Source organism: Ascaphus truei, chromosome 15 (assembly GCF_040206685.1).
Source record: "Ascaphus truei isolate aAscTru1 chromosome 15, aAscTru1.hap1, whole genome shotgun sequence".
Taxonomy (NCBI): domain Eukaryota; kingdom Metazoa; phylum Chordata; class Amphibia; order Anura; family Ascaphidae; genus Ascaphus; species Ascaphus truei.
The window spans coordinates 13,171,288-13,243,376 of NC_134497.1; the positions used below are offsets into that span (position 1 = coordinate 13,171,288).

The window sequence follows — 72,089 nt, forward strand, 5'->3', positions numbered from 1 at the left end:
CGGAGAGAGGTGACAGGGGTGTGAGCCTTGAGCGCATTGCACTATTGCACTATTGTGTCCAGTATTTTTGGAGTAGCCATCTGGCAACCCTACTGATAACTGATACCCCATTGTGCATTTATTTGAATTAACTGTATAAAGTATATACACGCACACAATCACTGAAAAACTCTCTCTCGCCACATGTTATTTCAAGCTAACGCCAGGCAGTGCTAACTTAACATGTCGTTAAGCTTATGCTAAATGAGATATACAACGGCTGTAGTTTTTGTATATAATTAGCTGTGTGGATTGGCGTTAACCAAATAACGAGCGTCAATGATTTTGATAAGGTCCTGTTATCAGCACAGGGTTAACACAGCTTTTTTTGGATTGGGGCCTAAAAGATGTTTACAGCTAAATTCAATTTAAGCAGAAAGATGACCCTGTGCTTTCGAAATAACCCAGCTAATGATGTTTTCTGGGAGGAAAAAGGTTATTTTCTATATTGTATCTATTTTAATGTTCTCGGAGACCCTTTTTTTTTTTGCTGACGGTGATACATCTTTTTTTTATTTATTTATTTTAATCTCTCTGTGGGATGAGAAGTAATGAAGGAACATTCAGGCCTGTGACGTCCTGCAGAGAACTCGTTCCAGGGAGCAGTTACAAAACGAGGTTATTCTTAGCTCAGGAGCTGTATGTGTTAGCAAGAGGCCATGGGATTTCTCAAGGGCCGCCGACGGGTCAGGTTTTCACCATATCCCTGCTTCAGCACAGGTGGCTCAATCAGAGGCTCAGCCTTCAACTGAAACTGGGATATCCTGAAAACCGGTCCTGTTGAGGTCTGGAGTTTAGCCCCCCTGCTCCATAGTACTCGCCCCCTTATATACACACGTACCCACCGCCTACTATCTCTGTAAGTGCTCCCTACTTAGATTGCAAGCTCTTCGGGGCAGGGGATACTTTTCATACTGTCACTTAGGTCTGAAGCGTTTATTCCCATTGTGCCGTTATTATTTTGTTCCGTGTATTACTGCTCTGAAGCGCTATGTACATAAATGGCGCTATACAAATAAAGATACACATACATATAAATACAAACACACACACTGCTAGTTTCTGTCAGTTGCAGTGTCATGCGCTTAGAAGCAAATAAAATGCAGATGACGTATTCGCCAGCATGATTTGAAACAGATTTCCTTACTAGCGCCTGTGACTAAATAATCCCAGTCGTGCCTTATCTCTGGGGCGTTCAATTCCAGTCCTGAAGCCCTCAACAGATCAGGTTTTCAGGATATCCCTGCGTCAGCACAGTTGGCTCAATCAGTCCCTGCTTCAGCACAGGTGGCTCGATCAGACCTCTGATTGAGCCGCCTGTGCTGAAGCTGGGATATCCTGAAAACCTGACCCGGTTTGGGGGAAGGCCTTGAGCTCCCCTGCCTTAACTAATGCAATTTGCCTAATTGCAGCGTGCCAACGAATTGTCCTCGTTTGACTTGGTCACAAAAAAAAAAAAAAGATTTTATCGTCTTTCTGGGAGCAAATGCTAATTAAGTAGGCTCTCCCTGGCGTGCGGCAAAGCGTTGTGTGTGACAAGGCACAGCAGACTGTAAAAGCCCGACCATTAAGCTTACACTCGTCTGCTGCTCAGCATTGTACACCTGCCAGAGGCCCATCACAGTCTGCCCGTCTGACTCCTTGGTGGAAGGCTGAAGCAGTAGACTTTGCCTCGGAATTCCTGCTGTCTGCCTGCAGCTGGGGCAGTCTTTATCCTCATTAGCTGTGGCGGGGACAATGTTTCAGTTTGACATTTGGGACAAGAGCTGATTAACTGAACAAGATTAACGCCTTGTCTCCCACTTGTGCCTGCAGCTACACTGTCTGGCTCCATTTCTCCCGGGAAAATGACATGTTTTAGGTGGCAAAACAACGGGCTAAAGCAGCTCCAAAAATGGGCTGCTGCTAGGGGGGGAGGGGGCTTTCTCCATCCTGATTTAGCTGCTGCTGGTTATTGCAGCCAATCAGGAGGAGGTGTCAGGAGCCTGGGGGTGTGGTCAAGGAGAGGAGGAAACAGCATGGAGCGGTGAGGTGTGTGTCTTGAATGCGTCGCACCTTTCACCATTGTTTCCAGAATTGTAGAAGCCACACTAGCTGCAGACCTGTCGGAGAGGTGAATGTGCTCACAAATGATATTTTTATTTGCTGTAAACAACTTGCAAATGCAACCAACTGATGTTTTGGGTTTTTTTAAACACAAAGTGAAACTGTCATTTTTCCTGGAAAAGGCAGGGCCTTGAAATGCTGACTGTCCGTCCGTCAACTGTCCCGTCCACTCCTGCCTCCATGATAATACCGTTATAATTACGCACGCGTCCTCCCTGTCAGCGAACAAAACAGGGGGGGAGGGCAAAGCGCTGCGCAATAATCAACAAAAACCCCAAATCTCAGGTTACCATGCAGACAATGGAACATTTTATTAAAATTATTACTTAAATGCATTTTTTTTTTAAATTTTATATTTATATGCAGGATTTGAACCAGGGTCTTCTGCCGCTAAAAAGCAGGGGGGAGACACTCTGGCGCATGAATATATTACTGATGATATGATGAAGCTCCAATGGTAAACCAAGTTTCCCACAGAATCAGCAGTAGTACAAAAATACAGTTTATTAAAAAATAAAAATAAACCCGCATTGCACATATACAATAAAAAAGACAATTACACCAATTATATCCAAATATGGACTATAGCAAATACAGCTCAACCCCCTTATAACGCTGTGCGTGGGGTCCAAAGAATCACATCGCGTTCTAAGCGGATCGCGTTAGAAATAATGCACAATTGTACGCATTGTACAATAAAGTATTTAAGACACCGATAATCGTGTTGTAAAGTATTCATAAATATAAAAATTGGGAGCCACCCTCGCGTCGCGTTATAAGCGGATCCGCGTTGTAACGGATCGCGCTATAACAGGGTTGAGCTGTATATTGAAAATCCACTATAATAATTCCAGATAGTTGGCAATGTAGATGTCCTTGTTTACAAATGAATATAGATATTGGTGCTATATCACAATTAAAAGTTTGTTGATATCTGTTGATCCCCCCCTTGTAGGAGAAAGTCTTGTATGCAAAACTTGTGAAATATAGTCACACACTGGGTGATGTGCGTGTTGTAGCCTGGAGTTTTTGAAAAAAGAAATCTTCTTAGAGATGAAATCCGCTGGTAATTTAATTGCTGGGGTCCAGTCACTCGGGTGTATATGAATGCGGTCTCTATGTTAGTGGACGGAACTATCCGCAACCATCCATGAATGGTAGTTTCTATTTAAAGATACTTGGGTAATCGGTGTACACTGCCTACGAGTGTTAGTGCCGGTAACCGAAATAGTCACAGTCTTACTCACGGAATCCGGTTGTGTTACATGCGCCGTCACCGCTCACTGCCCGGTTGGACATTGGGTCTGCTCACTGCGCATACATGTAGCTCTTACCGCGATGTCCGTCCCGTACTGCGCTTGTTACCTCTTGTGGCACTATTGATCTCCAAAGGTCCACGGCAAATGTGTATGGTAATCTTTGTTTCTCCTCCAGCTTGAAACTAGTGTGGTGCTCACCGCGTACTCGGCTCCGATCTGCCTCAGCGTCGCCACGAGGCACCCCAGACACGCCAATCGTCTCCTCCTCACCGCTCCGGTTTGGCGCCAAAAGCAGGTAGGGAGTGTGTGGGAATATTGTGCTACGGTTGCTTGCAAATCATAGATGTCTCACCCAACGCGTTTCACCAGGCTTTGGCTTACATACCCCTGAGGTGTCATTTCGGCAGGATTGCGGCTTTAACCATTACCGTGTCCTAAATTGCGTACCAGGTATCTCATTTTGCTTGAGGGTGATTGGGTTGACCGCTCTGATGGGGCATCCAGGGGGGTCGGAGGGGGTCGGTTGCATCATGTGATCGCTCCTAAAGTAATCACATGACCTGGAAGTGACCTCCGGAACTTTGAAGGTTAAACATATGGGAATGCACCATTGGGCTCGTTAACTGGCAAGTGGATGTCTTCACTAAAAACACCACGTTTCCGGAAACCACTCAAATGGGACAGGTTTACTTAACAGCAAAATATTGGAGACAGGATCCGTGGCTGCTGTAAAAATGTAATTTGGGATACTGCACTTAAAAGAACAGAGAGGGTGAGATTCACTAAGCTACAATAAGGGGTACTGGAGTTAAATCCTGCATGAACCGCAAGTCAAGCCAACGATTCCCCTATTCGGGGGGTTAGTGAGTTCCAGTCTTCATTTGGACCACACATTAAATAAGTTATGGTGGGAAAAAAAAGGGACAAAAACTCCCCAACGTACAGTGTACAGCAAAAAAAAAATATCACTTGTGAGCACGTTCACATGTCACAGAAAGGTCTGCAACCCTGCATTTCCCCATTATCTATTAGCAAACAGTGCTTCCACTGCAGCCAGGGATTCTGGGAAATGACATGCAAATGAGCATGCACTGTCAACTTTTGCGTCTTATCCATTTTAACATGGGACCCAATAAGCGTATGCCTGCCGCATTACACAGCCTGGGTTAGAGAAGTGCAAAGCCAGTAACCTAATCACAGACAGCTCTTTCGACCTTTTGGTAATTTTAACAAACATTTGACACAGTCTATATTTATTCTTCGCCTACTTGTGCTTTTTATTGATACCTGCGCACAGCAGGACACGTGGCAGCTTTATTTTTCACCAATCACTAGATCCGGCCCCAAAACATGGCTGGGCTGTTCTACGCAGGGCATTGTTTAACAGCCTAATGGTTGTATATCCCGGATTTACACAAGACCTGTCCTTTAATTTATAACAAACGTCATATTTACTCGCTGGGTGTGCCAAGCTAAAGAAACTCCCAACAATGCAGATGCCCCAGCCTTAACCACAACACTTGTAGGAAAGGGATGAAAGGCTGTTTGTTAAGGGAGCATGTTATTAGGAATTTATTACATTCCTGTTTAGAAACACCACACTGATATATTTATCGTCCATACCACGTTACAGTTTTTGTTTTATTCATGTTCCTTCCTTTGTTCATTCTTCTGCGCCTGAATATAAAACATTCCCTTTGTTATAAATAATTCAGCAGACAGCCTGTTTATTCTGTCATTATCACAGGGAAAGTATTCTCTTCCCACATGCGAGGACAATTATGACGCACTGGTCGTCCATACAAAGGGCGGCCATGCCTCCTCTATTCCTGATCAACGCCAAGACTGGCGGTTTTGACACTAATCTGATGTTAAAAAGGGTGATTTCTAATTTGCCTCTATTAACTCATTTGCTTATGCAATGCGTAGCAGACCTCTCAGACAGGGAAGAACTCAAGACAGCAATTAATACTCATTAACGGATTAGTTCATATTATGGTGGCGAACGAATAATGCTTCTTTCCTTAGGGGAAAAAAATCCTACAGATGTTGGGTTTATGGGGCGATCATTGCATCTCCCTTTTTGGGGTCTACATTTAAAAGGAAAATGATACAATTATATTTAAAAAAAATGAGGTTCCACTGAGTGAGACCAGAAGGTCCAAGAGAGAGAGAGGGGCGCCAGAGGGTCTGAGGAACCAGAGTGATACGATGTATTACTGCCGATGTTCCCGGGACCCCGCTGAGGTGTCCCTTAACCTGGAAGGGTAGTCATTCTCTTCTATTTCCCGGCACTACACCCCGTAAGAGTGCCCCCTAGAAAATGAGCACTCGAAGGGCATGACTATGCCATGGGATGCCTGGAGTTGGGGGCTGGCTGGCAAATTTTAAACTGGTGGGGGCAAGCACAGCCCACCAACCCAAATATCAAGCGGACCACATACAGTAGACACGCATTACAAGGCATGCATGCTTACCAGACGCTCACACACACACATGTACACCAAATATATACATGCACCATACACACAATGCCAAAGTGTATATAAATCACGCATACACACCCCATACCGACAGACCCTCTATACATACAAAGTAACCTTTCACACCCTGTGCTTACACTAAATGAACTACACACACACACACACACACACACACACACACACACACACACACACACACACACACACACACACACACACACACACACACACACAAACACAAATCCACTATAATAATTGCACATTGGTGCGATATCACAATTAAAAGTTTGTTGATATCTGATCCCATTTTGTAGGAGGAAGTCTTGTACGCAAGCTTGTGAAATATAGTCACACACTGGGTGATGAGATCTTCTTAGAGATGAAACCCGCTGGTAATTTAATTGCTGGGGTCCAGTCACTCGGGTGTATATGAATGCGGTCTCTATGTTAGAGGACGGAACGGGAAAATAAATTCCATCCTGACTCCAAATATTGGAAATCAGGTTACTCCCTGGATCAACGTTATGTCAACATTAGGTTATGCTGTAGAGTGTTAGAGCTGATAGGGCACAAACGCACGGAAACACACGGAAACGCACATGGACTTGGACGGGAAAACACGCAAATATATCATTCTAATATAAACCAATTAGGATGCGCTAAACATAAATGTGATCTAAAATAAATAAATATAGAATTGAGTGCTGCTTGAAAGAGAACTGTTCCTAGTGTAATTTCCCTGGACACAAATATATAATTCTTGGTTATTTTTAACAAGCTTTTTATGCTGGCTGCAGTTCTTCCCGACCGCTCTGTGCTTTTCCAAAGCGTTTGGTAGAGCAGCGTTACATGTCCGATTAGAAATAAACAATGGAAATAAATGATGGATTGTAATTGGGTCTCTGTGCCCGTGTTGTTGGCAGGAGCCGAGATGCTATTATTGTTAATCACTACAAAACAATCGTACGTTTGTTATGATTGAGGAGGCAGAGGCGGCAGCGCTGAGAAATAACTCGTGCGGAGCCACAGAATGTGCCCTCCGACTGCGCTTCGCCTTCACTGGCCGGCTTCAAAAACACAACCGCTTGAATCTGACGTTTGGTGGTGGACGTTTTGCCAACTCGCCGCCGGTGTTTGGCCGCCGAGGGAGCCTTTGCCGAGCCGCTCCGCCGCAGGACACTCGGCCGCCGGACGTTTCGCCAATAAGGTAAGCTAACGCAAGGGGTTTTAGCGGTTAGGGTATGGGGTTAAGGATAGGGTTTTAGGGTAAGGGGTTAGGTTTTTAGGGTACGGGCCCTTGAGTTAGGGGTTAGGTTTTTAGGGTAAGTGCGCTTGGGGTAAGGAGTTAGGTTTTTAGGGTACGGGGGCTTGGGGTAATGGGTTACGTTTTTATGGGTAAGTGCGCTTGTGGTAAGGGTTGGGTTTTAGGGTATGGGCACTTGGGGTAATGGATTATGTTTTTATGGGTTAGGTTTTTAGGGTAAGTGCGCTTGGGGTAAGGTGTTAGGTTTTTAGGGTACGGGGGCTTGGGATAAGGGGTTAGGTTTTTAAGGTACGGGGCTTGAGGAAAGGGGTTAGGTTTTTAGGGTATGGGTACTTTGGGTAAGGGGTTAGGTTTTTAGGGTAAGGATGCTTGGGTTAAGGGGTTACATTTTTATGGGTAAGTGCGCTTGGGTTAAGAGAAAATCTTGTGCCCCCCAGTTTGCGCACCCCTGGTTTAAAGGACCAAATTACCCGTGCAAAAGGTAACGCGGGATATTCTGACTTGCATTGGCACCTGCGACAAAGTGCCGCGGTTTGGCTATTGTCTGTAAGGCCTCTAAGGTGAGATTTACTCATCTTCTCTACTAAGATTATTTTACCGGGACAGATTTATGGAGGCAGACATATCGTTTGGCGCTACAGTACATTGTGGGAAGGCAGAGGGAGGCAGCGCGATATGCCCCAAATCCCAAGGAGTGTTACATGGCTCAAGTCAAGCTGGATATTTAAACCAACTCCCCGCTGGGTGTTATTATTAGATCTGGGGATTCCATGTTACATAGTTACAGTACATAGTTACATCGTTGTTACATAGTGACATAGTAGTTACATAGTTACATTGCATAGTTACATAGTAGTTGCATAGTAGTTACAGGCATACCCCGCTTTAAGGACACTCACTTTAAGTACACTCGCGAGTAAGTACATATCGCCCAATAGGCAAACGGCAGCTCACGCATGCGCCTGTCAGCACGTCCTGAACAGCAATACCGGCTCCCTACCTGTACCAAAGGTGTGCGCAAGCGGGGAGACTGTAGAGCCCGTTACACATGCGTTATTTACATCAGTTATGCACGTGTATATCGATTGCCGTACAGTACATGCATCGATAAGTGGGGAAAAGGCAGTGCTTCACTTTAAGTACATTTTCGCTTTACATACATGCTCCGGTCCCATTGCGTACGTTAATGCGGGGTATGCCTGTACATAGTTATATAGTAGTTACATAGTTGCATAGTTGCATAGTTGCATAGTTACATAGTAGATAAGGTTGAAAAAATACATATGTCCATCAAGTGCAACCTATGCTAAATTTAGACGACAGATACTTTATCCTATATCCGTACTTACAGTATATTGATCCAGAGGAAGCAAACACAAACCCCAGTGACACATTATCCAATGATATCTCATAAGGGGGAAAATAAACTCCTTCCTGACTCCAAATATTGGCAATCAGATTACTCCCTGGATCAATATCCTTCCCGTGTTTACTTATTTGGTATATCCCTGTATACCTTTCCTTTCTAAAAAAAAGATGTCCAACCTTTTTTTTGAAGATATCTATTGTATCTGCCATCCCAGTCTCCATGGGTAATGAATTCCAAATGAATTGGTGATTTTTCTGTTTTAACCCTTTGGGTGTCCAAGGACGGGGCGACTATATCATGATGTCTGACACCCCGGCGCGCTCCGTGACACGCTAGCTACGTCCGAATCTAATTTTGTCACTTCTGTAGGAAGACGAACGGAAGAGAACTCCCTCCGCCTCCGTCCCGTCATCAGTGGCGGAGCCATCACGTGATCGCGAATGCCACATCCCTGAAAGGGTTAATGCGCTCCGTTTATTGACTTGCGTGCTCGCTTTTCACATCGTACCCCCCCCCCCCTCCCCATGGAATTTGTCTCAGTATTGTCGCCATCCCCACTTCAAAAGTAACCCCCAAGCTGCCAGAGGGTTGCAACCCGTTGTAGCCCACGCACAGCGTCCAGTAATACCCACTGGTCTATGGTGGCATCAATCTGGGCCCGCAGAAGAAGCAGGGGAAGGTGTCTCGCTGGGTTGGTGAGAGGTTGTTATAGAAGATAATTCAGGCCATAGTGGCATGCTTCTTGAAAAAGGTGAGATTCCTCACTTTTAAAGCTTTACACTCTTCTGCCCCTCCTTACATCTCAGCCCTAATTTCTCGCTATGCACCATCCCGGCTCTTGCCTTCTGCTCAAGGATGTCTTCTCTCTACCCCCTTTGTATCTAAAGCTCTCTCCCGCCTTAAACCTTTCTCACTGACTGCCCCGCACCTCTGGAATGCCCTTCCCCTCAGTACCCGACTAGCACCCTCTCTATCCACCTTTAAGACCCACCTTAAGACACACCTGCTTAAGGAAGCATATGAGTAGCTCCGTGGCTGATAATTTACACTTCATACATAAATCGTGGCCCCCAGCAGACGCACTTACCAGAACGCCCTCCTGCCGTCTCTGTACGTTCTTCCTACCTACCAATTAGATTGTAAGCTCTTCGGAGCAGGGACTCCTTTTCCTAAATGTTACTTTTATGTCTGAAGCACTTATTCCCATTATGCGTTATTTGTATTATCTGTTATTTATATGATTGTCACGTGTATTACTGCTGTGAAGCGCTATGTACATTAATAACGCTATATAAATAAAGACATACATAACGCATGGGAGATAAGGAAAAGATGGGGTTTAGTAACAACTAGAAGAGAAGGGAATTTAATTCTAATATGTATAGAGATGGGCGAATTTTTGGGGCGAATTTGGATCCGCCGTGGATTGTCCGGTTCCTTTGGTCCCCGGATCAATCTCAAAAAGGGCGATTCGCGTATTTTTAAATTATTATTACCAATACACCCGCCGACGCATTTGCAGAATCCCCCAACGCGTCGTTTCTGAATCCGCGGATCGGATTCTGCAAATCCATCCGCGGGTCGTGTCCAAGGGCGGAATTTTGACGAATCCGCGCCGATTAAAAACCGACCAAATCGGTCCCGCGGAATTCTACAGCGCGAAGCGGATTTTAGGGGGAAAGTGCGAGAATATCTGGGACGCAGATTCGGGAGGATTCCCCCTTCTTTACATATGTACATGGATCTATAAGTGAAAAGTATACGGGGCATAGAAAACCAGTAGAGACAAATGGGGCAGAAAGCAGACAGCCCTAAACAGAGCCCAAGGAACTATAGAGGCAGGCTGGAACTTATCAATGGCATTACAGCTTTGCCATGTTATATTATCTTTTAATTATTCTATTAGAGACTGAAAGAAAGGGACAAGAGACTTTCATTCACCAACTGAAATAAATATTTTTTTTTGCCTGGATTACGGTTATAAAACCTTAAAGGGAGACTAATTCCTCTGTTTGTTTTACAATAAACACATTCCTTGTGCGGCACTTCTGGATTTATATTTATCAATGTCCCCGCTTCCGCTCTGAGGGGGTTTCATTTCCTGTCAGAATTGGGGGGGGGTTCTATTTTGCAAATGAGTGACCCCCTGAAATGAGTGAGGCTCAGGTCCAGGGACCCCCCTTATTCCCACAGAGTTAAAAAAAAAAAAAACAGCTGTGGATTGCTCCTATAAAATAATCTCCATTTCAATACACAACATATAACATTTACGGCATTGAAAACATCGGGAGCACCCCTGAAACGGACAGTGGGTGCCCTAATGATCCCAAAACAAATATAGTATCGCATAGAACAGGGGTGCGCTACATTTTGGGGGGGGGTGCTACATTTTTTTTGGGGGGTGCAGCTGTTATAGGTGTCCCGCGCTCTCCCCCCCCCCCCCTCCAGGCATTTTACATGGCCTCATGGTAACCCGTGTCAAATGATGCCGCGGGGTCACGTGGCAATGTGACGTCACATGGCCCCTTGCATCAGATGCAAGGCGCAGGGGAGAGCAGACAGGGGGTGCGCACGGGGGGGAAAAGTTTGCGCACTCCTGGGATAGGATCTCCAACCAGGGAATCCCAGACAAGCCCCTATAGATTACGTACGTAAGCGAAGAGCAAACAGCAACTATAACCTGGGATTGCCCATGTCGCCCCGTATTTAGGCTCTGTATCAGGGGTGGCCAGCTCCGGTCCTCAAGGGCCACCAACAGGTCAGGTTTTCTGGATATCCCTGCTTCAGCACAGACGGCTCAATCAGTGCTGAAGCAGGGAAATCCTTAAAACCTGACCTGACGGTCAGCACCCCAGCCCTTGAAGGCTGGATAGGGCCTCTCCTGCACTGTAGGAATATACTTCCGAAGATTATTCCGGACCTCAGTAGGGAGGTGCAGAATAAGTAAATAGCGCAGATAAAGGGGTGCAAACAATGGATATGGTGCAAAGTAAATGTCTCGGACAGTCTGACATGTAATGATAGCATCACCGCATCTCTCCGGTCCTGTCCAGTTATGGCGGCGGGAGGGGGTTCTGTGACCGGATAAGGGGGTGCAGCATCCCACGTTGACGCCCAACGCTCGTTCGGAAGATTTGGGGGGTGGATTTGTTTTTGGGGGTATATAACGGCGAAGGCTATGCATCATGTATCGCCACGGCAAGTGAATCTCTTTGTGTCACCTTTAACGAGGGGTCCACGTGTCACACGGGTGGTAAGAAAGGGGATCGGACGGCGCTGTTAAATGCATACGCTACAAGATGACAGGTAAACCCTCCGGCCTTGAAGGTAAGGGATATCTGCAACTAGAGAGAGGGGAGTTTGTATAACCCCTCCACTCCCAGAGGAGCCATCAATTAGATTGTAAGCTCTTCGGAGCAGGGACTCCTTTTCCTAAATGTTACTTTTATGCTTCTTCCCATCATGTGTTATTTGTTTTATTTGTTATGTATTTGATTGCCACGTGTATTACTGCTGTGAAGCGCTGTGTACATTAATGGCGCTATGTAAATAAAGGCATATTGTACATACAACGTGATGTGCAACTTTCTTCTTCTTTTGATTCACCATTCAAATGATATGGAAATGTCTCATGCTACCCGCAGGCATCAATGAGTCTTAGATGCTGTCATAAAGATATTAACTCCTGGGTGTCCGCAGTGGCCTGCGTGATGGGGTGAAAATTAATCTTTCTAAAAGGTGAACTTCAGCGCGGGATAGAATATATCTTGTGTCCGCAATACAAGTGACATAAAACTCACAAGGCTAACTTGGTAAAATAACCCCCTCAGCCAATATCGTAGGCAGGTCTAGACCAGGCTTTCCCAAACTTTTTTTTCCGTGACCCGGTTATTTTTGAACTTTTCCTTCGTGACCCACTAAAAATGTTATCGTCTATACTGGTCTATAGGGCCTGCACAGACACACACACAGCCACTGATACACACACACACAAAGCCACTGATACACACACAGACACACACACAGCCACTGATACACACACACACAGCCACTGATACACACACACACACAGCCACTGATACACACACACACACACAGCCACTGACAGACACGCAGCCACTGACACACGCAGGCACTGACACACACACTGATACATACACACAGCCTCTGATACACACACACGCAGCCACTGACACACACGCAGCCACACAGAGACACTGCTACACACACACACACACACTGATACACACACACACACACACACACTCGCTCTCCCCTATACGCACACAGACACAAACAGTGAATTACAGGCAACGACGGATGTGAGTGACTGGAGAGGGGGCCAGGGGCACTTTAGTGGGGGGGCCAGGGGCACTTTAGAGGGGGGGGGCAGGGGCACTTTAGAGGGGGGGGCCAGGGGTGGGAGGGAGGGGGCCCAGGGGCACTTGGGTGGGAGGGAGGGAGGGGGCCAGGGGCACTTGGGTGGGATGGTGGGAGGGAGGGGGCTAGGGGCACTTGGGTGGGAGGGAGGGAGGGGGCCAGGGGCACTTGGGTGGGAGGGAGGGGGCCAGACGCACTTGGGTGGGAGGGAGGGAGCCAGACGCACTTGGGTGGGAGGGAGGGGGCCAGGGGCACTTGGGTGGGAGGGAGGGGGCCAGGGGTGGGAGGGAGGGGGCCAGGGGCACTTGGGTGGGAGGGACTTTGCCAGGGGCACTTGGGTGGGAGGGAGGGGGCCAGGGGCACTTGGGTGGGAGGGAGGGGGCCAGGGGCATTTGGGTGGGAGGGAGGGGGCCAGGGGCACTTGGGTGGGAGGGAGGGGGCCAGGGGCACTTGGGTGGGAGGGAGGGGGTCAGGGGCACTTGGGTGGGAGGGAGGGGGCCAGGGGCACTTGGGTGGGAGGGAGGGGGCCAGGGGCACTTGGGTGGGAGGGAGGGGGCCAGGGGCACTTGGGTGGGAGGGAGGGGGCACTTGGATGGGAGGGAGGGGGCCAGAGGCACTTGGGTGGGAGGGAGGGGGCCAGGGGCACTTGGGTGGGAGGGAGGGGGCCAGGGGCACTTGGGTGGGAAGGAGGGGGCCAGGGGCACTTGGGTGAGTGGGTGGTGGCCCAGGGGCACCTGGGTGGGTGGGTGGTGGCCCAGGGGCACTTGGGTGGGTGGTTGGGGGCCCAGGGGCACTTGGGTGGGTGGGTGGGTGGGGGCCCAGGGGCACTTGGGTGGGTGGGGGCCCAGGGGCACTTGGGTGGGTGGGTGGGGGCCCAGGGGCACTTGGGTGGGTGGGAGGGGGCCCAGGGGCGCTTGGGTGGGTGGGGGCCCAGGGGCACTTGGGTGGGAGGGGGCCCAGGGGCACTTGGGTTGGAGGGAGGGGGCCCAGGGGCACTTGGGTGGGAGGCAGTGACTGGGTGGGGTGACTTACCTTGCCTCCGGATGCTTTCCCCTGCTGCCCCCGATATCCCCTGCTTCCCGGGACGGGAGGTGAGCTTGGGAGGGGGTGCCACGGGAGGTGAGCTCGGGAAGCTGGCCGCGGGGTGAAGCGGGCCGCAGTTGGAGCTGGTACTTCCTCCTCCGTCCCACGTTGGGAGCGGGGGGGAGGAAGGGAGCGGGCCCTGCGCAAGCACGCGGGACCGCGGGGGGAATCGCCGCCATTTTTTTAAAATTGAGCAGGGGGGACGGGAGACACCGCGCGGCCAGCCTCGCTGCGACCCGGCAATTTTGGTGCCGTGGCCCGGTGCCGGGTCGCGACCCACCGTTTGGGAAACGCTGGTCTAGACAATTCATATGTTGGATATTTCAGTCTAAACAACAGCACATTTAACACTGTTTTTCAAAGTATGAAATGTTCCTTTTGTTTCCATCTTTAATAATAATAATCTTGTATAGCGCTGCTAGTTTTGCATAGTGCTTTACAGAGACATTTTCCAGGCACAGGTCCCTGCCCCGTGGAGCTTACAATCTATGTTTTTGGTACTTGAGGCACAGGGAGATAAAGTGACTTGCCCAAGGTCACAAGGAGCCAACACCGGGCTCCCCTGCTTCACACTCAGTGCCAGTCAGTGTCTTTACTCACCGAGCCGCTCCTTCTCCTAAATACATCTCATTGACATGGTAACAATTCCTAATGATGGCTGTGTAACATCTTGTGGCACATATGAAGTGTCTGTGGAGTTAAAATTGGAGTTATGATCTCGTGACGTTTTAAACGCTCCAATAGGCTCATGGCCACTGTCCCCCACCCACAGTCACTCCTACCAACCCACTGTGCCCAAGCACTGCCATCTACTGCACTTCTTCCCTCACCTGCTGTCTCTGTAACTCTCCCAACGTACCACTTAGATTGTAAGCTCTTCGGGGCAGGGATTTCCATTCCAATTGTCTGATCTTATTTGTTGCCCTTATTGTACTATAATTCCCTGCACTGTATCGTCTCTGTTGTAAAGTGCCGAGTACAGCTGTGGGTGCTACAGTATATAGAAAAAGATATCCATACACGATGCATACATTTAAAAAAAATCTTCTATTTGTCTGATTTTAATGAAGGCACCAGTCTTTTTGTATGCATGTATGTCTTTATTTATATAGCGCACAGCAGTATTATACGTGACAATTATATAAATAACAAATAATGCACGTGACAATTATATAAATAACAAATAATGCAAATAACACATCGTGGGAATATGCGCTTCAGACATAAAAGTAACATTTATGAAAACTAGTCCCTGCCCCGAAGAGCTTACAATCTAATTTTTTTAACCTATTGAACACATCCCTGTTACTACATAGGAGCCAAATTGAACTAGACCACTGGCCACTGGTTGAGCCACCTGTGCTGAAGCAGGGATATCGTGAAAACCTGACCTGTTGGTGGCCCGTGAGGACTGGAGTTAGCCTCCCCTGCTCTAGACCCCTTACAAACTAAGTGTAAGCGCTGCTTTCCCATCCGGCAGAGCAGAGGTTAAAAGTTGTTTCTGCCAGTCTAACCTTACATGAGTATCACAGGCACTGACTGTGATAGCACCTTCTGATAGAACTGATATGAACCAGGAAATCCCGCTCCCCTCCTCTTCCCCCGCTCCCCTCCTCTCCTCTTCCCCCCCCCTCCCCCGCACCCCTCCCCTCTCCCCTCCTCTCTCCCCCTCCCTCTCTCCCCCCCCCTCTTCTCCCCCCCCCCTCCTCTCCCCCCGCTCCCCTCCTCTCCCCATCCGGCTCCCCTCCTCTTCCCCCCCCTCCCCCGCTCCCCCCCTTCTCTCTCCCTCCCCCCACCTCTCTCCCTCCTCCCCCCCTCTCCTCCCCACCTCTCTCCCCCCTCCCCCCCTCCTCCCCCACCACCTCTCTCCCCCCCTTCTTCCCTTCCCCCCCTCCCCCCTCTTCCCTTCCCCCCCTCCCCCCCTCTTCCCTTTCCCCCCTCCCTCCCCTTCCCCCCCCCTCCCCCCCTTCCCCCCCCCTCCCCCCCCTTCCCCCCCCCTCCCCCCCCTTCCCCCCCCTCCCCCCTCTTCCCTTCCTCTCCCTCTCCCCTCCCCGCCTCTCCCCCCCCCCACTGGTGTCAGCCTGTTGTACCACTTGTCCTGTTTATAAGTGCAGGCGGATTCGCTATTTTTATCACAGGCCCTACAAGGAGCTGCAGATATAACGAATCCTTTTTAATAAGCATAAAAAGGTCAAACCGCGCTGTCATTCTTGTACCTACTTTTACAGGGCCCCATTAAGGAGTGTTTATATTGATTTAGCTTTCCCCTAATCTTCCCCTGGTGGATTAACCAATGTCGAATGTCTTATATACATTGCAGGAACAGTAAACTCATGTCAGCTCAGTCGTCTTATAGCGGCTTAACCCGTCGACTGCTGGAAAACCCATAGGATTTTAATAAAGGCACCAGTCACGGATTTTTATTTTATTTTTAACCTATTAGACACATCCTGTTACTACTTAGGAGCAGGACCAAATTGAACTAGATCAGGGGTAGCCAATTCCTGGCCTCAAGGGCCACCAACAGACAGGGGCATTGCAGGATCCCCTAGTAACCACAGAGTAAATCAGTCACTATCTTCTCACTAGTTACTTTAGCTTTGCATTTATCACCCGGATTCTAATCTTCTTTCTCTTTCTTTCTTTCTTTCTTTTCTCTTTTCTTTCTTTCTTTTTCTCTCTTTCTTTCTTTCTTTCTTTTTCTCTCTTTCTTTCTTTCCCAATTCCTCTTTAGGAGAGAAGTTTACCTACTGAAAGACTTGCTGTGAATAACGCCTACCGGATTTTAATAGAAAAGCAAACCCGCTGAAAGCAACGTCAATGCATTGTCTCACCTGCTTTGCGATAATGTTGGACAGTCGTACCTTGAAATATTAACCCTTTAGATTGTGAGCGTTTTGGGAAAGGCAGGCGCCTGCGTCTCAGAAATTAGAAAGTCACACAATAACATACATATGTGGTATACTACACCAGGGGTGCGCAAACTTTTTTTGTCTGCACCCCCATGCTTGCTCTCCCCCCCTCCTAGCGACCCCCCCCCCCTTTACCTTTTCTCCGGCGTCACGCGCCAGCCCGTTGCCATTTGACTCCGCGTTACCATGGCGCCGCGTCGCCAGAAGTCTCTGGAGACAAGGTAAGGGACTTACACAGGCCTCGCGCGTTTCCCGGCACTTCATTTAAATGTTGTGGGGAAGAGCACGAGGGCGAACCAGCTCTGTGACGTCACTGCCACGCCCCCACACCACCACCACCCCCCCATCGCGTCTGCCTGCAGGACAGAAAATCTCTCCTGCTACAGGCTAGCGTGACGCCGCGTGAACGCTCGCGCCCGCGCAAGCATACGCCATGGAAGCGACCTTAGAAAAAAGTACAGGTTACGTCAGGAATTCATTCATTTTACTAAAAGAAAAATACTTTGAGAGTCGCCTGTCGTTTTCAAGTATATCCTGCGTGTAACTGTACACATAAAACCACATTTTCTTTTCAAATGTTATATAGCGGATCCACATTTTAAGCAGCGCTATGCCGTATGCGAGACATGTTGCAGTTGAGAGCTTCGCGAAACGTAGAGGCTTTTGGTCTGTCGGACAAGGTTTGTTCTTGAACACACACGTTGATGCTTCAATATTTCTCCAGAACAAAGAACCTCTGCAGTATTCCACAGCGAGTTACACAGCAAATAAAAATACCACGTTGTGAGCACATTCACGTCTCGGACGGGTCTGCAACCATGGTTTTCCCCCATCCTCTCCTACCGTACAGTGCTTCCGCTGCAGCCGGGGATTCTGGGAAATGACACGCAAATGAACACTGTGCCACCGGTTTGCTTTAAATCCATTTGAACATGGGGCCCTATGAGCTTCTGCCTATCGTATTACACCGCCAGTAAACCTACTCACAGACAGCTGTTTCGACCCTTATGTAAGCAGAATGATAAAACCAGGGCAAAATATGTAAATATTGCACCACAGACGAAGAAGGGGATGAATATTGAATGAGCCAAAACAGCATTCACCTGCCTGGCACCTGCCTTTGAGTAATGTTGACATTTCTTAACGGTCAATGACGCAATCTGAGCATTAATACATTTTTAATCAGCGTTAACGGACAGCTCTGTGTAAATAATCGTTCCTTTGGAATACTTCTTCATCTGCAACTGCCTTCGAACTGCTCCTCCCGCCAGCCCTTATCAGAGCTGTGATTGAGTAATGAGGCACACCTTTGATAAACTCAGGGCAATCTTTTTTCTCTCTCTCGCTTTCTTGCAGCCCGCATCTCCCGCCGACCTGATCTGTGAATCGCGCCTGTATTTATTTATTTATTCTCCCCCCCACCCCCCCCCCTCCAAATTTGGAGTATTTAGACTTTGCCAGTTTAAACCACGCAGGGGTCAGCCTGCCCTGCTGCCCACAATGAGGAATGGGTTCTGCGGTTTTTTTTACTGGCTCGCCGCGGTCCGGCAATAAAGGGGAGACAATGCCAGATGGCCAACTGCCCAAACGTCCGTTTCAGTTGGGTCTCTTTATTTGCTTCATATCGATCACACTTGTTACTACATGGCAGGAAGAACCAACACCCGCCTGTCGGCCATCTTTCTTTGTCTACATGGAGAAGTGTAGATTTGTCACGGAGTGTGGTGTCCATTCACGGAGTCACATGAATAGTCCTTCATAGATCAATCCAGAGGGGGCTCAACTCCAGTCCTCTAGCCTCCCCCAACAGGTCAGGTTTTCAGGATATCCCTGCTTCAGCACAGGTGGCTCCATCAGTCCCTGCTTCAACACAGGTGGCTCAATCAGAGGCCCTCCAAGAAGGAAAAGTTTGTATGAAAGGAGCAGGACTCCAGTCCTCAAGCGCCCCCCCCCCCCCCACAACAGATCCGGCTTTCAGGATATCCCTGCTTCAGCACAGGTGGCTGAGTCTTCGACAGAGCCTCTCATTGAGCCACCTGTGCTGAAGCTGGGGTATCCTGAAAACCTGACCTGTTGGAGGGGGGGGGGGGGTGCTTGAGTACTGGGGTTGAGCCCCTCTGAATTAATGTATAGTGCATAGATTTATTTATTTTTAACTTCACGGGGCTCTCCTTTTGGTGCTTCGTCCTCATTATTGATGGGACGTTTGACAGTGTCATCACCTTCATTGGAGAAGACGGTTACCTCCGTCCAGCGACTAATCAGGGTAGAAAAACCGAGAGAAAAATCTCTGCTTGACGTCACAATCAGAGCGGAAAACGGTCTGGGATCGGCGCATCGGAGGAGACCCACCGGCAGTTGCCAGGAAACGGCCGCCGCTGGTGATGCCGGATCGCAGATAATCAGTTCATCCTGACCGCAAGGAAGACAGATCAGGCCAACAGCTTATGTCCGGAGTGCTACCGAGAAGGTGTTTGAAATTGCCTCTCGCATCGGTGTCCCCGCCTGTGATAGGTGAGCGTCAGATTCGTCCCAACGCGTTTCGTCATGTGAGTGCGCCGATCCGAGACCGTTTTCCGCTCTGATTGTGACGTCAAGCAGAGATTTTTCTCTCGGACGCGAGTTATCGTGTTTCCCTTGTGAGTGCAAGTCCTGGTGACTTTCTCCTTTTACAGCTCAACCCCCTTATAACGCCGTGCTTGGGGTCCAAAGAATCACATCGCGCTATAAGCGGATCGCGTTAGAAACAATGTACAATTGTATGCATTGTACAATAAAGTATTTAAGACCGCAACAATCGTGTTGTAAAGTATTCAGAAATATTAAAACTGGGAGCCACGCTCGCCTCGCGTTATAAGCGGATCCGCGTTGTAACGGATCGCGTTATAACAGGGTTGAGCTGTAATTACATAAAATAATTTTACCTGTGTTACGCTATGGAGCTGTCGTGTCTCTTTTTCATTTCTCTTTAGGTTTTCCTTTGTGTTGGGTACAAACACTGCCGAAGCAGCAATTGGCTCCATACAGATCACCCACCTGTTCTGGACTTCTTCCATTCATCATTTTCACCTTCACCCAAAAACTGGTTTGAACTATTGACTGTTCTATGCCTTAGTGTGGTAGTGTAATAACCGGTCATATTTACACATTCTGTTAGTAGCACATCAATCACTTTCCACACTTCATATCCATTCCACACTAGATTATATGCTACAGCACTTGCTAATTAGTAAGCTTCCTTTATACACTGGCACACCTGTTTAGCGCTGCTGTTTTTTTCTCTCTTTCTTATCCTTTAAAGAGATTACATACAGGTTTAACCCTTGGAGAGCCGGAGCCCCCTCCATGACAGACGAGTACTCGAATACACGGGCACTCTCCTCTTTTTTATTAAGATATACGCGTTCAGCGATCCGCCGGGTGGTTCAACCCGTAGGAAACGAGCCCCAAAAAATAAAAACGTTAGACCTCATGACCTTGTAATGCGGCACCCAAAGAGTTAAAAAAAAAAAATTACGATGGATTTTGCTTACTTTGGAAATGTTAAAAGCTGGGGGGTGGGGGGGGGGGGGATAATGTAGATCCCAATGTTCCCAAAATAAGAATATTAACAATAAACTTGCTGTCCTTAGTTCACTTTTCTTTCAAATGTTTGGGAGAATAATGCAGGTAGCTGGAAGATTCTGCTGGAGCAATGCTGCCAGGACGGCACAAACTCAGCGCGTTTAATAAGCGCCCGGATAAGATGATTGAAGCATTCTAGTCCCTGCACTCTATAACTGCTTACTACTAAAGTGTGGCTGTCGGACCCCTGGCTGGGAATGTCACTGCCTGGCTGTAATTAGCACCGGAGCGTGGCTAATTACCAGTCACTTCGGACCCACCCGGCTATTTGAAGGTCCTGGAACCATGAACGGAAGTCGACGTCTATGGGATCGGCAATGTGCACGCGTCTGTAGTGATCCGTGCAATCGGAGACGCTGCCACAAGAGCGTGTAGGGCAGGGGGTGGCCTACTCCTGTTCGTAAGAGGGCCACCAAACAGGTCAGGTTTTCAGGATATCCCTGCTTCAGCGCAGGTGGCTCAATCAGTGGCTCGGTCAAAGACTAAGCCACCTGTGCTGAAGCTGGGGCCGATTGAGCCACCTGTGCTGAAGCCGGGATATCCTGAAAACAAACCTGACCTGTTGCTGGAGATGGCCACCCTTGGTGTACAGGATAAAACTGATGGCAAAATGCAGCAATCCGAAAGGGAGCTGCGATTTTGGATCGCGTTGGAGAAAGAAGACTTCTTTTTAACCTCCACAACCAACATGGTGTGACGCTTTAACCTCTTTGCTTTCCGATAGGCCAGCAACACAGTGTCCAGTTTACAAATGCTGCTGGGGCTTGACCCTTCCTTGCTGGTTTTCCAGTGTGTGTGTCAGAAACAGCAGTGAAGCTCCCTCCGCTTCAGTGACCTGGCTGTGTCATTTGACCGCTCCTCGGAAGTGCTGGAGACACCCTAAAAGTTAAATGGGCAGTCCCATATAGCAGGAGCCGACTTACCCATATAATTAATAATATGTTCTTATATAGTGCTGCTAGTTTTACGCAGCGCTTCACAGAGACATTTTGCAGGCACAGGTCCCTGCCCCGTGGAGCTTACAATCTATGTTTTTAGTGCCTGAGGCACAAGGAGGTAAGGTGACTTGCCCAAGGTCACAAGGAGCCAACACCAGGAATTGAACCAGGTTCCCCTGCTTCACACTCAGTGTCAAAGTCAGTGTCTTTACTCACTGAGCCGCTCCTTGGTATAAATGGTTTCCTTAGCAATATTCATAATGGTCTCATAGTTCCATTTGGACGTATTTGCTTCCGGTGTAAACAAAAATGGCCCTATGTGTAATCCTATTTGGTAATGTTTGTTCTTTGTGGTTTTTGCCTAATCATGGCAGCATAATTAGTTTGACTGAAATGGAAAAAAAAATCTGGCTCAACTATTTCCCTGTATGTACGAAGGTTTACAGAGAGTCTTATTAACAAGAGATTAGGTAAAGAACGTATAAAATAAAGTCTAAAGCATTTGGTTAGTACAGAGTCGTGAAAAATTAAATTTTTAAAAAAATTCTTCTTTTAAAGGGCGTTCATGGCTAATAGTTAATCCGCAAATATGCCACTGCCATAAATGTACTTTGGTCCTAGGAGGGACAGCCCCTCTACCATACAGTGACATGAGGGGTCTTCACAGCTGCAAACGGGGGCAAAAAAAAAACCGGCAACAGATTTTATTATGACAAATGTATTGAAATGAATGGGATTTTTCCCTGTGATAAATCTGGTGTAGTATTTTTGCCTCCGTTTTGCAGCCGGGAGCCTTCGATTAATTAATATGTGTAGCTCAGAAGAGCTAGCAATCCAAGAAGAGAACAGTTCGCCCGATTTTCTCCCATTGACTATTTTGCATGGAAAGTTCTTTGCATGGAAAGTTCTTGGCACCACAGCCTGCATGCCTTGCCTTTTGACTTTGGCATAACCTTGGGCACGGCACAGGATAATGGGGACTTCACTAGTCAAGTTCAGTTCTAGGAGGTATTTAATTCATTCAATTCATGTTTGTTCTGCGCGAGTCAAGACAGAGATCTCATCTTTTGGAGGCCAACTTTCAAATGCCGCTAGTTAATATTTCAGCATGTACTGTTTCTCGAGTGGTTCCACAATGCAGAGTTGATTAACTCATCACAACAAACCTCTCTCCTTCTATTTTTCCTCTGTACATTGTTTTAACCTTATATGGTCAATTGCCTACAAACCTCGAGGGAGCCCGAATTTTATGAATGAGCCATGCATGTCTTAAAATTACGAAACTCCTCAAAACGGCCCATTAGAACTGTAAAATTGGCAGAGAGTGCAAGGAAAGATAAAAAAAAATACAATAATAATTCCATTAGGCTTCAAAAAAACAGCGAAGTTTGGAAATCTGCCCAGGCTGATCCCAATACCACCCAGATGGGAGAAGACCTTGCATTAAAAAACAGTGGCACTGTAATAAATCCCCCCCCCCTCACCCCCCCCAAAAAAAAGTCCAGGGCAAAAGGGAGAGAAGAAAAAACAAATATAGTGTAGTATGATTAGCAGTATAGTGGTAAAACAAGGGTGACTAGTCCACTCACAGAGTTAGGACCTGCTAGTTTCTTTAAGATCACTGTTCATAGATCACTCGTCTCGTGTACTGACTTTTCCACGCAGTTGTCACATATGTATACATAGTACATCTTTGTTTATTTAAAATTAATAGACCATGGCGCTCGCCATATAAGCATGTTGCTTGCTTGGAGGCAGAAGATGTGGTTCCAAGGAGATGTTCAAGGGGAGGATGTCCTGCTGTGGTCTTCTCAGACCTCCCGCCTTTCCGGTGACGTCACTGACAGACTTCCTGTGGCGTTTTCCCCCCTGCTGGAACCCACAGCCTCGTCTCACCAATCTCTGCCAGCGCGTTTCGCAGCTGCTTCTGCCTCTTCAGAGGATTCTGTACTGTATATTTCACCCGATGTCACAACACAGTCATATTCTACACAGACAAACTATTTGGGGGAGCAAAATGGATAAGCTCCAAAGCGGCCGATCACACCCCTCTGAGGGTTATTTATAAAAGTCTCACGGGCTGCAATGGGCATCTTTTTCTCTGTTAAATCTGACGCAATTTTTGGCACCAATTTTGCAGACTTTAACAAAATAAAACGGTTTCTTTTGCAGAAACGACCCGGTTTATTTAGGACAGTCACCGCTTGCACAAGTCTGTAGAAAAGTACTAACCTGTCCGGATCAACTGCAGCAGGCACAAATGATTTGTTTAAATAACAAAAAACAACATTATTTTTTCTAATTACAGTATCACGGCGGGAAGTTGCGTCCTTGCAACCTCGTACCCGTATAGGAAGGTAATCTGTGGACACTATCTCCAGGGACATTTTTTTAAAGTCTTTTTTGACCTCTATATTGGATTCTAGTGACTCTTTGAATATGTGGATGAGGTATGGGACATTAGTAAGTGATCTGAGTTGTGTATATATACGTCACACACACATATATTAACACTTTTTTCTTTCTTTTTACAACAATTTCTTTTTTACATTTGTTGATTGCACAGCGCTTGAACGGGAGTGATCATTTAACATTCTGTGTGTCGCTATACATGCAGTGATATTTATATGCACATTTTGCAGATTATATGCTATTTAGTCATTTATATTTAGAGTAATTTTTAAAAAGGAGCAATCCATGGGGGTCTTTTTTCCCCCCAGCATAGGATTGAAGCAGGGAGTCTCCGGGGACCCCCCCGTTTCTGGAGATGCAGACTTACGAAGGGGGCGCCGGTATCTCGACTAAGTTTAAAGCTCCCATGTCACGCGGGGCCAATAGGAAGCCGCATGGGATGACGCCACGGCTTCCTATTGGCCGATAGGGCAGGGGAGCTTTGAAAAGCCGCCATAATGTGAACCCAGCTAGCTGAGCCAGGGCGGCTACCGGCACCCCCTACTGAGGTAAGTATCTCTGTTAGCAGGGGGGCCGCCGGAGCTGAAATGAATGGGGTTCCGCTTCGGAGAAACCCCCGGCTTCCATCCTTTTTTAAAAAGCAGTGTAGGTTTCCGCTTTGACTGCATTGCTTCACCCAGGTCTAAGCCGGCTTCAGCGGGAGAGAATTGTTATTTTATGCAGTTGTTCTAGCGCTCTGCGTGTCGGTTTCTCAGGACATGCAAAGTGCTCTGCCTCCTGTTTGCTGTCTGCCAGTGGGAATGAGCAGGTTTTCAATGCTTTCTTTGGGGCAACGGTTTTCATACGGACAACAATGTGCCCTGTTTGATGTTGAGCTTTGTTTTCTGTCCTTGCCCTGTGCCGGCTTCACATTCCCACGGGTTAATACTTTGTATCCAGCAGACTCTGGAGGGTTGCCGTTCAATCCAAATTGCACGAAAAAGCATTGCTACATTCCGCCGGAGATTGTTTTCTATTCTATTTATCAGCTTATATATATACACATTATGGCTGACTTTACACTTGTGTAATGATTTAAAGAGACAAATAATATATTACTAGGTTACTATGTTACATAGTGGATGAGGTTGAAAAAAGACGTATGTCCATCAAGTTCAACCTATGCTAAATTTAGACAGATGCTTTATCCTATATTTGTTCTTACAGTATATGGATCCAGAGGAAAAACACAAAACCCCAGTGACACATCATCCAATGATATCTCATAAGGGGAAAAATAAATTCCTTCCTGACTCCAAATATTGGCAATCGGATTAATCCCTGGATCAACATCCTTCCCATGTTTACTTATTTGGTATATCCCTGTATACCTTTCCTTTCTAAAAAGGTGTCCAACCTTTTTTTTTAACAAATCTATTGTATCTGCCATCACAGTCTCCATGGGTAATGAATCCCACACTGTAACTGCCCTTACTGTAAAGAACCCTTTCCTTTGTTGCTGGTGAAATCTCCTTTCCTCCAACCTTAAGGGATGACCCTGTGTCCTTTGTACATAATGTAATGTATTCAATGTTCTACAGCAGGATTCTTCAACTAATTCCCGCAAAGGGGCCAGATCGGAACACATTTAGAATGCCATCTGTACTTAGTGACACTGTGTGCTCATTTGCATGTCATTTCCCAGAATCCCTTGCTGCAGTGGAAGTGCTGTATGCTGGGTGATAATGGGGAAAGGCGGGGTTGCAGACCTGCCTAAGACATGCAGATGAGCATACAGTTATATTTGCATATATATATATATATATATATATATATATACATTATCTTAATTTACAAGTGAGTTTCAGTGTGGAAAGCTGCACTAAGCTGCTTAAGCAACGAGTATGAAATTAACAGGACAAGATGTCTATAACCCTGTGAACAGCCTGTTCAATATAAGCTTTTTATATATGTTTTAATTAGAGACCTCATCTTCAAACACCAGCCGGCATCTATTCTTATTGCTTTTGGCGAGGAAACCTGTGTGTCACCATGTCACCTTCTGCTTTATGTAACTAAATAAGGGCCAGACACGCAACTAAATGAAATCGCTGCTCATAACGTGACGATTCCTAAAAACAGGAGTGGCCGTCGTGTTCCCCGAGGTTACCGCGTATACGCAAAGCTCATTATATGCAAAAATAATGGCTGTACTTTACATCTAATTAGCACAGGCATAACACCATGTTATCACAGTATAACATTGTGTTATCTTCCAATAACGCGCCTTTAGGGGTGTGTGCGCATGGCTCCAGATCCCGAAAGAGGTCTTGAGCTGAAGTGGAGAGAGTTAACTCATGCCTAACTGGCGTTGCAACAAACCAGATCCTGTAAAAACTAAATTTCATCCGTACAGCGGCAAGATGTGAGATAGCGGCCTCCTGGAAGAGACTAACCACCCCCTCTAAAGGGACTATAAAAAAAGAGGGTCAATGAGGTGATGCTTATGGAGAAGTTAACGGCTCTCCTTAAGCAAAATGTAACAACATTTTACAGAACATGGGAACTCTATATAAAATAAAAATAATCCACACATACTGGAAGGGCATTTGGTACCCCCAGACATGGAGAACTAAGACATCCCGAGCCTAATCCTAAATGGACAAAGTCAGAACCTCAGCGACCAGGGGGAGGCCAGTCCCCCCCCCCCCCCCCCTTTCCTCACCTCCCCCCCCCCTCTCCTGTGCCCTTCCTTTCTTGCCTTTTCTCCTCTAAGGCCTTTCTGTAAGACAACTATGTTTGTCAAGCTTTTCTTTTCTCCCCCTCAAGAAAAAGACAAAAAAACTTCCTGTATTAGGCTGTATATTGTGTATGAGGTGTTTATGTTGTATAATTGCCTAATAAAAAAAATACTTGAAACAAAAAAAACCCAAAAAAACCCACCTAAATATCAGGGTCTGGATCAGAGTAACGCCAAATTTAGGTATGGTCTAACTCAGGGGTGCGTAAACTGGGGGGTGGGGGGTGAGATTTTTCTGGGGGGGGGGGGGCGCGGGCAGTTGCAGGGGCCCCGGCACTATTCGCCAAGGCATTTAAATGACATGCCGGGGGATCGCGTGAGGCCTCTGCAACAATAAACTTACCATGATTCAGACGCTGTGACGCATCGCAAATGACGCCGCGGGGTCATGTGACATCACACGCATCAAATGACGCCGCGGGTCACGTGAAGTGACGTAACGTGACCCATGCAGCGTCATTTGACGCAGCTGCAAGGTAGGAGGGGGGCGCGAGCACCAGGGCAGGCCAGACAGGGGGGCGTAGCAGCAAAACTTTGCGCTCCCCTGGTGTAACTAACGGAATGCTAACGAGGCAACCCAATCATGCGATTGTTTGGGGCGGACTTGTTTTAATTTATTTAACAAGCACGGGGTCTCCGGAGCTGAACCCCACTAATTTCAGCTCCGGGGGGACCCCCTGCTTCCGGAAATACTAACCTCCGTAGGGGGTGCCGGTAGCCGCCCCGCTCGCAGGCATCACATTATGGCGGCGTTTCAAAGCTCCCGCACCCCTGCGGGGCAATAGGATGCCGTGACGTCATCAGGTTCGGCTTCCTATTGGCTCGCAGGGCGCGGAAACTTGAAAGCCCAGCTTGCCCAGCCGGAGCGGCAAATGTACCCCATATGGAGGCCTGTATCTCTGGAAGCAGGCCCCCCCCCCGGAGCTGAAATTAATGGGCTTCAGCTCCGGAGACCCCATTGCTTCAGTCCCATGTAAAAAAATAATCCAAACAAAATCGCCCTTTGGATTGCTCCTTTAAGTCCCCGTCTTAACCCTAGTGGATTTTAGTGGGCATTCAATGTTATTGTGACGCATCATTTGCATCTCATTATCACTAACGCCCGTTATAGTTATTATTTTGCGCTCAGCGGGAGAAAACACGACTTTACGATAGGTTGTTGTCCATGGCTAGGTCTTAACATAACATCACGTTAAATGACTTAACAGATCCTTGTGGACTTGGGCGTAAGGTCGTACACTCTTCAAGGCTCCCCTCACCCCACCCTCCCCAATGCCCGTGATCTAACCTATCCTCCTCACCCCTTCCTTGACCTTACTAAAGTCTCACCAAAAGCCTCCAAAAGTCCCCCACCTCATAGTTCCAATTAACACCACTGTCCCCACTGTCAGACCCGACACCATGTGACCGACCAGATTAAATTCAGAGACCTGACCCCAACCCCCTGCCCACCAACCAAGCAAGCTCTTAAACGCTCCCAACCCATAGGCCGGTCCACGAAGTCCCCACCCCTGCCCACCAACACACCAGTTTTCCTAACTAACGTACAGCGCTCTGGATAAGGGTGCTATATAAATGTGTTGTAAGTAAATAAGACAAACGCAGAATATGGAGAACAAGATCTTTGACCTTATGTTGCAGTAGTATTTATAGGGCTTACAATTAAACAATCATGATTAATTAGAGAGGAAGGTGTTAAACCTCTCACCAAAGATGTATGCATGTCTTGCAGTTCAATTTGAGAAACGCTTAAGAGTTTTCGAACATGCGGGAGCCACTACAGGGCGATTGGTTTGTGAATTTTGCCGCTGATGCAGAAGTTTTGCGAGCGGTGATGGTGTGCAGTATTCCTCAGTTTTGCGAACTTGTACAAGATATTGCAACTTCGGCTAAGCAATTTAACCACTCTCGTCAACACGTCGTGACGGTGCTCGTCTCTGTCCAGGAGGCGGACCCGCGGGGCTGAGGCAAGATATGGGAACTGACCACAGGGCTGGGGACTGAGTCCTGATCGAGGAGAGTATCCGGGTCACAAACCAAGGTCGGGACACGGGGCAGCAGTGTAGTCGGGGGTCACGGTTCCAAGGTCAAGGCAGGAGAGTCGAACAGGGTCAAAGTACAGGCTCAGCAAAGGCAATACATAGCAGGATAGCAGACTGGGTCCAGGGCACAAGGGATGACACCATGCTCAGGGCACTAGCTGAATAGCAAATCGCTTCCTTATAAAGGCCAGGAATAGGTGCAGCTGATTACAACCTCCATCCAGGTTGAGGGCAGAATGAAGCCATTATGCCATCTTGGGTGAAGATGAAATTACTTCAAAAGTTGGCCATCTTGCTATAGGCAAGGACTTGAGAGATGTGTTGGTGCCTAAGGAGAACGTCCGCGAGTGGACGCTGACCCAAATCAGCTGCCGCCTCAGCCACTTAAAAAGTAGATCACCCTCTTAACTGTTACGTTCTATAGTCCAATAGATAATCTACTTTCAAATAGAAGGATTGCTCCCGAGATTTGGTAGTCATTCATCCCGCAGTGGCTTACTACCACCTAACCAGGCAATGTTCCTAGAACAGAATTCTGGGAAATGTTACTATGACGGGAGTGGCCTCCTAGGTAGATTAGTAAGGACTTCCACTCATCAACTTCTGTTAAAAGACCGTTCTTTATTTCCCCGGAAGGGGAAAAGTAGATAGCATTACACTTTTATCATCAGTGCAATAAAGACAAACAAAAGTAGCATCACATTTCGAACCAAATGAAATGTCCTTAGCTTTGGTGCTGGGTGGAAGTCCCAGCTTGTCCCCAGAGAAGCCCTCTGGGAATCTGGCTCTGTTCCAGGTTGTCTGATTTCTCCCTTTAACCCCAAGTCCTAACCAGGAGTTGATTGGGAACAATCCCTGCATTCTAGGCAGAACCTGACGGTCTAGGAAATTCGGCTGGGGCCTGTTTGCCGCGACCAAATTGCCGCCGGCGTTTAGCCGCCACTTACCTTGCCACCGGAATATCTCTCCGCCGGTCACTTCGCTGCCAAAGGTAAACCCCTAACCTTAAACTAAAAAACCCTATTCTTAACCCCTAATACCAACGCTACCACCTACCCTAAAAATCTCAACCCCATTATAAACCTAACCCTAAAACCCCTACCCTTAACTCCCTACTCTAACCGCTAAAACCCCTTAAATTAACTTACCTTCTTTGTGAAACGGCCGGCGGCTGAGTGTCAAGCGGCCGCAGTGAAGGGTCCCTCGGTGGGCAAACGCCAGCGGAGACTTGGTCGTGACGAGCCGGCAGCGTCCAAAGCTTCGATTCCGGAACCTGAGACTCGGGTATGGTTTCCTGGGCCTCACATAGTGAAGGCGTTTAACCCTTCGCGAAACCACTGGTTTTTAAGGCAGCACTTGAATGTATAATTATATCATATATTTGTTGCGCCTTATTTTGCGGTTTAACCCTTCAATACTCTCTTGTAAGCCCTACAAACTCCCTCAGTTACACACACCCCATCTCCTATAAAAAAAAAAAAAAAAACTGGAACTGACCCATGTTGGGCGCCAAAGGGCTTTTGTTGTATGTATAACTTTATTTGTATAGCGTCAACAATGTACGCAGCGCTTTACAAAACTACAATACAAGGCAAATAAATGAGTATGGGAATAAGTGCAAACTAAGTCTAAAAGGAGACCCTGCCCCAAAAGGGCTTACAATCTAACTAACTTGTTATGTTGAGAGCCTCATAGACACTGCATTATTAGAAGTGCAGACAGGAGAGGTGAAGTGCGCCTGGAGTTCGTTGCGCAGGCGTAAAACGTTTAATGAGAGACTTCTTTTGGCGGATTTGCAGCTGGGCTTTGAATGCGGGATGCTTGATGAATATGGAGTCCCCATAGGTAGGGAAGAGATCGGTGAGAAAGGTGTAAGACGGGAGAGGGCTGTAGAGTTAGAAGGTGCAGAGATGAGACAACCTGGGGTTGAGTGTAAGAGACGAGAAGGGGTATAAAGAGAGATCAGATGTGAGATATACGGAGGTGCAGAGGAATGTAACGAGGGGTCATATGGAGGCGCAGAGGGGTGTAAGATCGGAGGTGAGATATATGGAGGTGCAGAGGAGTGTAAGATCAGAGGTGAGATATATGTAGGTGCAGAGAAGTGTAATGAGAGATCAGAGGTGAGATATATGGAGGTGCAGAGGAGTGTAACAAGAGATCAGAGGTGAGATTTATGGAGGTGCAGAGGGGTGTAACGAGGGATCATAGCTGAGATATATGGAGGCGCAGAGGGGTGTAACGAGGGATCATAGCTGAGATATATGGAGGCGCAGAGGGGTGTAACGAGGGATCATGGCTGAGATATATGGAGGCGCAGAGGAGTGTAACAAGAGATCAGAGGTGAGATATATGGAGGTGCAGAGGAGTGTAAAAGGTGAGATATATCTACAAAACATGGGATCCATGGAGGGAGAGGTTGGTCTCCTAAGAAAGTATGAATATATATATCTAAATAGTAGACCTACAAGGGGGGTTTAGGGGATGTAGCTCTGGTCCGATCTGGAATTATCTAATATTTACAATTATATTGTCCCCGTCTTCAAAGTTACTTAGAAACTGGAAGAACGGACCATAGGTGAGGTAAGGTGGTACCTTCTCCCTCCCCCTATTTAATTTCTTTTCTTACAATACATTACAATACAATGCATTTACACTTCCATGCTATCTTATTAATCTTATTTGTAAGTATAACCTGGACGATTCCTGTCTGTATACTCTTGTATTGTTTTATTTTCTGTGATGTTGAATAACCCAATAAACCCAGTTGAAACAAAACAAAAAAGGTGAAATACATATGGAGTTGCAGAGGAGTGTAAGAGAGAGCAGAGGTGAGATATATGGAGTTGCAGAGGAGTGTAAGAGAGAGCAGAGGTGAGATATATGGAGTTGTAGAGGAGTGTAAGGGAGATCAAAAATTAGATATATGCCGTTGCAGAGGAGTGTAAAAAGGAGAATTTTGTTTTTGCAGGTCCCTTGGAAAGTGAGTGGGCAGTTACATTCATAAATAATTTTTTACTAGAGTCTAGGAAAGGTCAGTTTTTTGTTTTATACCCTATTCCTACATTAGTTTGTAGTAACCTGTTCATGATCAATTTTATATTTATTCTTATATATTTCACTGTACCTCACACAAAATAAAGGTGCCCCTTTGATGGGTGTATACGGTGTTTTATTATTTTTTTTTTTTAACGGGAAGGACATTGTTGTATTCCAAACATTCCTGTGTTTTCGGTGAATACAGGTTACACGTTCATACTGCGCCCAACACAATCATGGGGGGGAAAAAACAAAACAACTGAACTATTTTTTTCCCCATTGAATGTATCCAAGTATTTCTGTGAGACAGCAGAGATAACATTCGGCTAACACAACTCAACATGAACAAGGCTCACTGTAACAATCCCACGAGTACACATGGTTAGTTAGACATGGCAAAAATCTGAGTCGTTAGCACAAAGCTTTGTTACGCCTTTCTAACGAACTGCAATACATTAAAGCCAGGGGGGCTCAACTCCAGTCCTCAAGCTCCCCTTCTCCGTTCCCCCCCAACAGGTCAGGTTTTCATGAAATCCCTGCTTCAGCGTAGGTGGCTCAATCAGTTCTTGCTTTAGCACAGGTAGCTCAGCCAGAGGCTCAGTCCAATAAATATAAAAATCGATGATCTTCAGCCTCAAAGGGCCAACTCCAGGTCAGGTTTTCAGGATATCCCTGCTTCAGCACAAGTGGTGCAGTCGTTGACTGAGCCGCTGATTGAGCCACCTGCGCTGAAGCAGGGATATCCTGACTAGCTGACCTGTTGGTGGCCCTTGAGGACTGGAGTTGGCCGCTCCTTGGCCCAGAGGGATGATATAACAAGGGAAATTTGGAGCAATATTGACGCAAATTGCATTTATTTCCGTCTCGCGTCTCTGCGTCAGTTTATTCCAACTTTGACACCGCGTGGATCACCGCGCCAACAGGAAGAGGCAGGAAAAGTGTTGCAAGACATGCGGACAATTTGCAACACATGCAGGGGAACAGACTTCTATTGGCACTTTATTTACGCCGATATCTCACCCCCCCAAAGTACCGGCCCGCAAAGAGACCACCGCTGAAACTGAGGCCTCACTGGTCCATTGTGCTGAGGATCATCTCACAGGTGCTGAGACCTCCCGCCTCCTCTGCTTTCCCGCCGCTCTTTCTTCTAACCGAGAAAGAGACAAACGGCGGAAGGCTGGGGCTGGGTTCTGCAAACAAGAGACGACAGCATTAAGGGCCCTGTCTGCTACGCAGTCTTCTGACATTAAGGCGCCCTGCGGGCGTTTTTGCCGTTAAGACGTTTTTGCTGCGGACACTTCACCACAGTACACTTCGCAGCGGTGTCCGGTTCTGCCGCGCAACCGACCCGACAAGCCAGATCTGCCGCACCGACAACAGGAAGTTGAAACGTCCCGCGTGGGACCGCTACACTGCCTTAGACAGGCGCGCGGGACATTTAAAGATGGCGCGTTGCTGCGGCCTGTCTAAGCAGTGTAGTGGTCCCACAAGGGACGTTTCAACTTCCAGTTGTCGAAGTGGCGGTCGCACACACACACACACACACACACACACACACACACACACACACACACACACACACACACACACACACACACACACACACACACACACACACACACACTGACTGACTGGCGCACGCGCACACACCCACTGACTGGCGCACGCGCACACACACACACACACTGACTGGCGCACGCACACACACCCACCCACTGACTGGCGCACGCACACACACCCACCCACTGACTGGCGCACGCACACACACCCACCCACTGACTGGCGCACGCACACACACACCCACTGACTGGCGCACGCGCACACCCACACACACTGACTGGCGCACACGCGCACACACACACCCACCCACTGACTGGCGCACGCACACACACCCACCCACTGACTGGCGCACGCACACACACCCACTGACTGGCGCACGCGCACACACACACCCACTGACTGGCGCACACGCGCACACACACACCCACTGACTGGCGCACACACACACACCCACACCCACACACTGACTGACGCACACACACACCCACACACCCACTGACTGGCGCACGCGCACACACACACCAACTGACTGGCGCACGCGCACACACACACCCAGACTGGCGCATGCACACACACCCACTGACTGGCGCACGCGCACACACACACCCACTGACTGGCGCACACACACACACACACACACCCAGTGACTGGCGCACGCACACACACACACCCACTGACTGGCGCACGCACACACACACACCCACTGACTGGCGCACGCACACACCCACACCCACTGACTGGCGCACGCACACACACACACTGACTGGCGCACGCACACACACACACCCACTGACTGGCGCACTCACACACACCCACCCACTGACTGGCGCACACACACACCCACTGACTGGCGCACGCACACACACACCCACCCACTGACTGGCGCACGCACACACACACACACACTGACTGACGCACACACACACTGACTGACTCACACACACACACACACACACACTGCATGAAGCTGTAAAGGAGGGGGGAACGGAGCTGGAAAGGGGTAGGGGGACCGGTAAATTGGGGGGGAGGGACCGGACCTGTAAAGGGGGGGGGGGGGAGCTGGATTGATTGGAACGAGGGACAAACAAAGAGGGGGGAGACAGGGGAAGAGATAGGGGGTAGACAGGTGAAGAGAGAGAGGGGGGGGGAGACAGGGGAAGAGGGGGGAAGAGAGGGAGGGGGGAGACAGGGAAAGAGAGAGAGAGGGGGGAGGAGAGAGGAGAGAGAGAGAGGAGCGGGAACATTACATCCCGGGCAACGCCGGGTCTCTCAGCTAGTTTTATATAAGAGTAACCCAGCACAACCTGCAATCACAGACATGTTTTGTGTAATGGCGCCATCGTGTGATTCAGACACTAACTGCACCCACCGTCGAGGTTTTATTTTCGCACCCGCTGTCAACATGCGCAAAAGGCCCCGGCGTAGCAATGTGCAATATACGTAAACACAAAATCCAGGCGTAACCGCGCGAGATTCCTGGATTTAAATTTTTTTTTTTTTTAGAAGTTGACCATTTTTACCTTCTTTCTTCCGCTTCTCGCTGCCCGATTTGGGACGCTGGCCACTAGCGCCTCCATATTTTATTGGCGCTTCCGCGTTCTTTCCGGTAGCAGACCTGCATTTGTCAGCGTGTCGGTGCAGAGTACTCTGGGAAATGAGGGGAGGGGGGAGAAGGGTGAGACATCAACCTCTATCTGATTTAAACTGTACCCTTTATCACAAAAGCAAGCGGGGAAAAGCAGAGCACTAGCAGGTGGCGAATGGAGGATACAGAGGGGGCTCGCATGTAAAAAAAATAAAGGCTTTGTTGGATCATACAAGACCTCCAACGCGGTAAAATACGCACCAACGCGTTTCGTGCCTGCCGCGCTGCATCAAGGGGTTCCCTTTAGCAGACTCGGAGCGCAGTCTTTGCAAAGTGTTTTTTTTTTTTACCTTTCGCACTCAGCCGGCAATACGCGCTACACCCCGGAAAATGTGTCAGGCGTCGCTAAAATAGGAGATTTCTAAGGGACAAGAGTGACAATGTTGTGGGGGGGGGGGGGGGGCGCGTGGAGGGAGACAGCCATCTTTAATGCATGGCATGCGTTATTCTCCCGAGCTTGTTCATTTAAAAAGTGGAAGCTAACCTATTGTATCTCTATATATTAATTCCGCTGACATTATTTGTATGGTGTGATGACATTGCGGCATTGTCACACCCCGTTGTACCACGCTACAGAATGTGTTGTTGCCTTATTGATAATCGATGGTTAGAACTCACCAGCCGGGTGTAGCCCTTTCCGCAGGCCTGACACTTAAATACAGGGGGGACAAAGTCAGCGGTGTGATGCCGGTCCACGTGGCATTTCAGGAGCGGTTTCTGTCGGAATCTCCGGTCGCAGTGATCGCAGGCGTATGGCTTCTCTCCCGTGTGCGTACGCTTGTGGAGAGTCAGGTGACGTACCTGCACACACAGCCATAAGACCCAACAACCGCTGTCAATATGCCGCATCACCCAACTTATTGATGCAGTCCGAGCTAAATGCCTATTATTACGCACACTTCTTTCCAAAGGATAATTACTCTTGCTTTCTTTCTTTAAAGCAGCAGTCCAATGTGCATCAATACAATCCACACAATGATAATGTAATTAACTAAGTTGCCGATCGATCCGTTCTCCTGTGATTGATCGGCGAAGATACTACTTGGGGGTTCACTAAATGGCTGTCAGTGCAGCAGAAGAGGACCAAGATGCAAAGTTCTGGGGGGAAGATCATGTGACAAGGCAGTCACTAGATACAATTGGTGCACTGCTAGAGTGAGAGCAGGGCTTTTAAGGGGAGTGCCAGAGCCTGTTTCAGAAGAGAAAGGGGGTCTGATGATGTAAATGGTTGCTATAGAAACAAAAAATGCTTGTTACATTATAATACATTAAAAATGTCATTCAGAGTTGTTAAGTATTTTCTCATAGTACAGAACTGATCTATTTAAAAAAACACACATGTAGGATATTGCTTGGTCTGCAACTTTCAACCCCGACAATCCCTGCTATCGGAACGGCTGTCCCCATTGTGGGTTCAGGAACTGAACCTGAAGGTAAAACTGTACCCACACATTGTTAAACTGCAGCCACACATTTCATAACACCACAACAAATTTCATAACACCACAACACATTTCATAACACCACAACACATTTCATAACACCACAACACATTTCATAACACCACACAACAACCCAACTCTTCAGCTAGAAGTATGTGGGCGTCCCGCGTTGGAAGGCGCCTGACGGCTTCAAAACGGTTTAGTAAGCATGGCGCATTTAAGGAAAAAAAAAGCTCCTTGGCCCCAAAGTTTCAAAGATTATAGTTTCTATCGACGCTGCAATATAAAAATAAAAAAGAGACCTCCTTTTAAGATAAATACTTGTAAAGTTAATGCGGCAATCCTAGCTGGACGTTCGTCACACCCTATTTAAAATGTAAATTTAATAGGATTGATGCAGGGGGGGCTCCGGAGCTGAACCCCATTAATTTTAGCTCCGGAGACCCCCTGCTTACGGAGATACTTGCCTCCGTAAGGGGGCGCCGGTAGCCGCTGTGCCCGGCTAGTTGGGAGGGAGGGGGTTCGCGTAATGGCCGCTTCACAAAGCTGCCGCTTCCTGCGTGGCCAATAGGAAAGCCGTGACGTCAACCGCGGCTTCCTATTGGCCCGCGTGACGCGGGAGCTTTAAACTTTGCAGGAGATGCCAGCGCAGACCCCCCACCCTCCTCCCCTGAAGAAACTCTGGAAGAAGGCGGCCCCCAGGAGCTGAAATGAATGGGGGTTCACCTCCGGAGACACCCCCCTGCTTCAACCCCGTGTAAAAAAAAATAAATGATATATATATATATATATTTTAAACAGCCCGCTTGTATGGCCGCTTTCGCACTGCAGCACATTGCAAAGTTCTGCTGGCGGTTAGCACGTTAAGAACAGGCAGTCAGTCCTCGGACACTTTCATTTTACTTTGTGGGAACACGGGGGCTGGTAAAACTGGGTGGGAAAAAAACCGCACCGCTTCTCAGCTGCTTGTAGCATAAACTTTCTTAATCCTGTTTATGGTAGAACTTCAACTTTAAGCTTTTAATTGAAGTCTGGGCCGGCGGGAAACTCACATGTGATGCAGAGCAGCTCAGACTTTCTTCCATTGCTCCTCGGGTGACCAGCCAAAGAAGTTAGAGGCTCCGCTTCAAGCGGCTTAAATCGCTAGATGGAAGGCCGCCATTGTAGTAGGGGCGGGCGCGACGGAGCGATTGGGGAGGCCGTCACCAGGCTGGTTCGCCCTCATTGGCTGAACCGTCTCATGTGATGCAGCCGCGGCGCAGGAAAAAACGGAATCATTTGTACTCTGAAAAAAATTTCCGCGCCGGTCGGCCTGCATCGCGCCTGCGCTTGCAAAGCCGGCCCCCGATACGGCTGCGGCGGTTCGTCCGTGAAATCGCCCGCGCCCTACTATAATCGCGGCTTACCTGTGCTGAACAAGTGCGCAGCGCCGTCCAAATAAATGGGGCGAAGATCCGCAGCACAGGGAATCAGTTCCACGGCCTGGAGTGCCTGCTACTATTTTCCTTTAGGCCGCCGATTATAGTGCCGGCATGCGCGACCGCACACGCCGTCACGCGAAACCTGCACTGCATGCCGCAGGCGTAGCCGTGAGCGGGTTCGCCCTCATTGGCTGAATCGCTCACGTGACCCGAAAAAAAAAAAAAAAAACAATTAGAGTGTCATTTCCAAATTTGCGTGCGGTCGCTCTGCACGCTCGCTCTGCGCGCTCGCTCTGCACACTCGCACTATTGGTGGCCTCATTGAGGAACACACATTTGTGTTGGCACGGGCGCCTGCACTGTAGTCACGGCCTTATTTCTAATCTTTTTGCAGCCAATGCCCCCCCCCCCCCCGGGGCAAGTATACCAGTCTCAGTGAGAGTGCCACTACAACCAGTGATACATTGTGTCTCATTTCTACTCCCTGCCCGTGCACCTGGGCAGCTACTGATGTGCCTGAGAGCGCCCGCATTCTAATGAAGACTTCATACGCATAGAGATGTCAATATATACATATATACACAAACATACCACAAGCAGGATAAACACAGGGGAGAGGGGGGGTTATGTATGCGTGGGGAACGATGCCGCGTCCTGCCATACCCTGTCCCCCCCCCCCCGTCGCTCACCTCCTTGCACGTGTAGCTGCAGGCGTCGCACTTGAAGGCCTTCTCGTGTCTGTGCTTCCGCTGGTGCTCCCGGAGGACGTAGCGCTCGTGGAAGGTGGCGTCGCAGAAGCGGCACTTCAGCGCGTCCTCCGTGTAAGAATGCAGCTTGCGCAGGTGCACTCCTGCAAGAACAAAGGGGGATGGGGGGGGGGGGGGGAGGGTTGGCCTTTAAATTAGGTGTTTTCAAAACAGGAGGACTATTTGTCGCCTTGGTCCAACACCGAAAATGTCGCCTTGCCCTTCTCCTTCTCTCAGAGCGGTTACGTTTCTGGGAGGCTCAACCGGGACAGGTTAGTATTCACCAGCAATGTATTAGGGGACCGCCGCAATACTAAGTGATTATTTTAAAGGAATACATGGTTTTGGCGACTGTCCCCAGTTATGCTTGCCCTGCATGTGCTACATTCCAGACCAGTGCAAACAGGGGACCGCCCCGCGTACGCTGGGACGTGTTTTGCTGCCGCAACTTTGTTTTGACAAAGGCCAGCAATTCCCCCTTTCGCCCCCAAAACGGGTTAATGCCACACAACTGAGGACTGTAAGTTCTTTGGTGGAGGGAACTCCTTTCCCCCAATTTTTTGCTTTGATGTATGAAGCGCTTATTTCAATTTTGTGTTATAGCAAGGGGTGCGCGCAAACTTTTGTCCCCGCGCCCCCCTGCCTGCTCAGTCCCATCGCTCGCTCGCCCCCCTACCTCGTTTCCGGCATTAAATGACGCCTCGGAATCATGGGACGTCACCCCACGGCGGCTTCTGCGTTGACATGGCGACGCGTTTGTCAAATGACGCTGTGAGGTAATGTGACATCACATGACCCCCCCTTCCCTCCCACGGCTTCATTTTACGCCATGTCGCCCAAAGCCGTCGGAGAGCAGGTAAGTGACAAATCACAGAGGCCTAGCACGCACCACGGCATTTAATGTAAATGCTTTGGGGAAGAGCGCGGGACCTCTGTAACCGCCGCGCCCGCTAGTTTGCGCCCCCCCATGGTTATGTTATTACTGCTGCGACGCGCTGTGTTGAATAAAGATTTACATCCATACAATACTACAGATAAGAGCAAAACACGATACTAGTTTATGTGCGTGAGGTACAGGCTTCAAAATCCGCAGTCACTAGATTTGTGGCAAGAACACAGGCGCAATACGCAGACGCGCACGCACGCCATTCCCCCCCTCCCCCAGCGACGAACCCCGGAGGAGAGGTCACCAGCAGCCCGAGAACATATACGCCCTTTAATAAGTCCCCCCGGGGAAAAGTGCTAAATGGTTCGCCGGTAACCATGACAACGTTTCCAATTATAAAGCGCAAATACGAAAGTTGAGGGGAAGGATAATAACGGAGGACGCTGAAAGACTCAGATCGCGTTATTCTGTATATAAAAAGGTGTTAACTCGCTACGCCAGGGCTGGGAGAGTCCGCAATGTATTGCAAGAATAAATCTGACCCCCCTTTTATTTTAAGAAGGGACAGCAAAGCGCTGCAGACCTACGTATTAAATATTCTGTAGCTGGTGGGGATGCACTGCAGGATTTACTGATATAAAACAAATAAAAGATAATGTTAAAGAAGTAAAAATCTTCTTTACTCTTTATTTTCTTACCTATGGTTTTTTAATTGGGGGGGGAGTTCTCCAGATTTGAACCGTTTTATTTTCAGCTCTTGGAACTCCCTGAATCCTGAGATACTTTTACCTACCGGGTTTAAATCTCCTGCCGGGTAAACAAAATGGCTCCCAAATGCCAACAGGAAGTCGCAACATCATCGGCGACGGGCTTCCTGTCGGACGGCCATTTGAAAGACAGAGAGTAATACCGGTCACTTCGCTGATAAGTATCTAAGTTCCCTGGGAGGGGGGGGGGGGGGGGGGGCGGGTTTGCTGGGGAGGAAATGGTCGCGGTTCAGCTCTGGGCGACCGCGGGTTCCAATGCTCCCTGAGATACTTACCTCCATAGGGGTTCGGGTAGCAGCTCCGCAGGTTTAAATGTCCTGGTTACGTGGGCCAATAGGAAGGTGCAAGGGATGACGTCACGGGTTCCTATTGGTTCCCGCATTTTAGCCGCCATTTTGATAGCCCCACATAGCCCATCCGGAGCTGTTACCGGCACCCCTAACTGAGTATCTCAGGAAGCAGGGGGTCCCCGGAGCTGAAATTAACGCAGAGACCCCCTGCTTCAAATATATATATATATATATATATATATATATATATATATATTAAAACTGCTGTAATATACAACATACTGTACAGTACCAATACTACAATGTACCAAGTGTTTAATTCACTGTTATCAACACAAGGGGGCAGCATATATCTCCGATACACACCTAAAATGTTTCCTGGTTACATCATTATGCATTTATTTATCTTTTCTTGTTTTCTGGGGATGCGAAGAGGCCCACAAATAATAATCTTAAAAAAAAGGACCAGCATTAATCATGTTATTAAACAACTTTGACCTTCTAAAGGTAAACAAAAATCAGAAAATACCAAGAAAACGGCGTATCAAGTAAAAAATAGCACCAATTTGTAGCATTTTTGAATATCCCCATATATGTATCCATGTAAAAGTTTTGTTTTGCTGCATTGCCCATTTTTTCCTTGTTTGCTTCAAATGTAAAAGGTTTCCTACATTTGATGCTAAATAAAAATATCACTTGTGAGCAGTCGCACGTTTTAGGCTGAGATTATGGTGCCGGCGTCAGTGCGTGCGTGGTCTTGCGAGCGTGCGCGCACCCGGCAAGCACTCTGCTGTATTTCCTTTTGGGAGCTACCCCTGTGCCTGCGCGCCTACAGGCGGAGAGAGGCGCGTTGACACGGCCGCGTTTTGAAAATACAACACATTTTGTATTTTCAAGCGGCTGCCGCGTGACGTCAGCACACGTGAGCTGATTCAGCCAATGAGGGCGAGCCAGCTTGGTGACGCGTCCACCACGCGCCTACGATCTCCTGCAGCCTAGTTCACAAATCACTGCAGAAGTATGCGCGGTGGCACGCTCGTTCTCACGCGGCCGCGCAGGGACCATAATCCATGCCTTAGACAGGTCTGCAACCCTGCCTTTCCCCATTATCTCTTAGCATACACGGCTTCCACTGCAGCAAGGGATTCTGGGAAATGACAAACTTCTCATCCACTTTAACATGGGACCCCTATAAGCATGTGCCTGCCGCATAACACAGCTTTTCAGCGGAAGCCTGGGTTCGAGAAGTGCAGAGCCAGTAAACCTACTCACAGACAGCTGTTTCGACTACACTTGACGCAAACTGCCCGCCAGAGACGTTTACGCCACTAACGCAGACTTTTGTGGACGCAAATACAAACTGACGCAAGATAATAATGTCGCAGGCAAGTGTTAATTTCGCTGCCCTTTTGCCATACTCGTGACAATATTTAACTCCAGTTCTGCGTTTCTATATCAACTAGCAACGTTTTCGGCTGGAGGGACCGAGCTCTGGACGCTTCAGCAATCAGCAGGGTAAAACAACTCACGCAGGTCACTCTTCCTGGCAATGATGGCATCGCAATGCAGGCAGTGGTATTTCTGCACGTCCTTGGTGTGCTTCTGCAAAACGTGCATCTTCATGGTGCCACTCTGGGTGAACGTGGCATGGCAGAAGTAACAGGTGAACGGCTTTTCACCTGTGAGAAGAAGAGACGGGCGTTCGTGAGGAGGGGATTCTTCCAAGCGTCATCAGCCAGAGATTCTCAACTCCAGTACCCCACACACAACAGGACAGGGGTTTCAGGATATCCCAGATGCAGCACAGGTGGCTGAAGCATATGCTCAGTCAAAGACTGGTTGAGCCACCTGTGCTGAAGCAGGGACCCATTGAGCCACCTGTGCTGAAGCAGGGACCCATTGAGCCACCTGTGCTGAAGCAGGGACCCATTGAGCCACCTGTGCTGAAGCAGGGACCCATTGAGCCACCTGTGCTGAAGCTGGGATATCCTCTAAACCTTAGGGAGGGCAGTGGGCTTGAGGACTGTTGGGGTTCACCACCCCTATAATAAGGCATACGACAGACATTTATTTGTCTCTTAAAAGGAGCAACCCAAGCCGTTTTTTTTCTTTTACATAGGTTTGAAGCAGGGAGTCTCAGGAGCTGAACCCCCATTAATTTCAGCTGCGGGGACCCCCGGCTTCCACGAGATACAGACCCTCCAAAGGGGGCGCCGGTATCTCCCGCAAGTTTAAAGTCCCCCCCCCCCGCTGGGCCAATAGGAAGCACCACCGGATGACGTCACGGCTTCCTATTGGCCGGCAGGGTTTCAGGGAGCTTTGAAAAGCGGCCATTACGTGAACCCCCCGAAGGCGAGCCAGAGCGGCACCAACTACGGAGGGTCTGTGCCTCCGGAAGCATGGGGTCCACAGAGCTGAAATAAACGGGGTTCAGCGATCGCTGGAGGTCAATTAGATTTTTTCAGCGACCGCAGCGTGACGTCAGCGTCGCCGTAGCAAGGACTATAAGCACGGCCTTAGACACAAATCCAAATGATGACATATTAAAGAAAAAGATTAGGCAAAAAAAAAAAAAAAGGATTCGAACCATACTGGTCCCCTATAAATGGGGGGAAAAAAGTAGTATAATACCATTTATTGGACCAATAAAAGTTATTATATTGCTTTATTAACAATGTACAAGCTTCCGGACTTCACAGGGTTCTTCCTCAGGGGAGCGGGGGCTTTGGAGTTTTCAGCCGAGCGCCAAGCTGTTTTTCAGCGCGCTGTCGGCTGAAAACATCCAATCAGCCTTAAGCAGCGTCAACGTCACGGCGCCGTGACATCAGTGCGTCCCGGGCGATTGGCCCAGCGACGTCACTGCCCCGCCTCCAACCACCTCCCCCCGGCTCCCTTCGCGCACGCTGGCTCGCCTGCAAGTCCGTGGAATCGCGCTGACTAAAGCAGGCGAGCCTCAGCGTTAGCGCGCCTCCGCTCTCCTCACCCCTCTATGGCCCGGGCCTTACTTTTTGCGGGGGCTACAGGGGAGACGATGGTTTCGGTTAAGCTGCAGAAGAACCATATCCGGTTCGGAAGCTTGTGCAACGTTACCTTCTGTCGGCCCCATAAAAAATATCATACAACCTACTAAAGAAAAGGTAATGACGATGGTTTGATACATTCATTCCCAGCGCCCCACCACCGACCTGAGTGCGTCCTCATGTGCCGCTTCAGTTTGTAGCTATCTTTGCTGGCGTAACTGCACAGGCCGCACAGAAAGGGGCGTTCTCCGGTGTGGGAGCGAACGTGACGCCGCAATTTACTTCCCTGGTCGAATGAAAGGCTGGACGTTACAAACGTGGTCGCTGGCTCTTTGTATCGCTGGGCAGGTTTTCGGAGATAGTCGGAGGCTCCCATCAGTGCCAAGGATGTGTGCCAGCATTAAACATTTAGTTGGACATCGCACCCCAGGATCTCAATATTAGAAATACCCATTCGCCATCAAGAGGGGATCAAGCGTTAGCTTAGTGGTAATGGCACTGCCTTTGAAGTGGTTGTTACATAGTTACATTACAGATTTGCATACCGTAGTTACATAGTTACAGAGTTGATGAGGTTGAAAAAAAGACATATACGCCCATCAAGTTCAACCTATGCTAAATTTAGATGACAGATACTTTATCCGTACTTAAAGTATGTAGATCCAGAGGAAGCAAACACAAACCCCAGTGACACATCGTCTAATGATATCTCATAAGGGGGAAAATAACTTCCTTCCTGACTCCAATAATTGGCAATCAGATTACTCCCTGGATCAACATCCTTCCCGTGTTTACTTATTTGGTATATCCCGGTATACCTTTCCTTTCTAAAAAGATTGTGAACCTTTTTTTGTACATGTCTATTGTATCTGCCATCCCAGTCTCCATGGGTAATGAATGCCACATTGTAACTGCCTTTACTGTAAAGAACCCTTTCCTTTGTTGCTGGTGAAATCTTCTTTCCTCCAACCTTAAGGGATGACCCGAGTCCTTTGTACTGCCCGTGGGATGAATAGTTATTTTGAAAGCTCCTTGTACTGTCCCCGAATATATTTGTATATTGTTATCATATCCCTTCTAAGGCTGCGCTTATAGTGCCTTGCGACGGCGACGTCGCTCCAAAACATATCTATTGACTCCGTCGCCATCGCTTATAGTAAGCACGACAGCGACGGAGCGTCTGAAAATTTGGTGGCTGGGTCTATTTGATTTTTTTAGAAACAGTCGCCACATGTGACTGTGTCTAAACCAATCCGAGACCGCGGCCCGCCCCCTTTGGTGACACCGCTGGCGACAGTCACTTCAAATTAAATTTCAACTTTCGCTGGTGGCGACGGCGACAGGTGACGTCATCTGTCGCATCGCCAGCACTATAAGCTCGGCCTTAGGCGCCTCTTTTCTAATGTAAACAAATCTAATTAAGCTAGCCTCTCCTCATAAGTTACATTGTCCATCCCCTTTATTCATTTGGTGGCTCTTCTCTGCACTCTCTCTAGTTCCATAATGTCTTTTCTATGGAGTGCTGCCAAAATTGTACTCCATATTCAAGGTCTGGTCTTACTAATGCTTTATAAAAGGGGCATAATTATGTTTACTTCCCTTCCATCCATTGCCCGTTTAATGCAAGATAAGATCTTGTTTGCCTTTGCAGCTACTGCCTGACTTTGGGCACTATTGCTAAACCTGCTGTCTACAAGCACTCAGAGTTTGAATCCCATTGTGAGTTCTACTTGTCACCTGGGAAATATCCGTTTGGACGAACAGGTAAATCCTTTTTTGCTTGATGGGACAGACATGCACTATGTCTGCATAACTGTATTGTACAGCGCTGCGTTCACTGCCAGGGCCCTGTAATTATCCATTCTTCTTATTATACAGTAAGGACCACTTGCACCTACCTCCACGCATGCGTATTCACAAGACGGGCACTTATAGGGTTTCTCAAACGTATGTTTGTAGCGCCGATGCCTTAACAGCTCCCCGCACGTCACAAACGCCATGTCGCAATCGTTGCACTTATGAGGCCTGACCCCTACAGATTGAAATAATTATAATAAATCGCATTTATCTAGGACTTGGCAAGGACATCGGCCACTTAAAGGAGCAATTCATGCGCTTTTTATTATTTTGTTTACATATGATTAAATAAATAGGCTTTTTTTTAAAACATAGGATTGAAGCAGGGGGGTCTCCGGAACCAAACCCCGTTAATTTCAGCTCTGGGGACCCCCTGCTTCCCGAGATACGGCCCTCCGTAGGGGGTGACGGGATTTGAGCAACGTTTAAAGCTCCTGAGTCACACGGGCCAATAGGAAACCTCACCAGATGACATCACGGCTTCCTATTGGTCCGCAGGGCGCGGGAGCTTTGAAGTGTCCATTACATGATTCACGCTAGCCCAGCCAGAGCTGCTACCGGCACCCCCCTACGGAGGTCTGTATCTCGGGAAGCAGGGGGTCCCCAGAGCTGAAATGAATGGGATTCGGCTCCGGAGATCCCCCCTTGCTTCAATCCTATGTTTAAAAAAAAAAAGCAGCGCTTGGATTAACGCTTTAAAACACATTAAAACATCAGAATAATACCTGTGTGGGTATTTACGTGGTTGCGTAGCAGTGCAGGTGTGCTAAACATTTTACCACACAAGTGACACCTGTGGGGTTTTAAGTGCTTTCCTATATGGCGTGTCAGGGCTGCCAATTTCCTGGAGCTGTAATTGCATACTTTGCACTGGTGTGTCCTCTCCTCCGCCCCTGAAGCAGAAAGAGAGACAAGGAAACCCTGGGTGTGTCTCTGCCCATTATTATTAGAAATCGCCCCGCGACTTTGCTTCATGCGTCCCCACGGTCATGCAGGCTTGCAGGCGAGCATTCTGGGTAACAAACATGCACGCTCATTCCCTAGAGCAGCGACAAGAAATTACTGGTACGAAAATAATAACAAGTGTTCAAATTCCCCCCCAATCTACACCAGCAATGGTAAAAATATTAAAAAATAGGCTTTTACCAAAACTGCCAAGTTTTAGCGGAAACATGTGGGAGGCCATATTTGTTAGCTGCCTAATCTCAGAATTGGCAGGTTTTTTTCCCCCCTAAGTGCTATATTTGACACTGTTAAAATTAGAAGCTAAATGCTGAACTGGAGCAGAGCAGTTTAAACCAAGGACACACGCAAGATACAAATATTTCGTTTTACTCCAGTTAGTTTACAAAGGGATCAACGTGAACAAAGAAGAATTAAGTATTACTTAAAGCTGCAGACCAAGTAATATCCTATGTGTGTTTTTTTAACAAAAAATCAGTTCTGCACGATGAGAAAATACTTGTAGCATTTCTTTATTGTTTTTTTTTTAAACTTTGGATGACATGTTTAAGGTATTATGTAAGGTATTATGTAACAAGCATTTTGTGTTTCTATAGCAACCATTTACAAAGTCACATCCCCGTCCTCTTCTGAAACAGACTCTGGCACACCCCTTTTTGAGCCCTGCCCTCTCTCTCGCAGTGTACCAATTGTATCTAGTGACTGCCAGGTCACATGATCTTCCCCACAGAACTTTGCATCTTTGGTCCTCTTCTGCTGCACTGACAACCATTTGGTGAACCCTCAAGTCGTATCTTCGCCGATCGATCACAGGAGAACGGATCGATCGGCAACTAAGCTAATTAGTTATCATTGTGTGGATTGTATTGATGCGCATATTAAAGGGGGGGGGGGGGAAACGGCAGCTTGGGACTGCTGCTTTAATCGAATAAGTTGAAAAAGCCACAAATTAGGAAAAGTGCTTTTTTTCCCCATCCGTTTATCTACGAGACTGCAGAAGTAAAAAAAAAATCTGACTACGTTATCAGTAAGACTCAATCAGAGAGGCTACGGTTACTATGGGTATTAAAGCTGCAGTTCAGGCAATATCCTGCATGTGTTTTTTTTTTAATAAATCAGTTCTGTAGTAAGAAAAAATACTTTTAGCATTTTCTGTTTTTAAAAAAACAACTTTGAAAGACCAATTTTCTTGTATTCTATTTTAACAAGCATTTGCTAAGGCACTGCCCCTTCATGTCCTGTCACAAGCCCTGGCACACCCCTTTGTCAGCCCTGCCCTCCCTCTAGCACATGTCAGTGCAGGAGTGCTCATGAATATTCATGAGCTTCCACTGACAGACAAGCAGAATATAAACAGATCCCTTCACTAATTATGTCACCAAATTTCGCCGACCAATACATGGAGAACGAATTGACCTGCAGCTATACAGCTCTTTAGGTAATTAGAGATTGCCCACATGAAACTATTGAAGTAAAAAAATAAATTAAAAAAAAAAAAAGACTGAACTGCAGCTTTAAGTAGATACGATAAATAAACGAATGTGTGTCCTTTATTTCTGTCGATATTACCTCTTTCTTGGGCGCAGTTAGTGTTTTGCGCTAGTCTGTCGTATGGAAGATAAAGATACAGAGCAGATCGGTCTGCCTGCTCACCGTCGCTGCGAGAGTTCACTTTCGCCTTCCTGTTGCTTCGGGAAACGGAGGTCTCTTGGTCAACGTGGGCGGCATTTGTCATCTGCAACAACAAAAGTAGCGCAAACGGGATTTGGTTATTTCAGCGGACTTAAAAGTAGGCCAGCCATGCAATAAGGTGACGCGGGAAGCCAGCAGGGTGTTAGGGTGTATAGGAAGAGGTATTAGCAGCAGGATGTTAGGGTGTATAGGGAGAGGTATTAGCAGCGGGATGTTAGGGTGTATAGGAAGAGGTATTAGCAGCAGGATGTTAGGGTGTATAGGGAGAGGTATTAGCAGCGGGATGTTAGGGTGTATAGGGAGAGGTATTAGCAGCGGGTGTTAGGATGTATAGGGAGAGGTATTAGCAGCGGGATGTTAGGGTGTATAGGGAGAGGTATTAGCAGCGGGATGTTAGGGTGTATAGGGAGAGGTATTAGCAGCGGGGTGTTAGGGTGTATAGGGAGAGGTATTAGCAGCGGGATGTTAGGGTGTATAGGGAGAGGTATTAGCAGCGGGATGTTAGGGTGTATAGGGAGGTATTAGCAGCAGGGTGTTAGGGTGTATAGGGAGAGGTATTAGCAGCAGGGTGTTAGGGTGTATAGGGAGAGGTATTAGCAGCAGGGTGTTAGGGTGTATAGGGAGAGGTATTAGCAGCGGGGTGTTAGGGTGTATAGGGAGAGGTATTAGCAGCGGGATGTTAGGGTGTATAGGGAGAGGTATTAGCAGCAGGGTGTTAGGGTGTATAGGGAGAGGTATTAGCAGCGTGATGTTAGGGTGTATAGGGAGGTATTAGCAGCAGGGTGTTAGGGTGTATAGGGAGAGGTATTAGCAGCAGGGTGTTAGGGTGTATAGGGAGAGGTATTAGCAGCAGGGTGTTAGGGTGTATAGGGAGAGGTATTAGCAGCGGGGTGTTAGGGTGTATAGGGAGAGGTATTAGCAGCAGGGTGTTAGGGTGTATAGGGAGAGGTATTACCAGCAGGGTGTTAGGGTGTATAGGGAGAGGTATTAGCAGCAGGATAATGGCCTTCCAGCCAACAGAATTGTCCACCCCTGCTCTAAGCTGTACATATCAAGGTCCTTTAATCTTTCCCGATAGGTCATATGCACCATTTTAGGAGCCCTTGTCGGTATAACCCCCAATTTATTTACGTCCTCCACGATTTGCTTCTCCAGCCCTGGGAAGAAACACATGAAATAAGGGGCTTCCGAGTCCTGTATCTTATCTACAACCGGCTTCCCAGCGGCCTCCCTTTTCCACGTATAACATGGCAGGGTTGCCCGGACCACTTTGGTCACCTAACAGCTGTTAACAGGCGCGTACCCTGCGCCACCTTCCCTAGGACATTAAAATATCTCTGCCATTAGCTCACGTTCTTCCTAAGCATGAGCGCCGGGTGCCCTACTTGTACGTGCGCGCGGGGGGGAGGGGGCATCGCAGGTCGTTGAGCGCGCGGATAAGTATAGTTTTCTTGTTTATCCAAGCGCCGATCGCGGGTAAGCGTGTGTGCCCTGCGCACGAGCGCCGCGTGAGCGGGGACTTACATACATCTATATATGTAAGTAACCGCCGCCCGCTCAGCGCTAGCGGGGACTTAGCCTAAGTAGGACTGCACCTTGGAGGTGGGAGACCCTACTATGAACGCTGGTCTTGTTTCCTTGTGAGCTCGGTTATTTCCGCTTGCTTAATGTACTCAAATTAAACTGTAAGCTGTTTTGGGGATGTGAATGTATTATTATTATTAGTATATACACTGGGGAGTGATAAACCACACTCTGTATAAGGAACAGGTTATAATTAGGCACGGCGTGCTATTCTGCCGTACACCATTATTCATTAAGGCCTCGTTACAATGACACCGTAATCACGTTTGGCTGCTGGATTTTCCCTGAGTCACAGAAGAGAGAGGCGCAGGTTTTGAAGGGCGTGTATACCTTTGTTTACAAAAATCTTACCCCCTTGTAAGCCAATGCGCAGATTTCATAACTAATGGCCAACTTCAAAACAACTCGAAGGCTGCCCTGATAGTGCCGGCGACGGAGACGTCAGGCTACGGTCGCCGAAAAAATAAAATTGAGAGGACTTCCAGCGATCGCGACCGAGCCGTCGCACTTACTATAAGCGCACGTGACGGCGGCAATGCATTTGTTTTGATGTGACGTCGCTGGCACTATAAAATCGGATGCGACGTCGCTGGTATCTATATAGTGCCGTCGCGGCAAAACAAATGTTTTTCCGCCGTCGCGTGCGCTTATAGTAAGCGACGCGAATTTTTGAAGTCGGTCAAATTTGATTTTTCAGAGGCTGTCGCCACATGTAACAGCCTCTGAACCAATCAAAGACTTGGTCGCCGGAAAGTGAATTACAACTTTCGTTATCGGCGATGGGTGACGTCATCCGTCGCGTACACTATAAGCACGGCCTAAGATGTGTCATCTTCTAATCATGATCATACAAAAATAATCTGAATGAACTCCCCCCCGCCTCCCCCCACAGGCAGCAAACGGGTTAAAAGTGAATTGTCATATTTACTTTGTGCCAACCTATTTTTTTAACTCCCCCTCCCAAACATTCATTTTTGTTTTGGCTGGGTTTATAATTGTGCTGGTACCAGCTGTTACCATGGCGGCCTCTGTCTCAATCTGTTGTGAGCAGCAGCGGCCATTTTAATCTCCCGGGGATGGAAAATTTCCAGCAACCGACACCTCCAAAATTCCACTACAGAATGTAAAAAAAAAAATTGCTTCAAAAAAGTGCAGCAAAAGGGTTTTGCAACGACATTTTTTTTTTTTAAATGGTGAGGTAGTGTTTTGCGGCTTAAAAAATGACGCCATGCCAAGTCTAATGGTATACCTAGAATAACGGCCTGCTGCCTGTATATGATAATTAACTTTGGCATTCATCAAGCGTCCTGTGCACTAGCTGCTCAGGGTGTATCGCGTAGGCTTGTACGCCCTTTTGCAACCCGCCATCTCCCTGCTCCTTTCCAAGAGGAAGGTGCTGAACATTACGCATTTCCAGGGGCGGTCACGCTGTGATGGGGGCGGATCTGGGTCTTCCCAAAGGGTGCGCCCCAAATGCCTGTAATGCAATGTCCCTCTTTCCCCCTGCAAGTTGATATGCCCACCCTCAGGGTGCATCCCCCCCCCCCCCCGTTGCATCTACAAAGAGGGACTTTCCACCACGTAACGGGGCTGTGAGAGAGGCTGTAGGGACAATGTACAACGTAACCCTGTTATTAGACTCCCCGCTCCCATCCAGCTTCTCGTGCATCCTGCAAGCTACGTCTGCCTCCTCCTCTGTTTCTAGCATCTCCCACAGGGATTTTTCTTCCTTTATCTCGGTAGGCGGGTCTTGTTCGCGGTCCTCCATTTTGCCACCCTGTTAATAAAATCGGAACGCGTTAATTGCAATTATATTGTTGTGCTTCAGCAGAATGATTGCATTTGATAATGCAAGTGGATTGTGGGAATGTATTACCCCAAAGGGGATTACATTGTGTTGTAAGCGGCTTCTCCAAAAATACTGGACACAATGGTGAAAGCTGTGCTGCACTCACCTCCCTGTTGTTTCCTCCTCTCCTTGGCCCCACCACCAGGTTTCTAACACCTACTGATTGGCTGCATTACCAAGCAACAGCCAATCAAGATGGAGGAAGCTGCCCAGCCCCATAGCAACAGCCCTGCTCGGGTAAATTCCACAGCCCCCCAAGCCAGTCAGGTCACTATGTCTAGAGGCAATACCAGACACATACAAGTCCAGTATTACCTCTCATTTTTAACTGGACAATTACAGGACAGTTTGGTTTAATATCGGACACCTGGCAACCCCAAGGCGCTCTGGCATTGCAATGGTTAAGAGCCACATACATTTAATCCCCACCCCAATAACTTTTTTTTTACATCAGATGGTTTAATATTGTTTTTTGTTTTTTATATCACACAGTATTTCTGGTATTTGTAGTCAGGCTTTATGTATAACTGCAAATCACTCTTTAAATACAAGTTACAAAAAAAATGTGCAAACACACTGTCTGAGCAATTACGTTTCATACATTTGCCATAAGGGTTTGCAATGCATTGCAAAAATGCCATACCAACCCTACCCACTTTCTTCTATTTGGGAGAAACATGACGGTCCTGATTTGCATGCCTTTCCATGCTCTTAAAATGGCAAAATACTCATTGAAATTGGGGGTTTTGGCACAGAAATGCTGTAAAAAAAATCTTTAACCACGTCCCAAATATAAGTAATTATTATATATTTAATAAAAGCCCATGTGTAACTGCATACACCCCTACTGCCCTCTCTACAGAATGCTCAGCTCCTCGCGCCCGACAGCACAACGTTCTATCCGCGCAGGACGGCGCGCGCTTTCCACGACGCATGCGCAAGACGTCCCTGACCCGAGTGGTTGGACCGGCGCACGCGCACCGCAGACGGGGGGAAGGGGGAGAACGAGATGGGACGAAGGCGCATGCGCGTGATGATTGAGAGGCGCGTTTCCCGCTTTTTTTCCTCATAGGTGATTGCCGCCATTTTGTCACTTTCTTGTTTGGTCGATGGGTTCTCATAAGCCGCAGAAATGCTGAAGCCACAGTGCGCAAAACTGCCCAACACGTGGAAGTTTCTTTCAAAGCGAATTCGGAGAAATAAAATAAATAAATCGTATATCCTAAGCTTCCATTGATTTTATCAGGAAAAAAAATAGAAACAATAGTTCTGATAAATAGGGAGAGGTGGCTGGTTTGTAAGTGGAATAAGCACAATTGTAACCATTTAAATTAAATCAAAGTACCTACAAAAAGGGGATTTTCTTTTAATAATCAGATTGCTAGTTTTTTTAGGCACTAAGAATTGCTAACAGATCTTAAAATCTCTATTTTTTTAGAGCAAAAAAAGCCAATTTCGCATGGTTCACGACCTCAAGGGAAAGGTCCTCACATCTATCATGGGGCAATGTATATATATAAAGACTTGGGCATTCAAAACGAAAGGAAAGAGTGCATTGCGCTAACAATTTATTTGCTGGCCTGAAATAATTAGCAACTTATGTTAGCATATCATTATATCATGTTCTTTCATTCGACCGCATATCTTCTTAGCAGAGCTCAACCCCCTTATAACGCTGTGCTTGGGATCCAAAGAATCACATCGCACTATAAGAGGATCGCGTTAGAAATAATGTACAATTGTATGCATTGTACAATAAAGTATTTAAGACCCCAATAATCGTGTTGTAAAGTATTCATAAATACGAAAATTGGGAGCCACGCGTTATAAGCGGATCGCGTTATAACGGGGTTGAGCTGTATTGATATGGCGCGTGAAATTATTTTCACGGCAGTGGTGATGAAGTACAATTAAAAAGTATATGAATTATACAGATATATTAATATCTTTCCTCTTATTATTATCCTCTTATCTTACCATTAATCAAATACAAGTTCAGTCATTGCATACTGTACATTGTTCACTGATAAATGTGGACATAAAGCAATGCCTTATACATATGTAACCCCCTTTCCCTATGCCTAAGGGAAACCGCGGGCGATTACGCGTGCTGCTGTTACCTTTAGGCTGCGGCAAGGGTGGGAGAGCGCTTGCTGGCGCTTGAGTGTCGTGATGTCAGGCGCTGGGCGTTTTATGGCCAGCCAGTTACACGCTTGAGGGGGCGTGTCAGGGGGCGCGGCCAGCACGTCACGGAGCTGGGCGAACCGCTCACGTGACGCATCAGCGAGCAGCCAAATCAAATTTGGTTGTCTCACCGCGTGTGCGCAGGCGCTTGCTCAGTCTGGCCACACACATTGCATCAATGTGTTTCATCGCGGCAAGTGTGAGCGCGCCAGATCAGCAGCACCCTGGTTGAGGCCTTAGGCTCACAGGAAGCCAAAGCCTCCGCTTCTGGGGAGCCTGGGGTACTATATCTTGCAGTGCAGCGCCTCCACCTATGAGAATCCCAGCGTGAGCGGGATAACTCCTCATAGGAACCACCAATACAAAGCAATTACCACAACACACACAGCAATAGTAATAGCAATATCATTTACCACCAGGTCCCTGCTCATAAACACAATAACAATGAACATACAATAGCAAAAGTACCAGTGTGGTAACCCAGTATCCCTCCTCCAGTCCCAGGAGCAAACCCCACCCCAATGAGTGTGAAGGTAGCGCTACCCTCCCTGAAGTGTGGTGGTGCACGGTGGGTTCCTTCCTGGCTAACACCAGGGAATTAGAGGGATCCTCCGTTAGCAGAGTCGCATCAGTGGTCCCATGATTTGGGTTCTGCAAAAGTCCCCTCACGCCTTACTGCTGGTTGCCACAATGAGGACTCGTCCGAAGGCCGTAGGTCACTGCATGGACGTCCGTCCGATTGCGCAGTGGTGTGGGTTGTCAATCTCTACTAGGGAGAGTCCCTATCTAGGGCCTAGTAGGGATCGGGGGCTAACTGGGGCATAAGGGCAACGTCTGGCCTAGTCCAGGGGCTTACACGCTCCCTGGACACGTTCGTCCTCTTTGCTGGCTCCGTGACGACTTACACGTGGGCTCCTAGTCCGCGGAGGAACTCCTGCTCCTAAAGCCCTCCCCTTCCGGCGTTGCCAAACCCAACATGGCCGACGCAACACAGAGTCCCATAGACGTACATGCAACGCCAATCCCAAGATGGCCACCACAACTTCAACCCGGTCCTCCCAAGCAACGGAGCAGTTTCCCGCTTATAGGAGGTAAGGAGGGGACCCTGCTACACATACTTCCCCCTGCTTCCTAAATCTGATTTTTATTGCACCTAGTGAGTGATGTTTACCCTTTTTTCAAGGATGGAAAATCCCTGCCCGGGTTAAAAAAGGCTAAAAAAAATTAAAGTGCAATGCAGATATATATTTTCTTTTAACAAAACGGCTTTAACGTTGTGTTTCTTTATTTTCATTCGTCACATATTTTCATATATTCGTCAAATTATCTAACAGTTTTCACTCCCAAGGAAATAGGAATGCAAAATAACATTTGCAGGGCCATTAAAATATTGTCCCCCAGGAGAGGTAGGCGTAGTCATAATTACCATTTTTTTAAATAAACTCATTTGAAATACAAATATTTTATTTTATTTTACTGACATTAAAAAAGTTATGGGGGGGGGGGGTAAAAAAAAAAAGGTGACAAAAACCCTTCACTGTAAGGAGTGACACACTGTGCTCATTTGCATGTCATTACCCAGAATCCCTGGCTGCAGTGGAAGCACTGTTTGCTAAACGATAATGGGAAAGACAGGGTTGCAGAGCTGTCTCAGACGTGCAAATAAATGTATTTTCATTTTTATTTTATTTTTTACAGCAAACCATAGTGCAAAAAAAACCAAAACAAAAAGTCCTTGAACTGCTGCGAATGTCAAAAAGAAAAAATAATGTTAGGGGTTTCATTGTAGCCCCATTGGGAAGCCGCTCTGACTGGGCACGTGCAGGTTCCTTGTTTTTCACTCCAACTTGACAGGGTATGTACGTAATGTAACTGAAAATTGAATGGCAGCCGTTTCCAAGAATGCTGACCATCAGGTTAGAAACAGGCCCATGCTCTCCTTGTTTACTCAAAAACTATGCTGCAGACGTGCAACATAGGCCTGCAACGGTCTGCAATCCCCCCCCTGCCAGGGACAGACAACACGGGTTTAATATGTAACTCAAAGTGACAGATTTAGATGAGGTGAATGTTCCCTTTCTGTTTGTGTGTCCTTTTGCACATTTCACAGCTAGTTAAATCAAATAAATAAAAATATATATATAATAAGATAAAACACAGCAAAAACTGAACTAGGCTGGACGTCCGGTTTGATATTTAAGCGGTTTAACAGTCTACCTCAGTTTCTGAGTGTAATAGGTACTCTATTACGTAATTACAGGTTAATAAAATGAGGATGTGGATAGGGAGAAGTATGTTGTTGGAATGAAAGAGGTTGGCATTTTTATTGCTTTTACTCATCCCCTGTTTTAACATTTTTTTTCAAATCCAGTATACACTCGTTTGTGAAAATATTTTGGAGGGCTATTTACCAAGCGTCACAAACAGATTGTTTTTTTTTCTGGGGGCAAAATTGGCGCACATCAATCTAATTTAAAATTATGCTTATTGTGGGCATGTACTGTATACTAACCTGAAATTTCTACATCTGCACCAGTAGCGCCAAAAAGGATTTTTTCCCCCCCAACCAAAAGATTAAGTAGCATATTCTAGATGCTTTGTAGTGTCTCAGGAGATCTGGAACTCACAGCCCTCCCTCCAAAACTGGTTCGCACATGAGATTATCTTTAATTCTCGGTTTATGCCCGTTCTATATACATTTAGATGTAGATACAGTACTTCTAAATCTCTTATTATCCAGCTAGAAACATTAACCAGTAAAACTTGAAAGGGGTAGAGGACCCTAGGGAGTACATTCATTTTGATGGATGAGATTCTACCCGTCCATCACAAGGGATATGAGATCCATTTTTGTAAATAAGATTTTATTTGAGAGGTAATTTAAATCATATATAGTTTGGTAATTTTTTGTAACGTGAACTCCCTGGTATTTAAGACTTCATTTTTTCCAGTTTATGTTAACATATGGGTTTAGTTTTGTTTGCATCTCGGGTCGTATATATATATGTAAGTTTAGGGCTTCTGATTTAGTTGGGTTTATTTTGAAGTTTGACAATGTTCCGAATATATAAATTTCCTTGAATAGTTGATCTATTGAGATCTCCGGATTAGAAAAGGAGAGCAGAATGTCGTCTGCAAACAGGGATATTTTATATTCGTCTTGTCCCAATCGAACACCTTTTACTTTTTTATTCTGCCTAATTCTGGAGGCGAGAGTCTCTATAGTCAGAGCAAACAATAGTGGTGAGATAGGACAGCCCTGTCTGGTTCTGTTTATTATTGGAAAGGGTTTGGATAAATATCCAGCTGCTTTTACTGTGGTTGTTATTGTTGAATACATTGCCTTAATCCCATTAATAAAGAGTAGGCCTAATCCAATGTTGCTCAACACTTGAAACATAAAGGGCCATCCAACTCTATCAAAGGCCTTCTCGGCGTCTATTCCCAGAACAACAGTTGCTGTTGCTTTTGTTTTAGCTGACAAAATACTCGTAATTCTGTTTTAATTTAAGTACGTGCCAAAATGAATGTACTCCCTAGGGTCCTCTACCACTTTCAAGTTTTACTGGTTAATGTTTCTAGCCGGATAATAAAAGATTTAGAAGTACTGTATCTATATCTAAATGTATATAGAACGGGCATAAACCGAGAATTAAAGATAATCTCATGTGCGAACCAGTTTTGGAGGGAGGGCTGTGAGTTCCAGATCTCCTGAGACACTACAAAGCATCTAGAATATGCCACTTAATCTTTTGGTTGGGGGGGAAAAAATCATTTTTGACGCTACTGGTGCAGATGTAGAAATTTCAGGTTAGTATACAGTACATGCCCACAACAAGCATAATTTTAAATTAGATTGATGTGCGCCAATTTTGCCCCCAGAAAAAAAAAACAATCTGTTTGTGACGCTTGGTAAATAGCCCTCCAAAATATTTTCACAAACGAGTGTATACTGGATTTGAAAAAAAAAGTTAAAACAGGGGATGAGTAAAAGCAATAAAAATGCCAACCTCTTTCATGCCAAGGGAACACAGAAATACCTAGTATACAGTATAATATACGATACAGTGAAACACAAGCAGTACATACAGAGAATACAGTGTTTACAAAGTGCATCTAAACAATGTAATTCTGTACATTGGTTTTTGGCCAAATGAACCACAGAAAGATGGATTTGCAGGGAAAAGCCCGCAGACCAATCAGACTGATAGATACAATGGCTGGCCTTAACCGTTTATTATGCAAGCCATTCTCATCCTAACATCACAATTATATCATCACATACATTCATACAGAACGCAGGTACATGTAAGCACATCTAGATAGATTTATGGTCCCTAAACAGCCATTTTTTAACATATATACACACATATATAGAACATTTTAGCAGTACCATATATAGAAGCCCTGATCCACAAACTGTTGCTAAACTTTAGAAGGCCTTTACTCCCATCCATACGAATGTGAGCTGAAGCAGGCCACAGTTTCTCACTCTTTTGTAGTGCAATGATATTTAGAGTGTCCTGTCATTTTCAAGTACAGTATGTCCTGGGCACTAAGTTACATTCATTAATTGAGAAGTGACTTTCTAACAAGTTTGCAATGGCAAACATCTGAAGTCTGGAATGCGTTTAGACAGGGAGATGGGTTGAGGGACACAGGTCAATAGCTAAAGCAGTGATCGTTAGCAGAGAGAGGGAAGAACAACAAGAACCATCAGTGAACCTTAAGACTAGAAGCAGGTTGCTGATGGTGAATCTCAGGAGAGAAGTGCTGGGTACAGTGGGTGTTGAGATACCCTTCATGAGATGATTAATCCAGGTTTTACATTCACTCTTTGAGATACAGTACTGAGACTCTTTAAGTCTTGACGAAACAAGTGTTCCTGTGATTAGTGAGCAGTTATATGGTCCTCAAATAGGCAAAGGATAACTTCATAGTGATTGCTACCTTACTGCAATGTGCAAGGCATGGCCTATAAGGCTTTCTCATCTTATGAGAGCAGACATGTAAGCATCTCCCATACATTATTTTGCTAGGTACTCCTCACCTGTATGTGTGACTGCACTGCTAACAAGACAGTAAGTTTTGTTTTGATGCTCAAGGTTGTGTATTAAGTGACATGACATGTATACATGAGATTGATATTTAGTGTATTATATATGTGTAAGGGAGTAGGGACTAGGGTCGCCAGGTGGCTTCTCCAAAAATACTGGACTCAATTGTGAAAGGTGCGTCAGGTCACTGTGTCCAGGGAGGAAAATACCGGACACATACATGTCCAGTATTACAGCACCTCTCATTTTTTACTGGACGGAGTATCCAAATGCAGGAGGGTCCAGTTCAATACTGGAAACCTGGCAACCCTAGTAGGGATGGGGGGTGGGGGGCAGGGGCCGGGGGAGAGGGCATAATATAGCTGTGATCTGGTGTCCGGTTCTGTACACTTCCTACATTAAATTAGAATGATTCAAATAAAATCTATTCATTTTCTTTTAATAATTAAACTGCTATAACATACAATACAAACGTGTAACTTAACTCTATGAACCTATGTCTGAAGCGCATATTCCCATTATGTGTTATACTATTATGTAACGTGTATTGTTGCTGTGATGTGCTGTGAGCCTGGATGGCGCTATATAAATAAAGATGTGCGTACATACATACATACATACATACATCCAAGGTTGCCACCAGGTTTGACCCGGAGACCACGGGTTTTGGCGACATACCTCCGGGCTAAGGGTTTAGCCTGTTAATCTCTGGGTGGAGGCGGGGTGTGCGGCAGTGTCTCTCGGCATCCTCCTGGCATTCCCCTGCATCTCCCCCTAAAACTCACGCGAACATAGCTGCGCTGCCATGACAACGGGACGCCGCGTTATGTAACAGGGTCACGTGACGCCCGTTGCCATGGTAACGGAACGGGCCCCGTCGCGTTGCGTCCCTTTTGTCATGGCAACGCGGCGTGATTTGTTCACGGGAGTTGCAGGGGGAGATGCAGGAGAATGCGGCAGACGCCACACTGCCGGCGCCGGTAAGAGAGAATATTTTTTTACATTTTTCTCCAGATTAGCCTTCAGTAGAAGGTGGCAACCCTGCCTACATCACTGGGGAGGCCTTCATCCTTCAGTGGATGGACAAGGGCTGAAGATGAAGATGATGATGATATATATGTAGTAACCTATGTAATCAAGGCAATTTTAGAACATAGAAAAATTGTATTTATGCATTGCATGGGTGTTGTTATTGTAGCATAGTTTTGTTAAATGTAACATTTATTGCCGATAGGCACCAGAAATTTACGCCACTTTTACCGCAATGGATTTTTTCATACTTAAGTGAGTGAAACTGACACGCAGCTTAGTTAGGGTCGCCAGGTGGCTTCAACAAAAATACTGGACACAATGGTGAAAGGTGTGACGCACTTGAGACACAGACACACACCCCTCTCACCTCTCTCCACTCCATGCTGTTTCCTCCTCTCCTTGGCCACATCCCTAAGCTCCTAACACTTCCTCATGATTGGCTGCTGCTGGATAATTCAGCCAATCGGGATGGAGGAAGCTGCCCAGCCCCCTAGCAACAGCCCCGCTCTCTCTCTGCTCGGGGGGAAATCCCACGTCCCCCTCAAGCCGGTCAGGTCACTATGTCCAGAGAGGTAACACTGGTATACACATACAAGTCCAGCATTACCTCAAATTGTTTACTGGACAGTGTCCAAATGCAGGACAGTCCGGTTCAATACTGGGCACCTGGCAACCCTAAGCTTAATACAACTCATTATCCTTTCTTTTCAAACTCTCCAAAGTGCAAGCTGACGCATTTGTGGCAAAAAGTGAAGCAAAACGCTTGATAAATTGACGCATGAAGGTGCAACATGAAAATACCTCAATTTGCGTACATTATGCACCAAATTTGCCTTGATACGTAGCCCCTTTTGTGTGGATGGACGGAAGGTAAATGGTCCTAAGCAGCCCTAAAAAGGAAAGGTGATACTATGCATGATTTTAAGAAATTTCCAATTCTACTAATAATACAGTATAAGCATTGATTGGGAAGAAACTCTTTCAACCTCATTTTCGGTGCAATATTTATGCTCTAAAAAGAGCATTTTCTAAATAAATACCTTTTTCTTCTAAATGGAATGGGGGCTTTCGGCCTATATTTTTTTTTAACTGCACCGTTGTGCTACTTAGTAGGTACTTAGGCCACAGACTGGCTAGAGCAGGGGTGGCCAAGTCCACTCCACAAGGGTCAGATTTTCAGGATATCCCTGCTTCAGCACAGGTGGCTCAATCAGAGGCTCTGTGCTGAAGCAAGGACTGATTGAGCCACCTGTGCGGAAAGCAGGGACTAATTGAGCCACTTGTGCTGAAGCAGGGACCGATTGAGTCACCTGTGCTGAAGCAGGGACTGTCCTGAAAACCTCACCTGTTGGTGGCCCCTGAGAACTGGAGTTGGCCACCCCCTGGACATGAGTTTTGCAAACAATTATCTTGTTCTGTACTGTACATGTTTTTCACTTTTTAAAATAGAAAACATGCTTATCATTCTTGGACTGCAAAGTTCTCCGGTTCTTATAGTAATACAAAAAAAAATCCATATTGTGGACAATTAGCAGCTTTGTGACTTGTGCTAAGGAGATGTTTACTACAATCTCCAAGGTCTGTTTTTTCTCTCCTTTTTTTTTAAATAAAAAGATATGTTATGGAGAGAACACCTTGTTTTTGTGACCTCTACCCCGATCCCTCACGTACTATTACGCCTCGGGACACGGGGCAAAATCTATATATTTTTTTTTTTCAACGGCGACCGTATGCCGCTCGTAACTGCTGCAGCATAATCCTACCGCGCTGCACGATTCTTATCAAGAAGCTGAACCCAATAAAAGTCCAACCAGAGTGAATATTGCCCAGTGGGGGAAGTGTGATGGGGCTGAGGCAGGGGTGGCCAGCACAAGTCCTCAAAGGGCCACCAACAGCCCAGGTATGAGGGATATCCCTGCTTCAGCATAGGGGGCTCAGTCAGACTAACTGAGCCACTGATTGAGCCACCTGTGCTGAAGCAGGGATATCCTTAAAACCTGACCTGTTGGTGGCCCTTGAGGACTGGAGTTGGCCGCCCTTGGGCTAAGGTGTAAAACTAAAGTTTAAGACAACATCACGGGGGATAATTGTGCACCGGTATACATCATGCTGATGTAGCCAGGTCCCCCTCGCGCACTCGCCCCCTCCCTTGTCCCCCCCCCTCGCGCACTCGCCTCCTCCTTCACCGTTGCGAGCGCGCGGTGTTGCTGTGCGGCCGGTTGCTAGGGAAGCGGGTCGGGCGGTTGCCGGGGACGCGAGCGGCGAGCAGGCCGGTTGCCGGGGACGCGATCGGGCCGTCGCTAAGGCCGCGATCGCGTTGCCACCGGCCCGGCGGCTAGCGGAGCAGGGCGCCGCCATGACAGTTAGCTCGCGCATGCGCAGGATGCCAGCTAGCGCGGGAGGCCCCTGATAGCTCGCGCATGCGTGAGGATAGACGGCCAGCCCCCAGGGTGCATAGGGGCAGAGACACCTGACGCCAGGGAGCCAATAGGGCTGAGGGATTTGCCCGGGAAAGGAGAGATACTTTTCGCGGGGTTTTGCAGTGACACAGGCAGTCAGGATCCGGACCAGCTAGGGGTAAGAGGTGGATGCAGGGGTCAGTGACCCTCTGCATTAGGCCAGCAGCCCCAGGCCCCCAGTTAGGTCCTGAGCCACTTAATAGCTTGTGGAGTATAGGGACAGGCCCTAGATAGGGACACTGACCCATTTATTGGTAGCTTAGTCAGGGACACAGTGCTAAAGCCGTGCGGCCCTGCGAGGTGGGTTCTGGGCTCAGAACACTATCAAAGACCCTGGGACTAAGGTGATATTATCCGCGCTGGAATTCACCCAACGCGGTATGGAGGACAACGTCGGATCGGGCGGAACTCCGGTGATATCGCGGTACCCGTGGCTGGAGCCCGGGCAGGTAACCTGCAACTCACGTGCACCAACCAGGCCTATCACCAGACATAGTGGCTGCGCAGTCACACATACATATGCAGACATTGGTATATGATTTTGGGAGTGCAAGACATTTGGGTGGGGGTTACTGGACACAGGGTGGGGTCACTCTGCGGGAGGTTAGCGTCCGCCGTGACGCCTAGAGGTGGTAGCGTCCGCCGTGACGCCTAGAGGTGGTAGCGTCCGCCGTGACGCCTAGAGGTGGTAGCGTCCGCCGTGACGCCTAGAGTGGTTAGCGTCCGCCGTGGCGCATGTGTTGAGATGTAATGTGATAAGTTGCTGCATGTAGTAAAGTTAATAGTTATATAGAGCTGTCTGTGTGGTCATTGTGTATTGTCCTGCGAGGAACTACTTCCCCTCTGGTGGGAGCCATCGCAGGTGGAGGCGCTGCATCATTAGTATTGTAATACATTGCCCCAGGTTCCCTTAGCGGATGCTCAGCCTTCTGTGAGCCAACAGGTATTGCACCACGCACCCCTTGGTAACATTGCATGTTCCCTCCACGCACGCGGTATATGCGATTGGGTGGGGTGATATGACCGTTACATTTGGAGGCGCTGCTGAGATCTTAGACCTGGGGTGCCCTATTCAAAACCGAATCACCAAAAATCAGCATCATGGTAATTCCCTCAAGTCAAGAGGTCCACACGTGGGCCACCACCGTCCGTGAACCCCCTAGACATGTGGTTGCAGTAGGGAACGTCCCGGCGTTAGTACCTGAAACTGACATCCGGAACTCACTGAGCAAACTCTTAGGCGCAGATAGAATATGGTACCGTGGCAGGGTGTTCGACTCTACTTATCACTTGAGTGCACTACTATTCACCGTATGCCGGGACATAGGCCCTGAAGCGGCCCCGAATATTCTAATAGCCCCCGAGTGCTCACCAGAAGGATACCCCCTTATATACTCGGACTTGCCAGTAATACGGGAAATGTTCTCGCTCAGAGCCCCTCCTCAAGATCCCGACGAACCATCCACCAGTACCTGGACGCCACTTACCCCCGTGTCCAGTACCCCAAACCGGGTTGACCGTCCCCAACCCAAAGTCTCCTTTACCCCAAGCGGCCTCCCGGACGCCAGTAGTTGGGCTGACAGTCCTCCCTCTCCACCCGACACCGTACCCCGCGAGGTAAACTCTCGGCCTATCGGAGAGAGAGCAACGAACGAAGGTTCCATAATGGGGGTGACGCTACCCCAATTCGTAGAAGCCCTCACTGTGGCATCCCAGTCTCAAAGTTATAGGAAGCTTAAGGCCTTCTCTGGAGTACTTCCAATACCCCAGGGGGAAGAAGGAATAGACCTGTGGAGGGAGAATGCAGTAACAGTAGTAGAGGAGTGGTCGTGCACTGACACTGTAAAGCGGCAGCGTATTATGGAATGCCTCAGACCCCCTGCGTCTACTATGTTGACCATCCACAGGGACCAACACCCAGAGTTGACAGCGTTGGAAATGGTGGCGTTCCTGTTGGAGGCGTACGGACTAGCAGAAGACGAAGGAGCGCTCTGGACGAAGTACTTCCGTCTTTATCAGAAGGAAGGAGAGGACCTGTCGGCTTTCATCCACCTCCTACAGCTGGTCCTCGGGGTCCTACTCAATCGTAAGCTGGTCTCCGCATCGGGGATGGATGTAGCTCTCCATAAACAGTATCTGCGGGGATCAAGCCCCACTCACCCCATAGCCAACATGCTCCGCAGCAAGATAATGGACGGGGGCCCCTACAAGTTCACCGAGTTGCTGCGGCAAGTGAAACTACAGGAGGCTCATGTTATGCTACACTCCACCGCTACACCTAAGAGCTCCTCTGCCTCCAAAGGAAAGGGCTCTACGGAAAAGAAGGAAGAGTCTACTGCCTTGTCCAAAGGGTACAAACCACGACCCCCCGACCGACCACCTTCCCCATCCACGAGTCGCCCGGAAAGCCGCCCAGTGGTATGCTATAACTGCGGCAAGAAGGGCCACGTAATCCGTAATTGCCCAGAAAAGGAAGTTCACCCTGAGGAACACCCTTCCGATAGAGGAAAATCAGCCCGATCTATGGTCTGCAGTGTACCAATGGCAGAAGCTGACCTCGAACTCACTCATTCTGGAACTGGAACCCCGGATGCCCCTTCTGACGCCGGCCCCAGTGATGACGCCCCATCCGGTGAAGCTTGCAGTCAAGTGGGCCCTGCGGCCATCGTGCCCGTGGTACTAGAAGGGATATACGCCTCGGCCCTATTGGACACAGGGTCACAAGTAACCATAATATATCGCAGGTTTTATGATCAGCACCTTCAACACTGCCCACTAAGGCCGGCCGAACATATGAAGGTTAGGGGGTTAAGTAATGAAGACTACCCCATCGATGGGATTGTAAAGGTCCAACTGGACATACTCCAACTGAACACCGGCAAGAAGCACCCCATGCAGGTAGCGGCCATGGTATGCCCGGAGCCCCAAGACCATTGCAAGTACCCAATCATCTTGGGAACCAATGCAGACATAGTGCAAGCTATAATCCGAGCCTACTTGAGAGAGACCAACGAGTTGCCGCTGGCCGATTCGCTCCTAGACCCCATCTTACGAGAAGAATGCCACTGGGTGTATGCATTGGAGCGTCATGGGGACCTCTACAATCGTCAACGAGGACTGACGACCATATTACCAGGGGGAGTGCAAAAGATGGCCGTCTGGTGTTGTTATCCCGACCGAGACCAGAACGACCAACTGTTCTCGCTGGAGAGTGAGCCTGAAGAAGAAGAGGTTCAGCGAGGGTATAGAATACTACCCGAAGTGAGGGAATGGACGGCTAAGATCCCTATTCGAACCCACGTATATGTGCAGAATCTCTCCCCCTTTCCGATGGAGTTTGATGTCGACCAGAAGTTGGGATGCATATATCCGGTCAGCTCGGTGGGAGCCACACCTCAGGTGAAGGCGGCGGCCGCGCACGAGCGGATAGTCGATCTGGACTTCAACTTCGGCGAATCGACCCTGTCCACAGAGTGGAAAAAACGGTTGACCACCCAGCTGATGCAACGACGACATGTGTTCTCCACGAGCGAGATGGATGTGGGGTGCAGCCGCAGTGCCCAACATACCATTCAGATGAGTGATGCCACCCCGTTCCGGGAACGTTCTCGTCGCCTTGCCCCTCGGGATGTGGACGATGTGAGGAACGCCATCCAAGACATGGAAACCGCTGCGATTGTGACGGAATCACGAGGACCTTATGCGTCGCCCATAGTGGTGGTGCGGAAAAAGAACGGGTCCGTACGACTGTGTATCGACTATCGGACACTGAACAACCGCACGATCCCGGATCAATACAACCTTCCGCGCATTGAAGAGATCCTGAATGCGCTGAATGGGAGTCACTGGTTTAGCGTGCTGGACCTCCGATCAGGGTACTATCAGGTGCCCATGACGGCGGAAGACCAGGAGAAAACGGCTTTCGTCTGCCCCCTGGGATTCTATCAATTCACCCGTATGCCCCAAGGTATATGTGGGGCGCCTGCTACGTTCCAAAGGTTGATGGAAAAGACAATCGGGGACATGATTCCCCGGGAGTGCCTGGTGTACCTGGACGACATCATCGTCTTCGGAAGGACTCTGGAAGAGCACGAAGAGCGGTTGTTTAAGGTGATCGATCGTCTGGGAAACGAAGGGTTGAAATTGTCCCTAGACAAGTGCCGATTTTGCCATACCTCGGTGACCTACGTGGGGCACATCGTGTCCGCCAAAGGGATCGCCACCGACCCTGCCAAGGTAGAGGCCGTGGTGAACTGGCCTCGCCCAGAGAACGTCACAGAGCTGCGATCCTTCCTGGGGTTCTGTGGGTATTATCGCCGCTTCGTGGAAGGGTACTCGAGCTAGGCTAAACCCTTGAACAATCTGTTGAAGATATACCCTTCCGAGACCGGGAAGAAGGCTGTACCAGCCCGCCAACCGTTTGGTGACAAATGGACCTCTGAGTGTGAGCAGGCCTTCCTGAAGCTGAAGAAGTGTCTGACCGAAGCGCCTGTACTTGCTTATGCGGATCCCGAACAGCCTTACGTCCTGCATGTGGATGCTAGTCTAAATGGACTAGGCGCCGTCCTGCACCAGAAGCACCCGGAGGGCCTGCGGCCGGTAGCTTACATCAGCCGAAGCTTGACACCCAGTGAGCAGAGATACCCCGTCCACAAGTTGGAGTTTCTGGCTCTCAAGTGGGCGATCACCGAGAAGCTCCACGATTACTTGTACGGTGTCACCTTCGAGGTAAGGACGGATAACAACCCCCTCACGTACATCAATACGTCGGCCAAACTAGATGCAGCAGGCCACCGATGGCAAGCCGCCCTCAGTAACTACAGCTTCTCCTTGAAGTATAAGCCGGGGCCATTGAATATTGGGGCGGAGGCCCTCTCCCGAAGACCAGGACTACTCGCTACCCCCGATGATGAGGAATGGGAAGAACTTCCCGGCCTCGGAGTGCGGGCTATGTGTAAAACTGCAGCCATAGTTAATGACCAAGTGGCCTTCTCCGAGTTACGAGTGATCGACTCTTTGGGATGCCAGTCGCAGGCTGTCCCCGCCGCCTACTGCGACCCAAAAGGGATGCACCTCACGCACGACAAGGTGTTCCGGTGGAAAGATCTGGTAGACTACCAAATTCGAGATCCGGTCACTAGCATCATCCGGCACGCCGTTGAAAAAAGGAACCCAGCCCTTCTGAAACGTGCGCCCAATGACTTGGTGGCCTTACTCATGCGAGAATGGGACAAATTTGAAGTGGACAACTGCTTGCTCTATCGGGTGGTGCAATATCATAATCACCCGGATAGGAGACAACTAGTCCTACCCAAGAACTTACAATACCTGGTGTTGAAGTCCCTACACGATGAACACGGGTACCTAGGTGTAGAGAAGACTTTTGGGCTAGTCCGAGACCAGTTCTTCTGGCCCAAGATGAGGGAAGCGGTGGAACAACACTGCCGCCGTTGTTCCCGGTGCATTCAACGCAAGACGTTGCCTACCAGAGCAGCTCCCATGGCCCATCTTAAGAGTTCTGGTCCGATGGACTTGGTGTGTATGGACTTTTTATGTATCGAACCTGATAGCCGAGGCATCGGTAACGTGCTGGTCATCACGGACCATTACACCCGATATGCACAGGCCTTCCCCACAAAAGACCAGAAGGCTATCACGGTCGCGAAAGTTCTATGGGAAAAGTTCTTCGTGCATTACGGTCTTCCAAACCGACTTCACTCCGACCAAGGGCGAGATTTTGAGAGTACTCTGATCCGAGAATTACTTAAAATGCTGAACGTCGCCAAGTCCCGGACGACTCCGTACCACCCCAAAGGAGATGCTTTGCCTGAACGATTCAACAGGACCCTGTTGGACATGCTTGGAACTCTGAAGGGAACGCAGAAAGCAGAATGGAGTCGTCACGTAGAAACGTTGGTACACGCGTACAACTGTACTCGCCATGAGTCCACTGGGTTCTCCCTGTACTTCCTCATGTTTGGGCGGGAGGCAAGACTCCCCGTAGATGTGCGTCTTCGAGTCTCAACGGATGGGATACACAATGCTACCCATTTCCAGTATGTGCAAAGGCTAAAGGACAGTTTGCAGCAAGCTTACCAACAGGCTGAGAAGTCTACAGCTAAACTGAATGCTGGCAATAAGAGACGATACGACAATAAAGTCAAATATCGAGAGTTACGTCCTGGGGACGCTGTGTTACTTCGTAATTTGGGAGTCCCCGGAAAACATAAACTGGCAGACCGATGGAGAGATGGCGTATATGAGGTAGAGTCACAGATGCCCGGCCTCCCGGTCTATCGCATCAAAGACACAGACGGCCGGGTAAAGGTGTGGCATCGTAATCACCTTCTCCCTATTCCCCAAGTGGGAGGCGAAGAAGAAGAAATACAGGCCACACCGCTCAACGGTGAGTCCGATCTATCAGAGGTGGGTCAAGAGACTGTAAATAACGAGACCCACTCTGAAACTCCTGAAGACCCTATGGAGGGACCCTCTCAAAGGGACTATTCCACAGAAGGGGCATCTCCCGGAGGAGCTACGGGTAAAGGGCCCCGTAGGCCAACGCCTACTAAGGTGGCACCAACAGGCCAGCCTTTGGATCCACAGAGCCCGTGCTTTGTGCCTAACAGAGACTGTTCAGAGACATTTCTCCCCTCAAGGGACGAGGCTGAGCCTCAGGACTGTACTTATTACTCCCCAGAGGGAGTTGCTGAAGAACAACTCCGTAGGAGCCAAAGGGCCAGGTACCCTCCAACTCGGGTCACCTATGATCAAATGGGGGCACCCCAGTATGAGGCTCAGCAGTGGTCTCGGAGCAAAATCCAATCCGTGATTGTGATGCTCACAGAATTGTGTAACCTTGTTTAAAGTTGATGCAATGTGCTAAGTTGTATTCGTACCAGATGCATTTTTATTATATAACGGTTGTGTATAGTAGTAAGTTATGTTGTCCAAGCGGGGACGTTGGAGTTTCACCAGGGGGAGGATGTAGCCAGGTCCCCCTCGCGCACTCGCCCCCTCCCTTGTCCCCCCCCCTCGCGCACTCGCCTCCTCCTTCACCGTTGCGAGCGCGCGGTGTTGCTGTGCGGCCGGTTGCTAGGGAAGCGGGTCGGGCGGTTGCCGGGGACGCGAGCGGCGAGCAGGCCGGTTGCCGGGGACGCGATCGGGCCGTCGCTAAGGCCGCGATCGCGTTGCCACCGGCCCGGCGGCTAGCGGAGCAGGGCGCCGCCATGACAGTTAGCTCGCGCATGCGCAGGATGCCAGCTAGCGCGGGAGGCCCCTGATAGCTCGCGCATGCGTGAGGATAGACGGCCAGCCCCCAGGGTGCATAGGGGCAGAGACACCTGACGCCAGGGAGCCAATAGGGCTGAGGGATTTGCCCGGGAAAGGAGAGATACTTTTTGCGGGGTTTTGCAGTGACACAGGCAGTCAGAATCCGGACCAGCTAGGGGTAAGAGGTGGATGCAGGGGTCAGTGACCCTCTGCATTAGGCCAGCAGCCCCAGGCCCCCAGTTAGGTCCTGAGCCACTTAATAGCTTGTGGAGTATAGGGACAGGCCCTAGATAGGGACACTGACCCATTTATTGGTAGCTTAGTCAGGGACACAGTGCTAAAGCCGTGCGGCCCTGCGAGGTGGGTTCTGGGCTCAACACTATCAAAGACCCTGGGACTAAGGTGATATTATCCGCGCTGGAATTCACCCAACGCGGTGTGGAGGACAACGTCGGATCGGGCGGAACTCCGGTGATATCGCGGTACCCGTGGCTGGAGCCCGGGCAGGTAACCTGCAACTCACGTGCACCAACCAGGCCTATCACCAGACATAGTGGCTGCGCAGTCACACATACATATGCAGACATTGGTATATGATTTTGGGAGTGCAAGACATTTGGGTGGGGGTTACTGGACACAGGGTGGGGTCACTCTGCGGGAGGTTAGCGTCCGCCGTGACGCCTAGAGGTGGTAGCGTCCGCCGTGACGCCTAGAGGTGGTAGCGTCCGCCGTGACGCCTAGAGGTGGTAGCGTCCGCCGTGACGCCTAGAGTGGTTAGCGTCCGCCGTGGCGCATGTGTTGAGATGTAATGTGATAAGTTGCTGCATGTAGTAAAGTTAATAGTTATATAGAGCTGTCTGTGTGGTCATTGTGTATTGTCCTGCGAGGAACTACTTCCCCTCTGGTGGGAGCCATCGCAGGTGGAGGCGCTGCATCATTAGTATTGTAATACATTGCCCCAGGTTCCCTTAGCGGATGCTCAGCCTTCTGTGAGCCAACAGGTATTGCACCACGCACCCCTTGGTAACATTGCATGTTCCCTCCACGCACGCGGTATATGCGATTGGGTGGGGTGATATGACCGTTACATTTGGAGGCGCTGCTGAGATCTTAGACCTGGGGTGCCCTATTCCGGAAAACCAGTGTACCGCCGGTGAAGACGATCAGTCACTCCCAGGTGGAAACCCAGCCCGGCACCTAATTATTTCATATAAAGTCCGTCGTTGACGCCTACGTTTCCCCCCCCCCCCCCAGAACTTAGTTCCCCCACGAAAACAGCTCAGATAAGATCTACTTTACATATCGTCTCTCACTTTCTGCTCCTATAGCATTTATATAGAGGGAACCTTTGTGTTGTTGTTGCAGATAGAGTTTACAAGCTTTGTTACTATCTTTAAAAGGGACCGTACACCTGTTATTGTTTTATTGCAATTCAGACACTGGAGAATGATAAAGCGATCCTCAGGGGCGGGCTGGTATCACTGGCCTATAGATCAGGGCTCTTCATCCGGCGCTCCGCAAAGGACCTTGATGTGACCTTGATATGGACTTTGGACTCTGCTCCTGCTAATCATACTTGTCAGCCAAGTATAATTTTTCACACTGAAACCGACATGCAAGTTAAGATAATGTAAATATATATATATATGGTACAGGTGTAACAATGCTTGCTATAATGTGAAAAACATGTAGTCATTCCAAAGTCTTTAAATATAACTGACATGACATGACAACACGCTTGTGGCCTTTCTACGCTCTGTTTTCTGATCCTGCCCCTTTGGGGAACGAGTTGAAGAGCCGCACTGTGGAGTCTGTTGCCAGAATCTAAATTAAGATAGGCTAAAGTTAACCCTTTCCAGAGGGGGCCATTGAGAAGCCGATTTAGATAGGGCTATAACAATACTTGCCTTTGCTGACGACAAACACAGAACAGCGAGTGAAGATATTACCAGGATAATAAAGAAAGTACAAGTTATATGAGGCATCGCCCACAGACAGGCCTCATCACTGCTTTGCGGGTTTGCAGAAACAGATAAGAAGGTCAAACAATGTCACACTTGGCAGGGAAAGCCGTTGAGTGACTTGTTGCATTTGTCCAAGGTGTATCACATGTAGTCTGCTCTGCAAAGCACCCGAGGTGAGAGGTGTGATCATAGGTGCTGCTATGCAACGGTGTGCAGGTCTCACCCACGCTTCTTGTCGCAATAACGCAGTTTAAATATACCCTTCCTTAACCAGCTGTTTTTACTTTTTGATTATTATCCCATCAATCGCTGTCAAATCCTCCAGCACTTTTGCAGCTCATAAAAATAAAGCGTCTTGCAGGCGTGAAACATGTCGGAGGTGTCATCGGAGATTGCTGGTTGTCCAAATAAAGCCCTTTTTTGAACTTACCTGCGTGCTGCTTACCTTGGATTCTGCCATTCAGTTGCTGCTCCGGATGTTCTTTCATTTTTGTCCATAAAAAATATTAATGTCAATTTTTTTTAATGGCTTCTCTTAGATATGGCCACGATTGCGAATTTCCTGAGCGACGCAGCATTATCACCTCATTTACCTTTCTATCCGTGTATGTGAAAGCAGCCTATATTGTATATAGTGGCATTGCGGTTTTTGAGGCTTGGCTTTTGGGCC

General features: G+C 48.1%; 1 protein-coding gene across 6 annotated transcripts; it reads right to left on the reverse strand.

Moving 5' to 3' along the window:
* Positions 1-30,208: 30,208 nt before the first annotated feature.
* On the reverse strand, positions 30,209-54,358 carry CTCFL (CCCTC-binding factor like). Of its 6 annotated transcripts, none has more exons than XM_075571644.1 (11): positions 54,312-54,358; positions 51,230-51,379; positions 47,896-48,061; positions 46,089-46,256; positions 45,405-45,538; positions 43,672-43,792; positions 42,016-42,165; positions 38,487-38,647; positions 35,553-35,735; positions 34,810-34,936; positions 30,209-32,919 (listed from the first exon to the last, which is right to left on the reverse strand). In XM_075571644.1, exons 2-11 carry the CDS (start codon positions 51,368-51,370, stop codon positions 32,798-32,800), a joined length of 1,473 nt encoding a protein of 490 aa, XP_075427759.1. In that variant the 5' UTR covers positions 51,371-51,379; positions 54,312-54,358; the 3' UTR covers positions 30,209-32,797. The 6 variants fall into 6 exon arrangements, with proteins under 6 accessions (XP_075427759.1, XP_075427756.1, XP_075427757.1 ...); XM_075571641.1 differs by lacking the exon at positions 54,312-54,358 and adding an exon at positions 53,572-53,691; XM_075571642.1 differs by lacking the exon at positions 54,312-54,358 and adding an exon at positions 51,558-52,386 and having other exon boundaries at positions 47,980-48,061.
* Positions 54,359-72,089: the final 17,731 nt, after the last annotated feature.

What these genes read in the sequence shown, in the direction of transcription:
- CTCFL (XM_075571644.1), bottom strand. Translation starts at nt 51,370, where the DNA reads ATGGAGGACCGCGAACAAGACCCGCCTACCGAGATAAAGGAAGAAAAA. An exon ending in TAACTGCGCCCAAGAAAGAG is followed by an intron (nt 46,257 to 47,895) that starts GTAATATCGACA and finishes TTTCTGCTTCAG; the next exon opens with GGGCGGAGGAGAGGACACAC. An exon ending in TGCCAGGAAGAGTGACCTGC is followed by an intron (nt 38,648 to 42,015) that starts GTGAGTTGTTTT and finishes TTGTTCTTGCAG; the next exon opens with GAGTGCACCTGCGCAAGCTG.